Genomic DNA, 72,089 nt, shown 5'->3' with positions numbered 1-72,089 from the left:
AAAGGCAGGCCAAGATCAAGGCTAGTCAAGATAAGCAGCCTAACTAAAGTATGGTCTCTTCCTTCCTTCCTTTCTCTCTCTCTCTTTTTTCTCCTTTCCTTTCTTCCTCCCTTCATCCACTTTTTTCTCGTTTTCTTCCAGTAGACTTCTCTGTGCAAATCTAGGAGGAACGATGTAAAATTTTGCTCTTAAAGAATATAATTTAGTGTAGCTTTTTCTGAATAGTCAAATCTACAAAGGGTGAATCTGAGAATGCCAGAGATGAATTGTAGTATATTTCTCACTGGCATTGACCATCTCTCCCTAAATTATAATTACACTAAAGCTGCTAGTTCAGAGTTAATCTTGGCTCTTGATATCTTAAAATCTCCAACACGCCTGTTTGTAATCAACACCTGGAGAGCTAGAGATTTACTGAATGAGAATCCACAGTCAGTGGAGTCTAGAACTTTGTATTCTTTTTTCCAGGCACTCACAGGTGATTCTTAGGAACTGGTGAGTGTAGAAAACATTCATATAACCCTGGGGTTCTTAAAAATATGATTCCCAGAAGAGCAGCACCTGGGAACTTGTTATAAATGCACACATTTTCTGATCTCTTTCAGAACTGCTGAATCAGAAACTCCAGGGTGGGATTCAAAAGTCTGTATTTTAACAAGCCCATTAGGTGAACACAAACATTTGAGAATCACTGATAAAAGGAGGTAGTTTTGTATTGGGTCCTAAGGAGACAGGAGCATATCCCGTGTGCATGCTTTTCTGAGCTTCAGAGGGTTAAAGCAAAAGCAAATCAGAATTGCAGCTGTAGCAGTGGGAAGGAAGTCAGAGCGTGTGCAGGAACAAAGGAACTGAACAGGAAGGAGATCTGTGCAACTTGTCTAGACATTCTTCCTCTGTGGGCAGGGAAAGAACCTGAGGCACCATCTACAGGAGCTGCCTAGCAAGTGTGCTCATGTCTGTGGCTAGGCTGAGTGTGGTAAGAGGATGTTGATTTAGTGATGGGTTAAAACTAAATAAGAGGATTATTTTAGAAGCAGGAGAGATCAAAAATATGGTGTGGAAATCATCTAGGAATTGGTTATGGAGTGGAAAGGCCCATATATCTGTAATACAGAATTTCTTAAACAGAAGAAAAAGAAGAATTTTGTGACATTTCTTATGAGAATCCTAAATCCCTTCCTCTCTTCCCACATAAAGAGTGTCAGAACATGCTATTTTTCCCCTCAGGTATGTTGGCTTAGAGAAACATATTAGATAATGAATTATTCAGGGTGATTTCCTAGGCTGGAGGAGAGGTGCACCTGTCTGAAATGCTTATAGATTTGATTAGATAACATTTGTCAGATGCATCAGCCTCAGGTAACTCCTGACGAGAATTGTACTTCCCTGTAGGTAGTGGAACCAAGCAATGTTCCGAATTTCATGGGGTTGCTGAAGAGGCTTGCAGGAGTGTCATGCCCAAGAGACTGTACAGCGGTTGTCAAGATAATCAGACTATTTACAATCAACATTTTCTTCTCTTTTTTTCTCCCTAAGTACCTAAATGGAAATGTAAGATAGCCAAGAAGAGAGGACACATGTGTGTGCTATAAATAGACTATTTCCAGTCAAAGTGTAATTGATTTATAGTCTCGTTGATAAATTCCTGAGTGCTTGTCTTCTTTTTCCCTCTCTTGTATGTCTTTGGGTGCAACTCTCGAATTATGAATACACAGTGAGCCTTGCTTTTTCTGTCAAAAGCTTGTCTTCATACACCAAATTATAATACTTATACCCAGGAGATTTTCCATTTTGTGTAAAATGTCTTTTATTTTAGAAAGGTTTGCACCCTCTGAACATCTCTTTTGGAATTGCTTAGAAAATATATCCCCCAGAAAAGCCCAGCATTATTTATTATGTTGGATAGAAACATCTGTGGTTTTGCTCTTAGCATTGTCAATGAGAAGATAGAGCTTAAATCATAGTATGTGAGAAAGCATTTGAGAGACAGAGTGTTTGGATTCAGATCCAGCTTCCCCACTGACAGGCTCTGGGAGACCTTAGGGGGGGTCCATGGCCTTCCCCAGATGGCACCAGTGGCTACTTAAAACCAGTGTGTTGTAGTATTAAATAGAATAATACATGCAAAGTGTTCTGGCTCAGTGTTAATAGGTTTTCATAAATGATCGTTTATAACTTTGGTAAATGATAGCAAGGTAGAGCGGGAAAAGTGTGAGGTGTGTATTTGGAAAAGCTGGCTGTAAAATCTTTGTAATTTCCCTTTAGTCCACAGTTTTATTATTTGTGCTGGGAGGGTTTGAATTCATTCATTTCTAGGAGCTGCTCCAATAAGGTTGAATACCACTATTCTATTAAAAGGATCCCAGGCCTATTTTGAGAAGAGAGAGAGAGCAACAGAGAGAGAGAGAGAGAGAGAGAGAGAGAGAGAGAGAGAACACTTAACTAGCTGTTTCCTTCCTTCTCCCTTCTTACTTCTCTCCTTTACTTTCATTTTTCTTATTCCCTCTCCCCCACTACCTTCATATTACAATTGGCCCTTTGTGTCCACAGATTTTACATCAGAGGATTCTATCAACCTCAGATGGAAAGTAACAAAACGACAACATTAGAAAATACAGTATTAATAATCATTTACATAGCATATATATTGTATTAGGTATTGTAAGTAATCCAGAAATAATTTAAAGTATATGATAGGGTGTGCATAGGTTACATGCAAATATAACATCATCTCCTATCGGGGACTGGAGCATCTGGTAGATTTTGGTATCCTTGGGAGGTCCTTGAACCAACACTGCATGGACTGACGGACAACTGTACATGTCTTTCCTTCTCTCCTTAATGTGTCACCCCAACATTTATGACGTCGGAGAGAAGAGTCAATATAGAAAATTGACTTTCTTCCTAAAAGAACTTGTTCAGCAATACCTTGTTACCAAGCCAGAAATTTCATTTTGCCTGGAACCATGTCATTGACAGACATTAAATGATGACAGCAACTACTTGGGTCCATGAAATCAGGGATTGTTGGGACATTTGGATTTGCATCAGGGCTGAATGATAAGGTTGCTTCAGTTTGGAACTTCAAGTGGGGCTCAAAATGCTGTGGTCAATTTGGGTCATCAAAATATAAATCTTAGATCTCCAGCATCCTGAGAGAAAGGGAAAAAAAGCCTATCAGTTATTTAATGGACTATTAATATTAAGCCACAAGGGTGTTGTTTAAATAATTATGTTTAAGTGTGTGTATTAGTCTGTTCTCACACTGCTATCAAGATACTACCAGAGACTGTGTAATTTATAAAAGAAAGAGGCTTAATTGACTCACAATTGCAGGCTTAACGGGAAGCATGACTGGGAGGCCTCAGGAAACTTAATATCATGGTGGAGGGCAAAGGGGAAGTAAACATATCTTACATGGGTGCAGATGAGAGACAGCGTGTGAAGGAGGAACTGTCAAACACTTATAAAACCATCAGATCTCAGGAGGACTCACTCGCTATCACCATAACAACATGGGGGAACTGCCCCATGGTCTAATCACCTCCCACCATGTCCTCCCCTAACACATGGGGATTACGCAGATTACAATGAAAGATGAAATTTGGGTGGGGACACAGAGCTGAACCATATCAGTGTGAGTGATTTGTAAACAAAAATACGTGCACAACCACAGATGATTGGCTAAATACAATACCAGAATTGTGGCACCATTAAAAAATATGCCATACCATGGAATACTATGCAGCCACAAAAAAGGATGAGTTCATATTCTTTGTGGGGACATGGATGAATCTGGAAACCATCATTCTCAGCAAACTGACACAAGAACAGAAAACCAAACACTGCATGGTATCACTCATAGGTGGGTGTTGAACAATGAGAACACATGGAGACAGGGAGGGAAGCATCACACATTGGGGTCTGTTGGGGGAAACTAGGGGAGGGAGAGCGGGGGGTCAGGAGGTTGGGGAGGGATAACATGGGTGACGGGGGGATGAAGTCAGTAAACCACCTTGCCATGTATTTACCTATGCAACAATCCAGCATGATCTGCACATGTACCCCAGAACCTAAAGTGCAATGAAAAAAAATGCAGTAGAAAGAAAACTAAGTGATTCTGAAGAAGATCAGGTAGCAAGTTAAATGGTATGTCCCACTTTCAATGTCAACTGAAAATGTGTCTGTATTTAAGGCTGCAGGTGATGAAAAGTTAGTGGGAATTATCTCCAAATGCTGACAGCTTGCACAAATTGCTACACTTTCACTATACAAACTTTTATCTTTAAAAATAGGGGTGGAATTCTTAGCATTTATGACACAGACAAAACAAATGCCAGACTCAGAGGCACTGAACTCACACTCATCAAGGAAATAGTTTTGCAGATGAATCTGCACTGGATAAAAGGACATAGAAGGCAGCTCTGTTCTTCAGCCAGATATGGCCCTGTGATTGAACTGACTCACTCTCCCAGTTCCCCTACTCTGAGCTCCTTGTTCAGCACCCTGACCTTCTTTTATTTCTCTTGGTCAGAGCTGAGCTACAGAATGGTGGATTCTGCCTTGAGCTTTGAAAGTGAGTTCTCAAGGAGAGAATTAAGTAGCAATTCTAAGAGATAAACACATTAAGAAATATTGCCTAAGACCAAAAGAATTGCCCCCAGATTTTTCTCAAGTGCTGCGGAAATGGAAGCAGAAAATTGCTCTGTGCCATTTCTGGGGCCCACTGCTATTAGAGACAGATGATAAAACTCACCAAATTGGCACACCAGGCAACGGCTGGAGCAGATAGACATAGCTTGCCCTTTTTAAACAGAGCGAACATGGCAACAAGCTGATTGCAGCTAAATCAAACCCTCCCTCTGAGCTCTTTCTGTAGGCCATCGTTGCGAGGAGTAAATATAAATACTTATGTGGACGCATATCATGTTCCTTTACTTAGATCCCTTCGAAAAGGGCAGACAGGATCTAAACAGCTTAAGCTTCCTCCTTCGTGCTTCAGTGGGATATGGTCTCAAATTATGCTGACTTTTAAGCAGATTTGGGGCTTCGGAGTCTCCCAGGAAGGCTCAGTATGCCCTTAGAATTAAACCTGAGTTTTAATCTTAGCTCCAATGTTTATTAGCTGAGTTATGCAAGCAGGTCCTCCCTTTTCTGGTCCTTAGTTTGAGGGATAAGATGTATTGCATTTTTCCATGTTACTGTCTCACCATTCCTGTGAACGAAGTGATTAATGTCGCTTCTTTTGTTTTTGGTAGCTGGGTTGCCTTTAGTAAATGTGAAAAAGGGATTGAGAGAGGGAGAGCAAGAGAGCCCGGAGAAAGAAGGCAGGGAGAGCACAATAAAAAAAACCTTGAAAAGGTGAAATCATAAAGAGGTGAAGGAAAAGGGGAAGGAGAAGGAGAGGTAATAACGGTCTGGGGAGTTTGAGAGTCCCATGAGAGGCTATGGAGTGGCCACAAAATTCCCAAGAATAGGAATTGGTGGTGGAGCGTTTGGCAACACTAATGTTTCAAATCATAATGTATAAAGTTATATCTATGTGTGATATCCCTCAATTCCAGTGGTTCTGGCAGTATCACACAGAAATTGTATGTGTATAACTGGGCTTTCCTAGGAATAAAGGTGACAATTTCCCTCGTTGCGCACACTCCACCCATTGGTATAAATCAAAATGTCTTAAATCAAATTTGTACCCCTACGGCATAATGTAAATGATGAAGGGAAGGGACCTCGTTTTGTCATTTTCTTTCCAAATATCATGTTGCATTAAAGAAAACATTTTTCTCAATCACAGGTGCAGATGTGAAGGATGAGTGACATCTTGATGTCCTTTTTTTGATAAGTTCCCTCCCTTGGCAGCTTCTGGTATACTTTTAGGAACAAGCTTTGATTTATCTTTTACAGAGTGGGCCTGTGTCTTGGAGCCAGCAAAGCTGCATTTAAAAGTATGCTTCCAGCTTGGGATTCTCAGAGAAGCAGCAAAGCAAAGAACAGAACACTGTCCTGAATGTTTGGAGAGCTCATGTCGGGGCTGAGCCATCAAATGTTACTGTTATCAACAGGATTCCTTGTATTTAAGTTTCCAAAACATTTCTTTTTCTTTCTTTCTTTCTTCCTTTTTTTTTTTTTTGAGAGTCTCGCTCTGTCACCCAGGCTGGAGTGCAATGGTGTGATCTTGGCTCACTTCAACCTCTGCCTCCTGGGTTCAAGTGATTCTTCTGCCTCAGCCTCTTTAGTAGCTGGGACGACAGGCATGTGCCACCATGCTGGTCTAATTTTTGTATATTCTGTAGAGATGGGTTTCACCATGTTGGCCAGGCTGGTCTTGAACTCCTGACTTCAGGTGATCCACCTGCCTTGGCCTCCCAAAGTGCTGGGATTACAGGTGTGAGCCACTGTGCCCGGCCCTAAAACGTTTCTTATAATCACCCACTCATTTGATCTCCATAACAATCCAGTGTGATAATTGGGGCAGAAATATTTGCTCCAATCTTATTTTACTGGTGAGTAAAGTGAGATTTAAAGAAGTGAGGTAAATTGTTGGAGATGAAGGCACACATGTGAGTTTACTGACTTAAAACTATAAATGTAAAATTCTTAAAACACTGATAGGCACATAGTAAGTTCTCAATACTTCTTAATCTTCTTACCCTATTGGCCACACCATATATATTTATATATGAATTGTTGAGCTATCACTAGCCAATATTCAGTGACTTTATTTTCTGTTTCATTTATGTGTTTCAGACTCTGTGATGATTTCAGCAGCCCCTTGACAGAGAATTGACTTGTTAGGGATGTTTCAATAGTGCCTGCTTTCCCAAGACCTTGTTCTCTGGCTTTCTCTTGGATGTATTTTATGTAGCAGTTCTTGAAATGAGGGTGCTTTTGGAAAGATAAAGCTGCCATCATGGAGAAACTCAGATAGGATTCCCAGCATTGCTGTGCTTCTCCAATACCCAGATCATTGAGAAGCAAAATGCTGGTTCTTCAAGTGCTAAAAAATACCAGAAACCCTTGCAGAATCTCTGTATAGTATACATTTTCAACACTAAAATCGAACTTAAGATAGTTTATAACTCTGTGTATATTCTTGAAAAAAGGATTATTTAACCATTTAGAAAACCCACAATTTCTTAGCAAACTAAAGAGTGCGAACATTTGTCGAAGTCTTGAGGCCCTTTGGAGCTATTTTTTTTTTAATGGTAAAGGTGGAGTTCAAAAGTTTGAGGTCACCTAGAATTCAAACTTTCTATCTGGAACAAGTTTTCTTTTCTTTTTTTTTTAATTATTGTACTTTAGGTTCTAGGCCACATGTGCAGATCATGCAAGATTGTTGCATAGGTATATAAATGGCAATGTGGTTTGCTCCCTCCATACCACCATCACCTATATCTGGCATTTCTCCCCATGTTATCCCTCCCCAACCTCCCCACCCCCTGCTGTTCCTCCCATAGTTCCCCCAGTGTGTGATGCTGCCCTCCCCGTGTCCATGTGTTCTAATTGTTCAACACCTGCCTATGAGTGATACCATGTGGTGTTTGGTTTTCTGTTCTTGTGTTAGTTTGCTGAGAATGATGGTTTCCAGATTCATCCATGTCCCCACAAGGGACATGAACTCATCGTTTTTTATGGATGCATAGTATTCCATGGTGAATATGTGCCACATCAGCTTCCCTTTAAGGGTAACCTGACCTTTCTCCCTGGCTGCCCTTAGCATCTTTTCCTTCATTTCAACCCTGTGAATCTGACCATTATGTGTCTTGGGGTTGCTCTTCTTGAGGAATATCTGTGTGGTGTTCTCTGTATTTCCTGGACTTGAATGTTGGCCTACCTTGCTAGGTTGGGGAAGTTCTCCTGGATAATATCCTGAAGAGTGTTTTCCAGGCTGGATTCATTCTCTCTGTCACATTCAGGTACACCTATCAAACATAGATTAGGTCTTTTCACATAATCCCATATTTCTTGGAGGCTTTGTTCATATCCTTTCACTCTTTTTTCTTTAATCTTGCCTTCACAATTTATTTCATTGAGTTGATCTTCAATCTCTGATATCCTTTCTTCTGCTTGGTGGATTTGGCTATTGAAACTTGGGTATGCTTCGTGAAGTTCTCATGTTGTGTTTTTCAGCTCCATCAAGTCATTTAAATTTTTCTCTAAGCTGTGTGTTCTCATTAGCATTTCATCTAACCTTTTTTTCAAGGTTCTTAGTTTCTTTGCATTGGGTTAGAACATGTTCTTTTAGCTCAGAGAAGTTTGTTATTACCTACTTTCTGAAGCCTGTTTCTGTCAATTCATCAGACTCATTTTCGATCTAGCTTTGTTCCCTTGCTGGTCAGGAGTTGTGATCCCTTGCAGGAGGAGAGGCATTCTGGTTTTTGGTGTTTTCATCATTTTTGCACTGATTTCTTCCCATCTTTGTGGATTTATCTACCTGTGGTCTTGGTAGTTGGTGGCTTTTGGATGGGGTCTCTGGGTCAATGTCCTTTGTTGATGTTGACGTTATTTCTTTCTGGTTTTTAGTTTTCCTTCTAACAGTCAGGCCCCCCTGCTGTAGGACTGCTGGAGGTCCACTCCAGACCCTGCTTGCCTGGGGATCACCTGCAGTGGCTACAGAACAGTAAGGGTAGTTGCCAGTTTCTTCTTCTGTTATCTTTGTCTCAGAAGTGTACCCGCCAGTTATCAGCCTGAGCCCCCCTTATGATGTGTCTCTTTGGATATACAGGGGTCAAGGAGCTGCTTGAGGAGATAGTCTGTCCCTTATAGGAGCTGAAATGGTGAGCTGTGAGCTCCATTGTTTCATTCAGAGCTGCTGGGCAGGTATGTCTGCTGTGGCGGAACTCATAAACACCTTTTTTCCCAGGTGCTTTGTTCTGAGAAGGTGGGGCTTTATTTATGAGTTCCTGACATGCTGCTGCATTTTTTCACAGATGCCTTGCCCAGCAAGGAGGTAGTCTAGTGACAGTCTGCCAGTAGAGGCATTACTGAGCTGCCATGGGCTCTGCCTAGGTGCTGTATGAACTTCCTTGTGGCTTTGTTTACAGAGGTACAGTCAGAACTGCCTCAGTAATGGTGATCTGCCTCAGTAATGGCAGACTGCCTTGGTAATGTCTCAGTAGTGGTGGACTGCCTTGCTAATGGCTGATGTCCATCCCACCACTGAGCTGGAGCATCCTGGGTCTAGCTGCACTTGCTGTGAAACTCTCAATCCAGAGCATTTCAGATTGCTGGTCTTTGTTGGGGGTGGGACCCATTGAGCCAGATCACCTGGCTCCCTGTTTCAGCCCCTTTTCTTTCAGTTGAATGGGTGCCTCTGTATCCCAGGCATTCCAGGCACCTGTTGAAATGGCTGCCTGGATTTGTGTGAGTTTCTGTGCGGAGACCCGTAGCACCGGCTGAAACAGCCATGCTGGAAACTAGTGGTGCTTTTCAGCCTGAGAATCTCCTGGTCTGTGGGCAATAAGAACTCATTTGGAAATGTGGTGATCACTCACCCTCTGTGTTGTTCTCTCTGGGAACTGCATTCCAGAGCTGTTCCTATTCAGCCATCTTGGATCTCTTGCCTGGAACAAGTTTTCTATTGTATATAATGTACTAGTACCTCACATTTTAGAAGCTAATGATGTCTGGGAAGAGAGTGGGGGGAGACTATTTCTTTTCTCATCTGAGCAACCAGGGCACCATTTTATGGAATTTGTTATTAACAAGAATGTCATTGTCATGGTCATCTTATTCTGCCTCTTCTTCCTTTCCCACTTTCTCTTTCCCCTTGTAATCCTCCTCCTCCTTCCCTTACTCCCACTTTCCTTCCCCCTCTTTTCTCCTCTCCAATCCTCCTTTTCTCTTGTTGCTTATATTAATGTTTTTAATTGATAAAAATTAACATTTTAAATTAAAAAATCAAACATGTATCATGTAGAAAAGTTGTTTTGAAATATGTATACATTATAGAGTGGCTAAATCAAGCTAATTAGCACGTATATTACCTCACATACTTATCAGTTTGTTGTGGTGAGAACACTTAAAATCTCACCACAAACTCTTAGCAATTTTCAGAAATGCAGTACATTGTTATTAGCTATAGTTACCTGTTGTACATTAGGTCTCTTGAACTTATTTCTCTTATCTAACTAAAATCTTATATTCTTTTGTTTGTTTGTTTTGAGACAGGTTCTCACTCTGGTATTTTTTAACTAACATCTCCCCAACATCCCCTCTCTGCCCCCCAGCCCCTGGTAACCACCATTCTAGTCTCTACTTCTATGAGTTCAGCTTATTAAGATTCCATATGTAAGTGAGATCATGCATTATTTGTCTTTCTGTGCCTAGCTTATTTCACTTAAAATAATGTCTTCCAGGTTTATCCATGTTGTAAATTAGGGGTCCCCAACCTGATTCACAATGGAACCGGTACTGGTCTGTGGCCTGCTAGGAACTGGGCCGCACAGCAGGAGGAGGGTGAGCAGCAGGTGAGCAAGTGAAGCTTCATCTATATTTACAGCTACTCCACATTGCTCACATTACTGCCTGAGCTCTGCCTCCTGTCAGATCAGCAATGGTATTAGGTTCTTACAGGAGTGTGAACCCTATTGTGAACTGCACATGCCAGGGATCTAGGTTGCACACTTGTTATGAGAATCAAATGCTTGATGTTCTGTCACTGTCTCCCATTACCCTCAGATAAGACCGTCTAGTTGCAGGAATACAAGCTCAGGACTCCCATTGATTCTACATTGTGGTGAGTTGTATAATTACTTTATTATATATTACAATGTAATAGTAATAGAAATAAAGTGCACAATAAATGTAATGTACTTGAATCATTTCTAAACTGTCCCGTCTGCCTTTGCCCCCCTTCCCTGCCAAACCTGTCTCTGGTACCAAAAAGGTTGGGGACTCGTGTTGAAAATAACAGGATTGTCTTCCCTCCTTCCTTCCTTCCTTCCCTCCCTCCCTCCTTTCTTTCTTTCGTCTCTCTCTCTTTCTTTCTTTTATTCTTTCTTTCTTTTCTCTCTCTCTTTCTTCTTTTCTTTTTTAAAAGACTATTATTCCATTGTTCATATATACCACATTTTCTTTTTTCTTTTTCTTTTTTTTTTTTGAGACGGAGTTTTGCTCTTGTTACCCAGGCTGGAGTGCAATGGCACAATCTCAGCTTACCGCAACCTCTGCCTCCTGGGCTCAGGCAATTCTCCTGCCTCAGCCTCCTGAGTAGCTGGGATTACAGGCACACGTCACCAAGCCCAGCTAATTTTTTGTATTTTTTAGTAGAGACGGGGTTTCACCATGTTGACCAGGATGGTCTCGATCTCTTGACCTCGTGATCCACCCACCTCGGCCTCCCAAAGTGCTGGGATTACAGGCTTGAGCCACCGCGCCCGGTTACCACATTTTCTTTATTCATGCATCTGCTGATGGACACTTAGGTTGATTGCATATCTTGGCTATTGTGAATAGTGCTGCAGTAAACATGAGAGTACAGATGCATCTTTGATATACTGATTTCATTTCTTTGGATAAATACCCAACAGTGGGATTGTTGGATCATAGGGTAGTTTCATTTTTAATTTTCTGAGGAAACTTCATGTTATTTTTTATAGTACCTATACTAATTTACATTCCCACCAAGACTGTGCAAGGCTTCTCTTTTCTCTGCATCCCTGTCAACACTTCTTTTTGTCTTTTTAATAATAGCCATTCTAACAAGTGGGAGGTGATATTTCGTTGTGGTTTTAATTTGCATTTCTCTGATAATGTGATGTTCAGTATTTTTTTATATACCCATTGGCCACTTGCATGTTATCTTTTGAAGAAATGTCTATTCAAGTCCTCTGTCCATTTTTAAATAATTGTGTTGTTTTCTTGCTATTGTTTGATTTTTTAATATATTTTGGATATTAACTTGTTATCAGATGTATGGTTTGCACATATTTTCTCTCGTCCTTTAGATTGTGTCTTCATCTGATTGTTTCCCTTGCTGTACAGAAGCTTTTTATTTCATGCAATCCTATTTTTGCTTTGGAGCTTTCCCACTGTTTTCTTCTAGCAGTTTCGTAGTTCCATGTTTACTTATTTTTTGTTTGTTTGTTTTTGAGATAGGGTCTCACTCTGTTGCCCAGGCTGGAGTGCAGTGCTGCAATCAAGGCTCCATGCAACCTTGACCTCCTGGGCTCAAGCAATCCTTCCACTTTAGTCTCCCAAGTGGCTGGGAGTGCAGGCACACCCCCCTGCACCTAGCTAATTTTTTGTATTTTTTTTTGAAGACAAGATTTCCCTATATTGCCCATGCTGGTCTTGAATTCCTGAGCTCAAGCGATCTGCCTGCCTTGGCCTCCCAAAGTGTTTGGATTACAGGAATGAGCCACTGTGTCCAGCCAGTTCCAGGTTTTACACTTAAGTCTTTAATCCATTTTGAGTTAATTGTTGTATATGGTATGAGATAAGGGTCTGTCTCATTACATTTTTCTGCATGTGGATATCCAGTTGTATCATCTTTTGTTTTTAATACTGAGAGACTTAGCAAAATAGTGCAGAACAGTTTAGAGATTCATTATTATGGTAGCAGTGCCAAGAGTCATTTGTAGTGGCATCAGTTGTCTGGTGACTGTTTTCGTTGCATGTCAGTGGTGGACACATGCCCAGACTATCCCTACCAAATGATCTTGGCTGTGTTTTATAGATAAGTGGCCTCCTTTGGTTCCTGCCCATTTTCTTAGCTCTGTTCTCAACTCTCTGTTGATTCTACGAGCTGTAGTATATACTTACAATAAGTTCTTTTCTATGGTTAAGCTAGAATTGATTCTTGTTGCATGTAATCAAGAAAACTGACAGGTAGAGTGACTAACAGCAATTTCTGTACTTTCCGATCTACCTGTCCTTATTTGACTTACCCTACAAGGACTGATTTACATTCCAGCTCTTGACTGTAGCCTTCCCAGACTAATTCATTTCCACATTGATTTTGTGCTCTCTGAATCTGTGTGGCCTTATACTACTTAACATTTTATCATGTGATAACTGGTAATTTTTTCTAACTGAATTAAAGTAATTTATTTCAAATTCCAAATTCCATCAAAAGCTCCTCAAGGGCAGGTTCTTTTTTTGTCCTTCCAGCTTCCATTTTTCTCCTTTTCCTCTCTCCCTGGTGAAACTTTTTGTGAGACTAAGCATAGCAAACTCAAGTCAGAAAATACTTTTTAAAAAAAAATTGATATATATCATAGTGCTTCGTTGACTAACAAAACATTAAATCAAGCTTGTGTAGTCCTGTGTGGAAAACTCCTATGTTTGGGTTTATATTTAAATAAGGACAATATAAGAAACTGATGGGCTTGAGTATGAGCCCTGAAGCCAACAGACTGGACTTGACCTTGGAAAGCTTTAACTTTTTCTAGCTATATGGCCTTAGACCGGCTTCAATTTGCTCACTTATAACATAGTTTGCACAACATTTTTCTTGAAATCCAGGATGGAAAGAGGGTTGAGTAAGGTAATAATAATAAAGTCAAGCACCTGATGCATGTATCAAAAGCTTAGTAAATTATGGTCCTCTTCTTGATGAAAGTATTTATCATCCATCTGATGTGTCTTATCAGAAAATGAATGACTTCACAGAATGAGTTAATAGAAGTAAAATATTAAAAAGAAGAGAGGTGAAAGCTCTATTGTCCATCAGCCCTTCTTGTCTACCTACAATATGCATTTCTGGAGTCCTTTTGGTAAGATGTTGACAAACTGGAACATTTTCAGGGATGAGGAACTAGGATATTGGAGAATTGCCCTGTGGAGAATGAGTCTTGCTTTATGCTGGCCTAGAAGTAAGATCTGCAAACAGCTTCTTTTGTGGGGATATATGAGTGGTTATCTTCTATTCTATCATCTTGGTGACATCACTTTCTATTTTATTTTATTTATTTTTAATTTTTATTTTTTTTTGGCAACGGAGTCTCACTCTGCAGCCCAAACTGGAGTGCAATGGCAAGATCTCGGCTCACTGTAACTTCTGCCTCCCACGCTCAAGCCATTCTCGTGCCTCAGCCTCCTGAGTAGCTGGGACTATAGGCATGTGCCACCATGCCCGGCTAATTCTTTGTGTTTTAGTAGAGACGAGGTTTCACCATGTTGCCCAGGGTGGGACATCACTCTTTAGATGCTTTATTGTTTCACCTTTGATGTTTAGGTCTGTGACTCTTCTAGAATTAATATTGTCTATTGTATGAGGTAGGGAGTCAAGGTTCCATTTTTCTTATTTTCACAGAAACATTCAGTTGACTCAGCCACATGGTCAAAGGCCATTCTTCCCCTGTAGAACTTCGGTGGCATCTTTGTTCATATTTGTGTGGACTGGTTTCTTTTCTCTCTATTTTATTGAATTCGTCTTTTTTTCTGGCCTTCAACTAATACCTCACAGGTAGGTCTAACATATGTTTTAGTATCTGGTAGTGAATGTAAGCTTATTTTTTCTTGAGTACCCAATGATCTTATAATAAAATGAATTTTTGTGATTAAACTTTTATGAGTCAATTTTGATTGCCACCAAAAACCTTGATATAGGAATCAAGTCCTCTTTAAACCAAAGCCTACACCTAATCGTCAGCTCAAATTTATCTCTTCTATTTGAAAACATTAATATTAGTAGATGAGTTACTGTTCTTAGAAAGATTGTATGAAAGATACTCTGGTTCCCCAGGAACCTTGTGGGTCATCATTTGTAGGAGAAATAAGGTTGCGTGTGTGCCTGTGCATGCGTGTGTGTATGTGTGATTTGAAATATAAGTTTCGGCAGGGTGAGGTGGCTCACGCCTGTAATCTCAGCACTTTGGGAGGCTGAGGTGGGCAGATTGTCTGAGGTTGGGAGTTCGAGACCAGCCTGACCAACATGGAGAAATCCTATCACTACTAAAAATACAAAATTAGCCGGGAATGGTGGCACATGCCTGTGATCCCAGCTACTTGGGAGGCTGAGACAGTAGAATCGCTTGAACCCAAGAGGCGGACGTTGTGGTGAGCTGAGATTGCGCCATTGTACCCTAGCCTGGGCAACAAGAGTGAAACTCCACCTCAAAAAAAAAAAAAATATATATATATATATATATATATATATATATATATATATATATTTCATTCTTCTTTAACTGAGACTCAGAAAATTCAGTCAGCATGATCCTGGTTAGTTTTCTCATGTGAATGATAGATATAATACTCGTCAATTGTATATGATAAAATTAGCCACTTATTTAGAATACTTCTCATTAAGTAGATGTGTAAAAATATTCACTAATGCTCACTAATTTAATTTTTTTTTGAGGCAGAGTCTCACTTTGTCACCCAGGCTGGAGTCTCGCTCTGTCACCCAGGCTGGAGTGCAGTGGCATGATCTCAGCTCATTGCAACTTCTGCCTCTTGGGTTCAAGAAATTCTCCTGTCTCAGCATCTGAGTTGCTGGGATTACAGGTGTGTGCCACCACACCCAGCTAATTTTTGTATTTTTAGTACAGCTGGGGTTTCACTATGTTGGGCAGGCTGGTCTCGAACTCCTGACCTTAGGTTATCCACCTGACTTGACCTCCCAAAGTGCTAGGATTACAGGCATGAGCCACCACGCCTGGCCCGATGTTCATTTATTGCATCCACTTATGTGACTCTATGTACGAAATCTCTGATGTAACAATACAAAGTCAAACAAACCAGGGAATTAAGGCCAGGTGAAATCAATGCCCATAGTTTTTGTTGCTCTAAAACAGGTGGAAATCTCTTCAACCAATTGGAATCAGTTACCCATTGCAGAGTCCGGTTAGGAGTGACACAAAATTAAGTTTTTCAGGAATGCTGAAGTGTTAAGTACTGGTAACATTTATGTTCCCGATTAGTAATTTTCAAAATGCTCTGGAGAGCTCTAGCATTCTCTAGAAAGACTCAGATATTGTCAAAGAGAGGAGGTAATAGAAGGGGCAAAGCAAGCCTGACTCTTGCTCTGTCTGAGCTCTTGATCATCTCTTTGAATTAATGCCTGAATTACATCATTCAAACCACACAGTGTGACTCATGACAATGAACTCAGTGACCAAAGTTGGTTTCTCTTCCTTCTCATTTGTGAAAAACCAGGAGTTGTGCTTCACTGAGTACTCACCTCCACTGTGTGTACCTTGAGAAGGTCTATGGTAGGTATCGTCTTTGGTACTTGGCATAGTGAGGTTCAGTCAAATGAGGATTTACTGCAGGCTGAATGACATATTTTCCTTCAGTTCGGTCTTTGTTGATTCACGAGGGCACCCTGTTCTCTTTTCCCACTTTGGCATGGACTTCCTCTCTCCACAGAGTTGGATGTTGGTGTTTCTTAGGAGCTCAGTATGTAATTCTAAATTCAGATGATCAGATAGCTAAGAAAGTGGTAATAGCTTATGCTTTCATGAAATATGCTTTTTTGTTTTCTGTACATAATTGCCTTTGTATTTTTCTCCCTTTATCCCCAACTGACAGCATTTTAATTAAGAATTGAGGTGAGAGAACATAAGGAAATCTGTGGAGCAACATTCTTGCTTTTTGTTCAATCCTGTCCTGCCAAACAATGCTGTAAGCCTTCTGGTAAGCAAGCAGAGAGTCAAAAATGAGGAAAAACCCAAAACAGCATGTTTTTTTAAAAAAGATTTTGCTTACTCTCATCTTTTAAGAAAAGACTTAGAATTCAAATGCTTTTGTTCTCTCAATTCTATTGCTTCAAGAAATGAATAGAAGCACTGAATCCTCTTGTTCCTGAATCAAATAAAAATAGTCCAATCATATATGTTAACACACAAACATATATATTGGCATTTATATTTATATATGTCACATATGTAACTTTTGAATTGCAGATTCAGAAGGGAACCTAATTTAAATCAAATATGAATTCCAAGCCTGAATCCAGTTGATTAAATTAAAAACAAAGGCAGATATCACAAACTAAAAGTTTAACAGTTCTATTAACTACCCAGTTACTTCTTGTGATTTTTCTCTTTCTTCAAAAATTCACAGTCTGCAAATTGTTTCCTAAATGGATACTTCTTTATATTACTCTTTATAGGAATACACAAGGGAGGAATGCATCATTTTATTTCCTCCATTGGGTGGTTTTCTGTTTAATTTGCAGAAAAATAGAAGAAACTGCGAGATAACTAGAAAAGAAATTTATTTTTATCTTCACTGTCATAACCTTATTCACTTTTAGCTCTTCTCTGCAAGTTATACACAATCTCTCTCTAGTGTGATCTTCTTCCTGACATTATTCCTGACCCTTGTTTCCAAGGATAGAAGGAGACATGCTCAGAAGCCATGTGCCTTTTCCTAGAAGCATATTAGCTTGACTTTTGTCATGTCTTTCTTCAGGGTAATTAAAGTCTTTTTTAGCCTGATGTTTATTTCACAAAGTTGAGTCCGTCCACAAATGGTCTTTGCAAATAATCAGACAAGAGATGGAAGAAATAAAAGCTATTTTAAGAATTTCATATTTTTATGGATACAGATATTATTTTTATTTATTTATTTATTTTATTGCCCTTTAAGTTCTGGGATATATGTGCAGATCTTGCAGGATTGTTGCATAGGTACACACATGCCATGGTGGTTTGCTGTCTCCATTCCCCCATCACTTACATCAGGCATTTCTCCCAGTGTTGTCCCTCCCCAACCTCCCCACCCCCCATTGTCCCTCCCCTAGCTCCTCACCCCTCAACAGACCCCAGTGTGTGATGTTCCCCTCCCTGTGCCCATATGTTCTCATTGTTCAACCATTGTTCCACACCCGCCTATGAGTGAGGAGAACATGTGGTGTTTGGTTTTCTGTTCTTGTGTTTTCTGTTCTTGTCAGTTTTCTGAGAATGATGGTTTCCAGGTTCATTCATGTCCCTACAAAGGACATGAACTCATCCTTTTTTATGGCTGCATAGTATTCCATGGTGGGATACAGATATAATTAAAGACTTCACCAGATTTCACCATCCTCTATTTTGAGGACTCTATTATTTGTATAGACATCATTCTTTTGACATCAATCCACTCTTGGTACAGTTAAGATACTTGGTGATCTTGCTATCAACATGAGAAGGCTATTTCTTTCATGCCCTAGAGAAAGTCAGTTTACTAGATAAAAAGAAAAGAAGTAGAGATTATGAATGAATTGCTTCAGAATTTTTTAATTCTAAATGCTTATAAAATGACCTAGGATAACAAAATTCTTGTTGAACTTCTCTATTGCCCAATGATGTGGGAGGTAGAACATGGGGGTTCTCTTTAAAATTAATATTTCTGCAGGAGTAGAAAGCCCTAAATCTCAGTCACTAAGCACAGATCTAAAAAACTGTTCCCAGAAAAAAAAACTGTATTGAAAGAGATGAGGGTACATCAAAAGGACTGACTGACAGTAAGGCTGAATAGAAGAAATTTGTCTTGGGGTCTCACCACCTTATTTCTGGGTTACGTACTATACTGGTCATTTGTCTATTTGTCATAGATTGATTTCCTGATCAGTTCTGCCCTGCTGTGCTTTCTGCTTAGCTTCATTTTTCATTATTCCTTTGCTCTTGGTTTCTAGGCTGTGGAGGCATGAGCACAGAGCCAGATGCCAAGAAGAGGGAGTAGCCAAAAGATTACTCTTCTCCTCGCTCTGACTTAGGTGCTGTCTTTGGTACCAGGCACATCAGATTCATGATTCACTGCAACCTCCACCTCCTGGGTTAGAGCAATTCTCCTGCCTCAGGCTTCCGAGTAGCTGGACTGCAGGCATTGGCCACTATGCCCAGCTAATTTTTATATTTTTAGTAGAGACGGGGTTTTACCATGTTGGCCAGGCTAGTCTCGAACTCTTGACCTCAAGTGATCCACCTACCTCAGCCTCCCAAAGTGCTGGGATTATAGGTATAAACCTCCATGCCTGAACAGAACACAGTTCTTAAGAACAAAACAGATAAAGAACATTAACTCCAGATGGATTAAAGCTGTGAACATAAGACCTAACACCATAAAAACCCTAGAAGAAAATCTAGGCAATACCATTCAGGACATAGGCATAGGCAAGGACTTCCGGCTGAAAACACCAAAAGGAGTGGCAACAAAAGCCAAAATAGACAAATGGGATCTAATTAAAGTTAAGAGCTTCTGCACAGCAAAAGAAACAATCATTAGAGTGAACTAGCAACCAACAGAATGGGAAAAAATTTTTGCAAGCTACCCATCTGACAAAGGGCTAATATACAGAATGTACAAAGAACTAAAACAAATTTACAAGAAAAAAAACCAACTCCATCAAAAAGTGGGCAAAGGATATGAACAAACCTTTTTCAAAAGAAGACATTTATGTGGCCAAAAAACATGAAAAAATGCTCATTATCACTGGTCATTAGAGAAATGCAAATCAAAACTGTCTCATGCCAGTTAGAATGGCAATCATTAAAAAATCTGGAGACAACAGATGCTGGAGAGGATGTGGAGAAACAGGAACACTTTCACATTCTTAGTTGGAGTATAAATCAGTTCAACCATTGTGGAAGACAGTGTGGTGACTACTCAAGGATCTAGAAACAGAAATACCATTTGACCCAGCAATTCCATTACTGGGTATATACCCAAAGGATTATAAATCATTCTATTATAAAGACACATGCACATGTATGTTCATTGTGGCACTATTTACAATAGCAAAGACTTGGAACCAACCCAATTGCCCATCAATGATAGATTGGATAAAGAAAATGTGGCACATATACACCATGGAATACTATGCAGCCATAAAAATGGATAAGTTCATGTCCTTTGCAGAGACATGTATGAAGCTGGAAACCATCATTTTCAGCAAACTGACACAAAAACAGAAAATCAAACACCACACGTTCTCACTCATAAGTGGTTGTTGAACAATGAGAACACATGGACACAGGGAGGAGAACATCACACATTGGAGTCTTTTGGGGGGTAATGGGCTACAGGAGAGATAGTAGGGTTGGGGAGATTGGGGAGGGATAACGTTAGGAGAAATACCTCATGTAGGTGATGGGGGATGGGGGATGGAGGCAGCAAACCACCACGGCATGTGTATACCTATGTAACAATCTTGCAAGATCTGCACATGTATCCCAGAACTTAAAGTATCTAAAAAAAAAAAAAAAAAAAAATAGAGAGAGCATAGAATTCAGATTGCAATCCTAACAAGTGTCTGGACAAGCCATTTACATGTGATTCTCAATTTTCTCAGCTGAAAAATGTGAAAATTCCCATCACGATTTTAGCTTACATTTTTGAAAGTGACAAATACATTGTTTTTTTTCAGATTAAATGGTAAACGTCACAAGCTTGGGAGTCCTTTGTTCATTCTTACTTAGTAGCATTATTAACTGTCTTAGTCCTAGTAGGTAATCGTTTCAAGGTATAATTTGGTACAAAAATGCTATTCATGCAGTTAAATATGTAAGCTGTTTCTGATTTCAGCTTTTGTTCTCTTTGAAGTGGGGGAGATTATGGGCCTTTTCCCTAAGTCTAGTGGATGGGTACTTCCTGCCTTGATTCTGGTCAGAAGCATCTGAGAGGAAGGCAGTTGAAGCTCTTTCATCGTATTTTCAAGACTTTTAGGTAGCTATTGCTAGATCGAAACCCTGGAAGGGACATTTAAAATGTAAAAAAAAAAAAAGAAAGAAATATTCCTGTATGCATCCACTCCTCAATACCTTAGAGCCCCTAATTCCCGATTCTCCAACTTTAGTAACATCAAAATTATCTTGAAATAATATAAAATATTCAGAATCTCAAGCTTCAATCACTGCAATTTAGATCTAAAAGTTCTAGGTGGGTCCTAGGAATCTGCATGTTTATGAGTTCTCTGGGACTGCAGATACAGATTTTCTGCAGGTGACACTTAACCACTCTGTACAGTAGGATTTAGTCACATTCCTGTACAGAATATTTCTCAGAAACTCAGGCCCAGATTCCTTTGCTAATAATTTACCTTTGATGTTGCTGTTTTTTAATAGTCTGCCTAACTTTCTATTCTCTCAGCAGCTCTAATTCTCACAATCATAGCCTCTTTTAAAGACATTCCTATTTCTATATAGTGGTCATTTGAGGAGCTGTGAGTCAGCTGCTAAGGAAGTTAGCATTAGCTGAGCCCCTAAAACTTTGTATTATTCAAAGAACGGTCTGACTTACGTGAAGAAAATAAGACAATTTGGCCAGGCATGATGGCTCATGCCTGTAATCCCAGTGCCCTGGGAGGCTGAGATGAGAGGATTGCTTGAGGCCAGGAGTTTGAGACCACCCTTGGGAACATAGTGAGGCCCCATCTCTGCATAAAATAAAACAATTAGTTGAGTATGGTAGTGGATACCTATAACCCAGCGACTTGAGACAGGATGATAGCTTAAGCCCAGGAGTTGAGGTTACAGTAAGCTATGATTGTGTCACTGCACTCCGGGGAGATCTTGTCTCTAAAACAAACAAACAAACAAACAAGAAAACAAGACAATTAGATTTTTTGAGAGCCCTAGAGTAAGGAGTAAGACAAGAAAAGTAAATGAGCTGTATAAACATATAAAAACAAGACAAAATGATCATCTACAGATGATACAATTTATCAGTAGAATAGAGAATTAACTGAAAACTCTTATAAACAATAAATAAATAAATAAATGAGGAAGGTGACCAATAAAAATATATTTACAAAAAATTTTACAATTGCGATTGATGGACTTGGACTTAGTTGGCTGCATGTAATTTTTGCAATAATGTTTGCCATAATTATTGACACATTTGCAGTGATAAATATTTGTTTCTTTTATTCATTTATCCATCCATCTATAAATTTATTACAGGTTAGTGCCAAAACAGATCCTGAGGCAGTGATTAGTGGTGATGCAATCAGCATGCATTCCTTTGGTAGTTAAAGGGATAGGGAAAAAGGAAGTAAATGAGGTGTGGGTGGAGGGCATTCAAAGGAAAGTAGCCACTGATTTACAATAAGCCACAGTGATACAGCCACTGTTCAGCAGATTCAGCTGCTGATAATCACAGAATATTTTCAGAGAGAGAGAAACTGTGCTCTAGAATAATACTTTGGAGGAATAAAGGATAAGATAATTTATTTGTGGGCTCCTTCTTTTATAGTATTACTCATTGGTCATTTTTTTTTGGAAACAGAGTTTCGCTCTTGTTGCCAAGGCTGGAGTGCAATGGTGCGATCTCGGCTCACCGCAACCTCCGCCTCCTGGGTTCAGGCAATTCTCCTGCCTCAGCCTCCTGAGTAGCTGGGATTACAGGCACGCACCACCATGCCCAGCTAATGTTTTGTATTTTTAGTAGAGACGGGGTTTCACCACGTTGACCAGGATGGTCTCGATCTCTTGACCTCTTGATCCACCTGCCTCGGCCTCCCAAAGTGCTGGGATTACAGGCTTGAGCCACCGTGCCCGGCTCATTGGTCACTTTTTAAAAATTTATTTTTACTTTTTGTGGGTACATAACAGGTGTATTTATAGAGTACATGAGATGTTTTGATACGTACATGAGAGGCATTCAGTGTGTAATAATCACATCATGAAGAATGGGGTACTCATCCCCTCAAGCATTTATCCTTTGTGGTACAAACAATCCAATTATACTCTTTTAGTTCTTTTAAAGTGTATAATTAAGTTATAGACTATAGTCACCCTGTTGTAGGTCTTATTCATTCTTTCTATTTTTTGTACAGGTTAACCACCGCCACCTCCTCCCTCCACCCCACTCCTCCCCCCATTACCCTTTCCAGCCTTTGGAAACCATCCTTCTACTCTCTGGGTCCTTGAGTTCAATTGTTCTGATTTTTAGATCCCACAAATACGTGAGAACATGCGATGTTCGTCTTTCTGTGACTGGCTCATTTCACTTAGTGTAATGCTGTTCAGTTGCATTCACGTTGTTGCATATGACAGACTGTCATTCTTTTTATGGCTGAATAGTACTCCATTGTGTATAAGTATTACATTTGCTTTATCCATTCATCTGATGATGGGCATTTAGGTTGCTTCCAAATCTTGGCTGGGTGAAGAGTGCTCTAACAAATGGAGTGCAGACATCTCTTCAATATACTCATTTCTCTTCCTTTGGATATATACCCAGCAGTGGGATTGCTCTGCCATATGGTAGCTCTATTTTTAGTTTTTTGAGGAACATCCAAACTGTTCTCCATAGTGTACTAATTTACACTCCTACCAAGAGTGTATGAGGGTTCTCTTTTTTCTAAATCTTTGCCAGCATTTGTTGCTGCCTGTCTTTTGGAGGTAAGCCAACTGGGCTTTAACTGTGGTGAGATTATATCTCATTGTAGTTTTGATTTCTTTTCTTCTTCTTCTTTTTTTTTTTTTTTTTTTTTTTTTTTAACAGAGTTTTGCTCTTGTTGCCCAGACTGGAGAGCAATGATGTCATTTTGGCTCACTGCAACCTCCAGCCCCTGGGTTCAAGCAATTCTCCTGCCTCAGCCTCACAAATAGCTGGGATTACAGGTGCCTGCCACCATACTCAGGTAATTTTTTGTATTTTTTGGTGGAGATGAGGTTTCACTATGTTGATCAGACTGGTCTTGAACTCCAGACCTCAGGTGATTTACCCACCTCGTTCCCCCAAAGTGCTGGGATTACAGGCAAGAGCCACCACAGGCTGGCATCACATGCCTGTTTGCCATTTCTTTGTCTTCTTTTGAGAAAGAGAAATGTCTTTTCAGATCTTGTGCCTAGTTTTTGATTGGATAATTAGGTTTTTTTCCCCTATAGAGTTGTTTGAGCTTTTAAAACATTTTAGTTATTAATCTCTTGTCAGATAGGTAGTTTGCAAATATTTTCTCCCATTCTGGAAAGTTTGTGTTATCAGAAATTAAATCTTTCAAATTTGCTTTATTTATCCCTGTTGGCAGGCAGTATACAAGCCATGCCCAGAATCCTTTGGTGTGGCAGTTTGAGTTCAAAGCAATATGATAAGGTAGAGATCACTTTTAAGACTCGCCATTTTGCGTCTCATTTGCAATATTTTTTCCTAACCCAACACCATAAGGATATTCTTATTTTTTATGAACTTAATGTTTGATCATTCACTCTTAGATCTACACTTTAGATAAAATTAACCCTTGTATTTGGTGGGAAGTAGGGGGTCAGTTTTAAAGTTTGCATATCCAGCTGACCCAGCCAATTATTGGAAAGGCTATCTTTTTCTCATTGCACTGCAATTTCACTTTCACTTTTAAAAAGATTGCTTTTTAAAAGCACAATCTTTCTTTGACGTTTTATGTACACAATCATATTATCTGTAAATAATGACATTTTTAGTTCTTATTTTCTTATCTGTCTCTTTTTAAAAAATATCTTAAAGCTGTGGTTAAGCCTTTTTCCATTCTTAACTGTTGACTAGAATTGATAAGAACTGGCATTTTTTTTAAAAAAAACATTTTTGATTGTCTTATTCCACAAAACTATTCAGATTCCCTACTTCTTCCTGTATTTCTTTTAGTTTAAGTTGTATTTATATAAAAAAAATATTTCATCTACTTTTTCAAATTTATTAGCATAAAGATGTTGATAATATAATCTTTTAAAAACAGCTTTATTAAGGCCGGGCGCGGTGGCTCAAGCCTGTAATCCCAGCACTTTGGGAGGCCGAGGCGGGTGGATCACAAGGTCAAGAGATCGAGACCATCCTGGTCAACATGGCGAAACCCCGTCTCTACTAAAAATACAAAAAATTAGCTGGGCATGGTGGCACGTGCCTGTAATCCCAGCTACTCAGGAGGCTGAGGCAGGAGAATTGCCTGAACCCAGGAGGCGGAGGTTGTGGTGAGCCGAGATCGCGCCATTGCACTCCAGCTCTGGGTAACAAGAGCGAAACTCCGTCTCAAAACAAACAAACAAACAAACAAACAAACAAAAAAACCAGCTTTATTGCAGTATAATTGCTATACAAAGTAGTGTACATATTTAACATGTACAATTTGTTGAGTTTGGACGTAATGCAAATACCCATGATACCATCCCCACAATAGAGGTAATAGACATATCTAATGCCTCCCAAATTTTCCTTGTGCTTGTTTTTAAAAAAATTTTTGATACTATCATCTTACTATCTTGGTAATATCTTTAGGAACCATAGTGGTATTCTCTTGCTCATTACTAAAATTGATGGTCTGCGCACTCTTTTTCTCTCTTTTCACTAATCACTTCTGTTTGGAGGCTATCAATTTTATTATCTTTTCAAAGAAACAATTTTTATATTTGTTGTCTTTTTCTTTGGTATGTATGTTTGTCTTCTATATTAATTCTGCATTTATTTTTGTTTGCTTCCTCCCCCAACTTCTGATTTTCCGAGTTTTATTTTTTATTTTTTATTTAAAACATTTTTTAGATGTATACTTATCTATTACTCTTTTAAAATACATATATTTAAGCTGCATCCAAATGTTGATGGGTAAGGTACCCTGTTAGTGTATGTATGTGTATGTGTGTGTGTGTGTGTGTGTGTGTGTGTGTGTGTGTAATATCTAGTTCATTTATATTTAGGATTATATTAACTGAATTACTATTTGTTTTCAGTAAGATAACTATTTGTTATCTTACCTCAGCTTTCTTGCCTTTTATTGACTAGTCACTTTATAAATTATCCATTCATTTTCGTCACTTATAAGTTGTCACCTTTACTATTTTTCTGTGTTCCTTTAAAGATAAAAACACACATCCTTAACTTCTTCCAATGTGATATAATTTAGTATTTTAACCGCTTCTGAAAAATTCTAGAATTTTAGAACACTTTAGTTCTATTTATCTTCCTCTTGTCTGTATTATTGTTAACTTACATTTTTCTCTCTATATTAAGCACCACAATGTATTACTATTATTGTTTTGGACTATGAGTATTTATTTAGATTCCCCTACTTTTTAAAACCACTGTTTTGGTTCTTCCATCTTGAATTTCCATGTTTCCATGTGGGATAATTTTCTTTATGCTTGACCAATATCCTTTAGAAGGATGCTTACTATGTTTTACTTAGTGTTTCAAGTTTTTTAAGGAATTTTTTCAGCATAATTCACCTTATTTCCAGAAATAGAAATTATTTCTCCCTTTTCATCAGACTCACATTTTCTGCTGCAGAATTGTGAACTTAAACTGGATAAGTGCTTAGAGTTTTTAAAAAATCCTCCTATTACTTTCAGTGAAAATTCATTAACTTAGTAAAATTACTTTGAACTAACAAGCTCAGTGAGACTTCAATTATTTTTTGTAGCATGTAGTGTTGCTTAAGTATGAGGGAAATTAATTTATTTAAAAATTCTTGGAAACACGTGGTTAAGTGAAGCTTGCCAAAACAGAATATACTAAAATTTAAAACACTTCATCTCTTAATCAAATATAACATTTACTTTTTTATAGCTGTAAACTTCTTTTCTCCTAATATCTTTATAATTGCTTTGAATTTTCACTTAATACGCTATGCTGCTTCCTTCTGTTTGCTTTTGTATTTGATTAATTTTGTCTCCTGAAACATCACCTACTTTCTTGTCTGGCAGCTTGTTGTTATTTTCTTTCTTTCTTTGTTCTGTTAGAGGGTAAAAGGAGAGCCCAGGAAATCTTACCTGATGAAATCCTGTTTTGAGTCTATAATAGCATCTATGCTGTTTCTTCTGAGATATTACGCACAGGGTCATAGTGCCAGAAACGATGTTAAAAATCTCTATTAGCAAAAATCCCTTCCACAACCATAATATACTAACTTGGAAGATTGTTATGCTGTTTCTCCCCCTCAGGCTCCATTTGGCATGTGAAATTTATAAACATTGTTGCTGCCTTAGATCTGCATGTCAGAAAAATAAATGTCTTTGAAGAATCCGACACACTGGCCAAAGCCGAATTTTATTTCTGTTACAAAACAAGTCTTGTCCTTTTGGATTTATTATATACAGTTAGGAGCTTACTGGAGTCTAATGAAGGCTATCTGTATATCGCCACTGTTGCAAAAACGTATCTTTAATGATCAATAATTCACGTGTAGAATAGAATTTAATTTTGTGTGTTAGAGATATTTTGGTATTCAGGGATCGTCAGACCTTTGGTTTAAGGAAGTTTGATGGGGTTACCGTGGACTCCATTGTTCAAATGAAAAGTTCAGAATAGAGAGTATAATGGAATTTGGAATCTATTCTGTCTGCTTTTGAATACAGCCCAGCTGTTATATTAATACCGAGACAGATAGAACAGAGCTGGCCCTATGTGCAATTTTTCTTACTTTGAAGCCAGCTACACGAAGAATTTTTGTTTTGTTTTGGAAAAGCAGGTAGATTATATTCCTGGTTCATCTTTGTTTCACAGAAGTAAAATTAGAGGCTTCAACCTCCTACTGGCAGAACAAGCTCTCAATTTCTCGCTGTCGAAATTCAATCTGATTTCTATCTTTTTCACTAAAAAGCTGTCAACAGCAAATAAGCATTCCCCATCAAAGAATCACATTCATTTCTGAGGTATACAAATTCCTCTCATGGGAAGGATTCAAGTAATTTAAATTGTTTCTGACTTTTAATTTCTTTCTTAGGAAATGGGAAATGATATTAGCATAGACTCTAACTACAGGCCAAAATGGAAGAAGAAAAGGCATGCGTGGATATTCCCTATTGTGACATCTCCAGGACCTTTAAGCCGCAGAGTGCAGCATGTTTACAATGCATAAAACAGGATTTGTATCTGCATTCTCATTTGTAGCTAGTGATATAATCAGAGCTATTGCTGCATGCTCTTAAAATGCATCAACATAAACTCATTTTTTAGTTGGAGACTTGCTATAGGAGTGTGTACTGCCAGCGTCATGGGAAGAAGTGCTTTTGAAATTAAATACATTTTTCTTAGAACTCTTAGGGTTTAGTTTGGGAAATGGCCTTCTTTTTGAAAAAAGATGAATTTTTGGGTAACATACTCTGCCATATAAAGCCATTTAACACAGAGGCTCTTTCTTTCCTGTCTTTCCTGTTTTCTTATTTTTGCTTTTTAAAAAAATTTATTTAAGGTAAGGGTTTAATATAGTACATTGGTTTAGAGCTGTGCCTTTATGATCACCATACATATTGCTTTGGTTACAGAACCTCTTTAAATAGGCTTGTAAAAATGGGAGCTTTTTGGTTTTGAACTGTACATTTCATTATCTTTTATTTTCTTCTGCCAGTTCATGAAAACACTCATAATCTCAAAATCTCATGATTGGAATAACAAGTGGTAGGCATGGTGTACAGGTGCAAACGAATCAGCTACCTATCACAGTGAAAAAAAAACCTCTCCCTCGGTACAAATGCATTTGATAGTATTTAGAGAAGAAGCAGCATTTAAGATTTGGAGTGAACTAGAAGTCTACTGCAAAAGTTATCAGATGACTTCCAGGACTTTAAAAGTCCTTATACCCTTCTTAGGAGAACTATGATTAGTCAAGGTACTGCTTAAGATGAAGATACCTAGACTTAAACAAAAATTGTAAATTGTGTTTCCTCACACAGGATAAAATGCAATCTAACTGTCTTATTTGATCCCTATAGGTGTGTGTGTGTGTGTGTGTGTGTGTGTGCGCACATGCATGTGTATGCTGGGTTCATTTATTCAGTATAATTTTTGAAGACCAAGGAGGTTTCTGATAGAGGTTTCTGATAGTGAGCTAGGCATTACGTAGTATTGAACAAGCATGAAGAAGGCTGAATATTATAGTACTGAGTAGGGAGGACATAATTACACATGTGATGCATTTTAACTGTGGAGAAGTGAGGGCCATTAAAAGCAGCGTGTAATAGGCATAGCTAATCCCCAGCTGGGGTTGGATGTGTAAACAGTCTATTGATGAGGAAGCCCCAGGTGGATAACTGTGAGAGCATTTGTTCAACAGGTACCTGCGGGACAGGCTGAGTGGAGGGGCAGTGGTGGCAGTCCAGAGCCTCTTTCCTGTCCTGAGGGATTCAGCACTGGCCCTAACTTGCATGTCCCATTCGGTTTAATGGAAGTCTTGCAGTTAACCAAACACACCTTCTTAAAGGGCAGGTTAGCTACTGCCTGGTTTTAGATGATCCCTACTGTTGAATTTCACATATACCACTAGTACCATATTAACAGAGGAGTTATTAAGAAATTATTTTTGGGCAGCTAGAAAGGGTAAAAGATCTTGGTGGAATTTTCCCTTAATAAAAACAGCCCCAAACCATTTCTCATCTAACTGAAAGCAGCCTAGCAAGTCAGGCATAGATATGCAAACCAGGAACTTTTATATAATTATATAAATGAAGACAATTGTACCTGGAAGCCAGGTACATTCAATATGGCATCTCTTGCCCTCTTTTCCTTGTCACCAAGTGTCCTGGCATCATGGCAGCCTCCAGGTAAAACTGTGTACAGGTATCATGGCCCCCGCCTGGTGGAAGCCACATTTGCATAATAATAGACTAGGGTGAGAGGGCCAGTCTTCTCCCAGGCTATGTAAATGACACACCTAGTCAAACCAATCCCCTTAGTCCTGTGTAAATCAATCACTGACTCCTCAAACTTTTGTACAAAACTGGTTGTGTTTTGCCACAAACTAGAAACACTCTCTATTCACGTTCTCAGCATGAGGAAGCCTTTCCTCTCTTCTTTGCTACTAAACTTTCCACTCCTAAACCCACTCCTCATTTATGTCTATGTCCTGAATTCTTTTTTAACCATGAGAAAGAACCAGGGTATATATCCCAGACAACGGAGCCGTTTCAATATAATGTATGCACAAGGACTTGGTAAATCCAAATTGTCTTCATCTTATTCCATTTTGAGCAATGTTTCATTACCCTTTATAGATTAGGATTCTGAAATGTTAAGGTCTTCAGAATTCTCCCTGGGATATGGTGTTTAAGTGGGGCCTAAATGGGGAATGAGAAGCTATACATATGAAGAGATACTGGGAGAAGGATTCAAGGAAGGTGGAACAGCATGTGCAAAGGTCCTGAGGTAGGAAAGGGCAGCTGCTTTACTCTTTTTTATTCTATTTATTTATTTTTCTATTCATTATTATTATATTGTTTATTTTAAAAATTCTATTTATTCTATATTCAAATAGGTCAAAGGAGGGACATAGACAGAGGGGGGGATTGGCTTGAGATGGAGCTGGAAGAATAGGCAAACTTCACTTCTCTTTGTTCATTTCTACCCCCAGTTGTATTCGTCCCTCTGTGCCTGCTCTGGGCTCTGCAAACTCGATCCTTGCAAACTGCAACACCCAGACTCCTTTGCCGCCTGGTGGATTGTTGGATTTGGCTGCTAAGATGCAAGGCATCTTAAGTGAAGTTTGGAGGGAAAGTGGGGTTGACGTATGTCTCTTCTGACTCCTTCCCTGCCTTGGTGCCCTTTTAAAATTTTTTATTTTAATTAAAAAATAATTTCAACTTTATTTTAGATTCAGGGGATACATAGGTAAGTTTGTTACCTGGACATATTGTGTGATGCTGAGGTTTGGTGTATGATTGCTCCTGTCACCCAAGTACTGAGCATAGTACCCAATAGTTTTTCAACCCTTGTCCTTCCCCTCTTTTCTACCTCTAGGAGACCACAGCATGTATTGATGCCATCTTTATGTCCATGAGCACCCATTGTTTAGCTCTCACTTATAAGGGAGAACATGTGATACTTGGTTTTCTGTTCCTGCAATAATTTGCTTAGGATAATGGCCTCCAGTTTCATCCATGCTGCAGCAAAGGACTTAATTTCCTGCTTTGTTATGGCTGTGTGGTATTCCATGGCGTATATGTACCATGTTGTCTTTATTCAGTCCACTTGTTCCCTGTTCTCAGGTAAAACTGCATCCTACCAGTTCCCTCTGGAGACCTCTCCTCCATGGCTTCAGCTGTCTTTGGGCTCCTGGAACATCCTAGCTTTGGCTTTAGGGATATTAACATCTTCCTATTATTGTGATTTCTCATTGCCCCACTATCTTCAGTTTGCTCCCTGAACTATGCTTGTACTCCTGTAAGCAGTCTCTAAACCAAAGTGACTACAATTGCATATATGTGATCAATTCTGTTTCATATGTAGAGCCCAATTCATTCAGATGGGGTTTAAGGCTTTACATCTGAGGGTATATCTCTGAAATTCAACAGAAGTGCCACGTTTCTTAATTCACTCAAGATTTTTGACCCCTACCTGTTGTGGCCTATAGATGGAAGCTTAGAGAGTCTCATAATTGCTCTTATTCTCCTTTCTGGTATGATTCATATACAAGTCTGGCTGAAAGCAAACTTCAAGGTTGGAGGAAGAGTTTCCATGCCTCCTGATTCTTTCTTCTCCCTTCCTATCTGGAAGGCCATTTCTGACTTGTTACATTGCTATCGTGTGCTAAGCTAAGGAATTTTAAAATTTTATACTGAAAGTGACAGACATTTCCAGACTGGAAGCCAACACCTATGATATACAGGTCCCTAATAGAATATATATGGTTTGTGATGAATTAGTAAGTGATTCCTTTCTTCAGGAGAGAAATCTTATAAGATTCTTGGTGCTAATGACTAGGTCCAGGATATAGTATCTCAAATGTACCTCACTTGTAAGGTGAGTCACAAAAAATTTGTTACCATTTCTAGTTAAACTATTGAAGCTTGCAAATAATTACCTACACATTCATAGTTCTGTTGTAATAATAGAACCTGTCTTGCATTCTGCAATGCTCTCTTGAGGCAGGGAAAAAGCAATTAAGATACAGCTAACGTGCAGGGAATTGTACAGAACCCCAACTTGCTTTGTCTGTGTCACAGCAATGAATGGGAATGGTGAGTTAAGTATTTAGCACTCTGGAATGAAAGACCAAGAACTTCTGCCTACACATTTAACTATAACTACAAGTATAGTTGCTCATTCTGTGGGAAGTATGCAAAAAGGTCTTTATGTATTTTTGCGGGGCAGAGTAGATGATAAGGAATAAAAATAATCCATAAACCATTAATGTTTACATTTAGAAGCTTCAGGAGGGTGGGGACCTTGTTTGTTTTCTTTACTGCTATGACCCCACTGAGTAGGCTAATATCTGGCATATATCAGAAGCACAATAAGTATCTGTGGCAAGAAGGGAGAATTGGACAGCCTCCTTTTGTGGGACACACATAAGTTCTTCCTCCTCAGCCTTTCTGCCTGAGCTGCAAGATATGGGGCAAGAGAATAGATTTTAGAAGCCCATAAATCTGTTGGCATCCAGATCTTGCCTTCATTAGATGCACCATCTCATGTGATTTAATTTGGAGATCCTCAATTTTTTTCATTGACTCTTCTGTGAAATAAGCTACTAATATTTACTTCACTGTGTTATGAGTCAAATAACATGAGGTATGTGGAAATGCAAGTAAAAACATTAAGTAGATGACATCATTATTATTCATGGGATCATATGAGATTATTTACGAGCAAACTGTGTATTTGTAACGTCTTTAGCAGAAGAAACTGAGAGATGTTTCCCAATATTGATAGGGTCATTAGGATGAGAGAACTAACTGTTCAGACCAGTCTTATGGGAAAGTGAAGATCTGAGAAATAGAGATTTATACCAAGACCAGAACCTTTTTCTCCCTAAATTTTACAGAATATGGTTGGTTCTGATTAAAAGAAATAATACTTTTTATTTTTTATTTTTATTTTTTTTTTATTTTTATTTTTTTGAGACAGAGTGTCAAGAAACTCTTTATTTCAGGGAAAAAAAGTCAAATTATTTTCATGAGAAGATGCATAAGAGAATGGAGAGAGCCCTAAGAACTAGGAATTCTAGTCTCAACTTCTTAAGTGCTTCGTTGAATCAAGTTTTTCATCTGTAAAACGGGTATAAAAATTCCTGCCTGGGGTGTTGAACAATGAGAACACATGGACACGGGGAGGGGAGCACTACACACTGGGGTCCGTTGGGGGGAAATGGGGGAGGGGCGGGGGGGTGGGAAGGTGTGAAGAGATAGCATGGGGAGAAATGACAGATACAGGTGAGGGGATGGAAGGCAGCAAACCACACTGCCATGTGTGTACCTATGCAACAATCTTGCATGTTCATCACATGTACCCCAAAACCTAAAATGCAATTAAAAAAAAAATTCCTGCCTGCAAAAGACATTAACTCATTCTTTTTTATGGCTGCATACTATTCTATGGTATATATGTGCCACATTTTCTTTATCCAGTCTTTCATTGATGGGCATTTTGGTTGGTTCCAAGTCTTTGCTATTGTGAACTGGGACATGGATGAAGCTGGAAACCATCATTCTCAGCAAACTAACACAGGAACAGAAAACCAATCACTGCATGTTCTCACTCATAAATGGGAGTTGAACAATGAAAACATATGGGCACAGGGAGGAGAACATCACATACTAGGGCCTGTAGAGGGGTGAGAGACAAGGGGAGGGATAGCATTGGTAAAAATACCTAAAGTAGATGACGGGTTGATGGGTGCAGCAAACCATCATGGCACATGTATACCTATGTAACAAACCTGCACGTTCTGCACATGTATCCTACAACTTAAAGTATAATAAAAAACATTCCAGCCTTCTTCCCTATATAGGGTTGTTGGGAGGACAATATCAAAGAATGGACTGGAATACCTTTGGATCCCTGTGCATATTTTAGAGGTTATCTTTCTACCAAGCTTGAATTTGATCTAGTCAATTAGTGAATCAAATGGCTAATCCTGGTATAGTCTGTAGCATGATGGTAGGTGAGCATATGAGATTTGGCAAACACATGACATCCTGCTTTCTTGCAGTATGGCCTTTCAGCTCATGAATGTTGTTTTCCACTGCAGAAACCATGAGGACAAACATCCTCATCTAAGAGAAGGACAGCTGCCTAACTCTGAAAAAATTCCTGGGGCTTCTGGGGCGCTTAGGTTGAAAGCACAAGAGTTAAATCCTGTTGCTCATGCAGAAATCAATACCCCGCCTTTGTTTTGTTCTAAGAATGAGACTGTTCTGTCTTGATTGGAGTGGGATGTGTGAAGCCTCTGATAGCCTGTGTCAGGCCTCGCCTGGCCAGCAATTGTGAAGGAAGCAACTTGATAACCCCAGGCGACTGTGACAATGAAACCCACTGGGGACTTGAAAATGAGAATGTCAGTACATTGCTTCTATTTATCTCTTTCTTAAAGACAGAAGTGGGAAAGGTTTAAAACAAATATTATCTTGAAATGACAGAATGCTTTCAAAATCCTTTTTTTTTTTGCTGATACCTAGTCCAAGTTCTGGGTCTGCCTTACACAAAGTGGTTTCAAATACTTTTTGACAATAGGTTCATGTGTTGATTAAAAAATCTCAGTAAATGATACAGGTCAAAATGGCCCTGCTCCAGTTGAAGGGAATGGAGACCACCGGCTTGGTTTCTGACTACATTATTTTCCCAGTGATTATCATCTCTAAGATGGAATCCTGTTAGCTCTGGCCACTCTGCTCAGTGTTTCCAGCCCACCTATTGGGTCATTCAAATGATTCCCTTTCCCGATGGGACCCTCAGGTACAGTTATGAGGGACCTGGAGGCTCAAGACTACAATGACCTCATCTCTTATCTCCACAGTGCATAGCACACTGCCTGGCAGACAGGGAAGTCAGTGAGTACTTACTGCATTTACATGGGTTTTCCATCCTGTTTACCATTCTATTACCTGAGTTTTTTTTCCCATTCTTCTGTTCATCTCCAGCATGTGTCTGCTCTCTGAATTCTTGGCTCTTTTAGGTCTAGATTGTCCTGCTAATGTTGAGACTTGCAATAAAAGGTATAATATCTGGGTGAAGAGTTTGAAACCACTGGGATAGATGAATGCCAAGCAGAACATGACTAGGTATTAAATAAGACCTCTGTCCATAGATTATCATTCATGCTTGTCTATATCCACTCAGTGAACATTTATTGAACAGCTACTAGGTGTCTGGCATTCATTGTTCCAGCTGATGGAAACACAGCAGAAAATAACACAAACAACATCCCTACTCTTAAAAGCTTACTTTCTAGTAAAGGGAAACAAATAAACAACACCAAAAAAAATCAACAAATAACAACAGATAGCAATGCATGCCACGGTGCTAATTAATACAGGGTGATATAACAGGGCATCTGGGAGGCTCTTTAGATTGTGTGGACAGGAAAAGCCTCTCTGAGAGGGTAAAAGGCCAAGAACCAAGTGACAAGAGGGAATAAGTCATGCAGCGATCAAAGGAAGAGCCTTGCAGCAAGAGGAAGCAGGGCCTACTGATGCTTAAGAAGCAGGGTAGGAGTGTGGTAATGAATGAATGAGATCAGAGAAATCGAAAGGGCTTTTTGTCATGTAGGGCTCTATAAACCAGGGCAAGCAATGCAATGCTATTCTTAATGTGATGAGAAGCCTTTAGGTGATTTTTGAAAAATCAAACTTGGCTGGCATGATGGCTCACACCTATAATCCCAGCATTTTGGGAGGCCAAGGCGGGAGCATTGCTTGACGCCAGGAGTTTGAGGCTGGCTTGGGCAACACAGTGAGACTGCCATCTCTATAATGTTTTTTTATTAGCTGGTCATGGTGGTGCACACTGGCAGTACCAGCTACTTGGGAGGTTGAGATGGGAGGATAGATTGAGCCTGGGAAGTTGAGGCTGCAGTGAGCCAAGATTATGCCACTGCACTTCAGCCTGGGTGACAGACACAAACCCGGTCTCAAAAAAAAAAAAAAAAAATCAAACTTGTTATTTTGAGATAATTGTAAATTCACAAGCAGGCAGCCATCAAAAATGATGAGTTCACGTCCTTTGTAGGGACATGGATGAACCTGGAAACCATCATTCTCAGCAAACTGACACAAGAGCAGAAAATCAAACACCGCATGTGCTCACTCATAGGCGGGTGTTGAACAATGAGAACACATGGACACAGGGAGGGGAGCACTACACGCTGGGGTCCGTTGGGGGGAAATGGGGGAGGGACGGGGAGGTGGGGAGGGGGGAAGAGGTAGCATGGGGAGAAATGACAGATACAGGTGAGGGGAAGGAAGACAGCAAATCACACTGCCATGTGTGTACCTATGCAACAATCTTGCATGTTCTTCACATGTACCCCCAAACCTAACATGCAATAAAAAAAAATAAGAACTCAGCCGGGCGCGGTGGCTCAAGCCTGTAATCCCAGCACTTTGGGAGGCCGAGGCGGGTGGATCACAAGGTCAAGAGATCGAGACCATCTTGGTCAACATGGTGAAACCCCGTCTCTACTAAAAATACAAAAAAAATAGCTGGGCATGGTGGTGCGTGCCTGTAATCCCAGCTACTCAGGAGGCTGAGGCAGGAGAATTGCCTGAACCCGGGAGGCGGAGGTTGCGGTGAGCCGAGATCGCGCCATTGCACTCCAGCCTGGGTAACAAGAGCGAAACTCCGTCTCAAAAAAAAAAAAAAAAAAAAAAAATAAGAACTCACTTTAATGTGGGAACAAGTAAATGCAAAAAAAAAAAAAGAAATGAAGCAGAGAGATTCTGTATACCGCACACCCAATTTCCTCCAATGTTAACATTTTAAAATATTGCAATGTAATATCACAACCACATGCATATTGACATTGATATAATCTACTGATCTTATTTAGATTTCCTGTTTTACTTGTATTCATCTGTGTGTGTGTGTGTGTTTGTGTGTGTGTGTGTATTCTATGCAATTTTGCCACAAGTGGAGAATGAAAGGTCACGTATTCACCACCACAGTCAAGATACAGTTCTATCTCCCCAAGGGACTCTGTGTTGCCTTTTTAGAGTCATACCTATGGCCCTGCCACCGTCTTCCCCATCCTCAACCCCTGGGAACCACTAACCTCTTCTTCATTTCTATAACTTTGTCATTTCAAAAATGTTATATATAAGAAATATATGTAACCTTTTGGATTTGCTTTTTCAACATCCAAGTTGTTGCATGTATCAACAATTTGTTTCTTTTCTTTGCTGAGTAATATTACATGGTGTGGATATACCACAGTTTATGTAATCCTTCACCCACTGAGTTGCTTTCAGTTTTTGGTTATTGTGGATAAAGCTACTTTGAATGCTGGTATGCAGGTTTATATGTGAACATAAATTTTCAATTCTTTTGGATGAATGCCCAAGTGCAATCGCTGGGTTATATGGTAGTTGCGTGTTTTGTTTTTAAATAAACTGACAATTTAGTTTCCAGAGTCACTGGGAGATTTAAAGTAGGGGATGATTTGATGCATTATTGTTAGTTTTTGTTAAGACCATTCTAGACACTCTTTGGGATATAGAGTGTAAGGTTGTCAAATAGAAGCAGAGATACCAGTTCTGAGACCAGGAGGAGAAAGGTGATGGCTTGGACTAGGGAGGCATTAATGGAGATGAAGAGCAGTAGACTTGACTGCAGGCAAGCTGTTTACCTTCCTAGAGCCTTCACTGACTCTTAGCATCCACATCTGTGAAAGGATAACAGAACATCCACCTCATAGGATGTAGAGTGCTGAAAATCAAACACACAGATGGCTTGGCACATATTAGAAACCCAGAAATTAGGAGCTATCATCTCTGAGTTCAGTTTCTATTTTAATATGTGCAGGTTCCCTATTGCCTTTTTTTTTTTTTTTAATCTTATGCCTGAATTGTTTAGGGTTTTCTTGTTTGTTTGTTTTCTGGCTAACTTATAAAAAAGGGGCCAAATCTGTGCCTTTATTAACAGATGCTTCGCCTTTACAAAGCTCTCTGGAGAATGAGACTTGAGACAGAATTTCTTTCTTTTTTTCATCTTGCAGTGCTTTAACTGCTTCCAGCATTCTCTCTGCTGCAGAACCCCACACCAACACTATTTTTTTTTTTACATCTATGCTGATAAAAGGATTCCAGGTTTTATGGAGAATAAAACAATAACTACAGCTGGTGGGAGACGGTAATCTAGTCAGTCACACTGAGATTGGAACTCAAGTGATTGGAAAAATGAAGCTGGAACTCGGTGTGGGAGCTGACAACCTCAAGGGCACAATTATGGAGACCTTGTCTGATTCCCTCTCATTGCTGGGTTTCGGAGAGAAAATTGGCAATGCACGAAGTAGTGTATGGAGCATCTACAATGTACAGCGCTTCTCACATGCTTCATTTTATTTAATCCTCCATCTAATTCTATGTGGTAGTTAGATGTCTCCCCATTTTACATATAAAAATTTCAGGTTGAGAGAAATGAAATAATATCCTTAACACTAGTTGTGTCAATGGCAGTAAATCCATACAGGTCTACAGCAGCCTCAATTCTTGTCTCCTCAGAAGAAAGAATTCCACTGAGGGTATAAGGCAAAGTAAGAGACCAAGGCAAGTTTTAGAGCAGCAGTGAAAGTTTATTAAAAAGCTTTAGAGTAGGAGTGAAAGTGATGGAGGATTTTTCTTCTTGGTCACTTTGCAAGCTGGGGACTCCTGGCCAGCAATGTCCCACCTGGGTCTTGCTCGGCTATGCTGGTGTGCCTCAGCCTGCCTGTGTTATAGCTTGGACCTGTGTTTGGTGGTTCCTGACTTTTGTATGAAGCAGAAGAAGAATAAGGATATGCGGAACATTGGAGGGTGAAGAGGACAAAGAAGAATTTTATGGAGCGATGAAAATGGTTTTCAGTGGAAAGGGGAGGGTGGGGGGAAGGATGGTTCCCTGGTGTTGCTGGGTCTGAGACCATTTATGGACTCAGGATGGAGAGTGTGTACTGATTGGTTTGTGAGTACGCAAAAAAGTTTAAAGTGAAGACATCACTCAAAGGTGGGCATGACAGCATAGAAAAATGTAGGTCTATGTAAAACAAGTGAAGGGTAGGGACCAATTAGAGGAAAGTGCACCTAATGGGAAGACAAGTTCTCAATCTGGTCTGAGGATTTAACTTGTAGCCTGGCTTTCAGGCTTTAAACTCTCTTCAGCTTGGAGATGGGGTTTGGTTGGGGATCCACCCCTATCTGTCTAGGCATTTGTCTGTCTCTATCAAAAGGAAGTAAACTACATCTGGAAGAAGGCCAAGTGGGCAATTTGAGAGATCAAGTGCGTGGTTTGACCTTTGACTTGGGGCCTTACACATTGGCATAGTGTTAGGAATTTGCCTTAATATAGTTAGGAATTTGCCTTAAGAGCGGTAGTTAAGGTATGTATTAGGCCATTCTTGCATTGCTATAAAGGAATACTGGAGACTGGGTAATTTATAAAGAGAAGAGGTTTAATTGGCTCATGGTTTTGCAGGCTTTATAGGAAGCATGGTGCTGGCATCTGCTTGGCTTTTAGGGCAGCCTCAAGAAGTGTACAATCATGGTTGAAGGTGAAGGGATAGCAGGAATTTCATATGGCAAAAGCAGGAGCAACTGATGGGGTGGCTGGGAGGTGCAATACACATTTAAATGAACAGATTTTGAAAGAACTCACCACTGCGAAGACAGTACCAAGCCATAAGGGATCAGCTCCCATGACTCTTACCAGGCCCCCATTCCAGCCTTAGGGATTATAATGCAACATGAGATCTGGGTAGGACAAATATCCAGACTATATCGAGGTAAGTAACTGCCCTTACACAGGGAACAACAGATAAACTGGACATTTCAGACGCTTTCTTGGAACTGGGGTTAATCAAAAGCAAATATGGTGGATTGGCATTCAAGATGGAGATGGTTCAGCCCCCACACTCCTCCCACTAATCTGGTTCTTACAATCTCATGCACCCTCCTCTTTTGCCATGGTCTTTGAGACGTTAGGGAGGGTGTTTGATATTGTACAGCTTTAGCAGCAATGTACTGGCAATGGAAAACAGATCAGGCCTAGGGGGATTCCAAATGGGGTGGATCCACAGGCTGCTGAATCATTTCTTGTCTTCAGAATACTATGACTTAGGTTTCCTCAGGAGAAGTAAAACAATGAGAGATACATAATGTTAATAATTTGATTAGTAGAAATACAATGCACACAAGGACTATAATCAAAAGAGAATTTGTTGCAAACACAACAACAACAACAACAACAACAAAGAACCCATTCCATTAAGGAGCCAACTAAAAGCATCATGAAGAAAATTAAAACCTGGTTCTATTTAGAGATTTTTTTTGTAGTCGGGAAATAATTCAGGGTTAGTCCAAATTGTAGGCAAATAATAAAAAACTGAAACCATGGTCAGGGCTAGAATCTAAATTTTCTCTCTCTCTGGTTTCCCCATTTCTACTAAAAATAAATCATAGTAAGACCAATTTATTTGCAAAATAAATTTTGGTGTCATTATGCTTGGCCTGATTATTTGCATAGAGTGTAGCAAGACTATTGATCAGCCAGGCTCTTTTTAAGTAAGCTTTGCTGGGACTTTTACAAGAAATTTTGGATTCAACTTTTTAAAAGCCTCAAGGCCAGAATCCAAGACAAGGATTCACTATTAGCCTGTGCTTATAATACCTGTATGAATTCCTTTCTTCTTGAGGTCCTAAAATATCTTGAGCTTTCTGGGCCTGTTAGTAAGTGACATTCTTTATTTACTACAGGTCAGAAGCCTTGTAAGGGAACAACTTAGACAAGGTACTAGGCCAGTCGTTCCAAGGCGCTTTTATTAGCTCTGTACAGCCAACTTCACTTCCTCAGTCTGGTCCTATCTGAAAGTATGTCATTCCAGTCAAAGCCTTGGTAACAGAACCAGTGTCTTCAATTTTGTCCTGTCACAAAAGAAAACAGAATCTTACTGAACTTATGTAAATAACTACATTGCCATAAAATAAGGATATTCACAAATAGTTTCCAAAATTTGGAGAACTCAGGTACAGAGAAAAGTAAATTTGGCTTACAGAAGTATACTTTATCCAACTTCTCGAAGCTATAAATATCTCAGAAGAGAAAGGTTTTCTTGACTCTTCTTCAATCAGAGAAGCAGGCTTCCAAACAGGATGTTGTCCATTCACCTTGGAACTGCCATCACCAAGCCAAGTCGCTCTGTCAGGTGAAAGCTGTTTATTGGGCACTGTAGAAACCAGCAGTTTTTCACGCAGTTCCAGTCAGTCCTAGGGGAAAAAAGGCTCCCTGCTTGTGAGTATCTCCTCCTTGCACTCTCCAGGGAGTAAGTTCCTACGTAAATTATTTCCACCTTATCATGGAACTCTTCTCTTCCTTTCCTTCTATGAGGCTTACTAAGTGCACACACATTATTTTTTGGATCCTTCTTTGTACATTACAAAATAGATGAGAAGTGTTTATTGGCCAGGCATAGTTTCTCACGCCTGTAATCTTAGCACTTTGGGAGGCTGAGGTGGACGGATCACTTGAGGTCAGGAGTTTGAGACCAGCCTGGCCAACATGGCAAAACCCTGTTTCTGCTAAAAATACAAAAATTAGCCAGGTGTGGTGGTGCATGCCTAAAGTCCCAGCTACTTGGGAGACTGAGGTGGGGGGATAACTTGAGCCCCGGAGGCAGAGGTTGCAATGAGCCAAGATCACACCACTGCATTCCAGCCTAGGCGACAGAGTGAGACACTGTCTCAAAAAAAACTTTATCATCTTTATTCTTATACAGTAGGCCATACAATAAAATGATCTTTTTCCCCCACTACTAGAATTTGTCAATGGAGGAAATATAGTAAGAACTGGCAACATTCTGTGATATTTATATGTCTAAACAAGAAAGGGATAATCATTTTCACCCATAAGAAATCAAACCTGGGACTTTGACCTCATTATCACTGAGCTACTAGCTCTTTGGAAATATAAGGGAGTGTATGGTTTAGAGAACTAAGCACATCCTAAATGTCTAATGTGTTACCAGAATGAGAAGGCCCAGGGGCAAATTTGCCTCATTCTGTAACTACAATATGAGTTATATGTCATTAGGAGCCCTTAGAGAGGATTTATAAAGAAACACACTGTATGTAGTTAGAAGGGAACCCTGTTTCTTACACATTGTTGACTGTTTTTCACATTGAGGGAATTGATGCTTAGTCTAGAGAGCTATAGATGTGTGTGGGACATTAGTAGAATGGGATCTGTAGTTCTTCTGGAAGGGCGATAAATCACAGGCATCATTAGCGCAGCTCTCCTTGATCAAAAGATGTGTCACAGTGAGCTGAGAAAATGAACCACCATTGCTTGTGTGATTATGAATCGGGGGTTTAACAGGCTTTTTACTGAATCATCTACAGCTTTAAGAGATGTGTTCTTTTTTTCTGAGGCTTATGTTACAAAAAATGTAGAATCACATAAAAATATCGGAAATATTAACTATTTTTTTTTTCACTTTCTATTGTAATTAACCTATCAAAAGGCAGCATACTCCTTGTGAACAGCCCTTCATTTAAGATACACTTCAAGAAATATTTGTTATGTACCTTGTGTCTGTCAAGTACTTAAGTTAAAATGGTAAATAAGACACATGTGGCCTTTACCCTCACAAAGTTTATGATCTAGATTGGGATGGGTACAAGAATAGTGTAAGCATACAGGCGGTCATTAGGCTGAATCTGGAGTCTCTGACTTGAAAATGTTAGTCTTTGGCCTTAGTTTTCTTAACTTTAAGTAAATATTTTTCTTATGGAAATAAAACTAAATAGACAATTTCTTCAGAGTGCCTGCGATGTGGCAAAAATTAGGATACCAGATTTCTTAGCACTCTTCCTCCTTTCTACCATTCTGCCTTTACAACTTATCTTTCTCTTCTCTCTCCCTTTCCATTGATCAAAATCTGAAAGCAAAACTTGCTCTCTCAGTTGGGAGCAGTCATCCTGCTCAGATTCTTCTACAGTCTCCCTATGCCAGGACGTAATGACTCAGTGAAAGATGCTGGGATGGAGCACAGACATGCCCATCTTAGAGGATCTCAAAAGAAAAGAACCAACTTAAATCTAGGGAGCATTAACACACATATTTTTAAAATCTTGGAGGAATCTTTATAATCACCTATCCCAGATATATATCAGAATCACCTTTATAATTTGGTTAAAATACAAATAAAATGTCTGATGCAGTAAATCTGGGTTGGGCTTTTCTCTTTAAAAAATGTTTTCAACACTGTGATACCTCCACACAATGGAATATTGTTCAGTGTCAAAAAGAAACAAGTTACCAAGACATGAAAAGACCTGGAAGAACTTAAAGTACATTTTACCAACTGAAAGAAGTCAATCTGAAAAGGCTACATACTGTATGTTTCCAACTATACTACATTCTGGAAAAGGCAAAACAATGGAGACAATAAAAGATCAGTGGTTTCCAGGGGTTTGGGTGGAGGGAGAAATGAATAGGTGAGGCACAGAGGATTTCTAGGACAGTGAAAATACTCTGTATGATACCATAATGATAGATTTGTGCCATTGTACATTTCCCCAAATGCATAGAATGTGCAACAGAAAGAGTGAACTCTAATACTAATTATGGACTTGGGTTGATAGAAATATGTCAATGTTGGTTCATCAATGGTAACAAATGTACCACATGAGTGCAGGGTGTTGATGGTGGGGGAGTGGCTGCAGTTGCTATGTGGGAACTCTCTGTACTTTCCACTAAACTTTACTGTGAACCTAAAATTGCTTTAAAAGATAAATATCTGTTCATCAACAAGATGACAGAATAGGTGTTTTCTAGCTTCACTCTCCACAACATAAATCCCACTAGCAACTATCCACTGGCAGTAATATCATTGTGAATATCCTAGAACTTGAGAGTGAGACTGAGACAGCCTCTTGAACTATAAATCTGAAAGAAGTCATGTTAAATGTTAAGAATGGCTCTCTGACTACATTGCCCCTCCTTCAAGTGGCACAGTACCACACATAGAGCATTTCTCCAGACCCCAAATTTTCACAGTAGTAATAGTAAGTTGGAGGCAGACATTCAGCTTTCCACTATTCTGAGACCTTTCATTGGAGGCTCTTCTTGTCTTACCCTACAGGAAACATTGGGAGTACCAGCCAGGCTGGACCACCTATGGTCAATGAGAAACAAAGAACAAGGGTAGCCTTCACAGTGGTCAGGGTGCAGATCTTGGCAGTTGCTTTGCATTTTGGCTGCTGAAGGTACTACACCAGACAAACTAGCCAACAAAATCAGGCTATAGGGAACATGGTCCATTGGTCTTCTGGGCTTGAATTCCTAGCTAGCTTCCCCATGGTCAAGAGGGGAGTACAGGTTAGAGATTACCCTCAGAGGGCACATTTGGCCTGTCCAACCCTGGTAGCATAGAGGTAATCCAAAAAGTCCTGGTACTCTCATTAAGTCTTCCCTAGACTGGGAGGTAACTTAGGTCTGAAGAGGGAACATCTGGCCCTACCCAATCTCAGCTGATGAGGTGACGCCACCAGATTTGGTGCTCTACTTGAGCTTATCCTTGGCTGGAATACAAGCCCAAGGCCATGCATATCTGTGGAGCATAGCCTCTGGCCTGCCCTCCCATGTGGCTGAGCAGCAATCTCAAAAGCCTCATTCAGTCTCAAAACCCAGGACATAGCCAACTATGGATTCCAAACAATAGTACTGCCTAGACAGAGAAGACAACCTGCCTGATTTGAGATGTTCACAAAGCCCAGTTAGAAGCTTCACCTAATGGCAGAGTCAAGTCAGTGCGTCCACCAAACCATGGAGCGCAACTAGATAATTCAAGCTCGGAATATAGAAAGTGACCCAGCCCAACTAGAGAATCTGACATCTAAGTCTGACTGTTCAGGAATGCTACTGGTGGCTTATTAAGAAAGTCAAGGCAGACTAAATAGTAAAGGAGTGTCACCACTAAAGCACACCTGCAAAGGCCAAGAGGTGGTCATAGCCTCAAATGTGCAGGCATTAATGTAAGGATACAAGGATTCTGAAAAATCAGGAAAATACAGAATCACCCAAAGGAACTAATAAGCCTCCAATAAAGGACCCAGAATAAATGGAGATCTATGAAATCACTGACAAAGGATTCAGAATGATCCTCTTAAAGAAGTTTCAGGACCTCCAAGAAAATATAAGTAAAAAAATTTAAAAAAATTGAAAAACAAGTCATGAACAAAATGAGAAGTTTGAAATGAGTAGCATTCCATGGGATATATACCACATTTTCTTTATCCATTTGTTGATTGATGGGAATTTGGGCTGGTTCCATATTTTTTGCAATTGCAAATTGTGCTGTTATAAACGTGTGTGCAAGTATCTGTTTCATATAATGACTTACTTTCTTCTGGACAGGTACCCAGGAGTAGGAGTGCTAGATCAAATGGTAGATCTACTTTTAGTTCTTTAAGGAATCTCCACACTGTTTTCCATAGTGTACTAGTTTACATTCATACCAGCAGTGTGAAAACATTCCCTTTTCACAGCATCCATGACAACACTGATTATTTTTTGATTTTTTGATTAAATGGGCCTGGCTTACTTCACTTAGCATGATGTACTCCAGATTCATCCTGATTGTCACAAATAGCAAGACTTCATTCTTTTTTAAGACTGCATAGCATTCCATTGTGCATATGTGCCACATTTGCTTTACCCATTCATTTGTTGATGAACACTTCGGTTGATTCCATATCTTGGCTATTGGGAATAATGTGGCAATGAACATAGTAGTGCACCTATCCCTTCAACATATCGATTTCAGTTCCTTTGCATAAATACCCAGAGGTGGAATTACTAAGTCATATTATAGATTTATTTTTAGTTTTTTTGAGGAACTTCTATACCATATTCCCTAATGGCCATACTAATTTGAATTCCCACCAACAGTGTGTCAGTGTTCCCTTTTCTCCATATTTTCTCCCACAGTTGTTGCCTTTCATCTTTTTCATAAGATGCGTGTGGTGATATCTCAGTGTGGCTTTAATTTGCATTTTTCTCATGAGTGGATAAAGAAAATGTGGTATATATACCATGGAATACTACTCAGTCATAAAAAGGAAAGCAATAATGGCCTTTGCAGCAACCTGGATGGAATTGGAGACCATTATTCTAAGTGCAGTAACTCAGGAATGGAAAACCACACATAATATGTTCTTGCTTATAAGTGGGAGCTAAGCTGTGAGGATGCAAAGTCATAAGGATGCTACAGTGAACTCTGGGGCCTCTGGAGAAAGGGTGGGAGGGGGTGAGGGTTAAAAGACCACACAGTGGGTACAGTGTATACTGCTCTGGTGATAGGTGCACCAAAATCTCAGAAAATCACCACTAGAGAACTTTTCATGTATGAAAAAATTAATTAAAAAAAAAAAAGAAATAAGCCAGGAACAGAACAGTAAATACTACATGATCTCACTTATATCTGGAATCTAAGAGCTAGTCCCAGTAGGGAGTAGAACAATGGTTACCAGTGGCTGGGGGTGAGGGATGATGAAGCAAGAATTGGGGAGTTGTTGAAGAATACGAAGGGTTAAAAGTTTCAGATAGACAGGAAATATAGGCTCTGAGATCTATTGCGTAACAGGGTACCATAGTCAATAATAATGTATTGTAGATTTCAAAATAACTAAGAGAATAAATTTCAAATGTTTCCATAAAAAAGGATAGGTAGGTGAGGTGGTGAATAAATTGGTTAGTTTGATTTTATTATTCCACATTGAATACACATATCAAAGCATCCCATTTTACCCCATAAATGTGTACAATTATAATTTGTCAATCAATAACAATAACATCAATAAAAATAAAGTCTTTAAATTTAAAAATTCATCAGATGACTATGATACAGAGCAAATTTGAGAACTACTGCGTTATTTTGTAGATGTGAAAGAGAGAAACAGAGGAAGAGAGAAAAGATGGAATGCATGATGAGTTAGTGGCAGAGGCAGCAACAGAACTCAAGCCTCTTGACTCCTTTTCCAGTGCTCTTTCTACTATTTCCCACCTTATGTTGATGGACGCTTGCAGCATCGCCCAGTGGCCCCTTGCTCTGGATAAGCAAAGAATATGTCTCAGCTTCATTGTTGTCTGATTCCCCTTGGCACTAGGGAAGCAGTAAAACTGATCTCTAACACCTATTTCTTCATTTCTAAATTTCACAGTGGGTTAAACATTGCATATATGTTTCTGCTCAGCCCTGTAGATATATAAAGTGAAGAAAAACAAACTAAGTAGAAAGGAAATAAAATATGTACACACAAAATAGAACAGAAAGTAAAACAGTACAGAAAAAGGGTCATGGAAATATAGCACCATTAATTGCATCTGAAGTCAGATTAGTGGAAAAAAAATCCTGGAGTTCGGGAGAGAATTCAGGTGACATGACAAAATTAGAAAGTTTTGCTTCAACTTTCTTAAAGGCAGTTGCCATATTATTTTGCCTCCCCATATCTCAATTTCAGCAGCATTTGCAGTGTGCTATGTCCTTTTTATACTCCATGAAGTTGCTAGGAAGATGAAGATGATACCTCTGTTTAAAGAGGGGCTCAGTAGTTTTTGTACACAGACTCTATGTCCACTACCATGAAGTTGCCTTTAGACATTATCTCACTGAATTACTGCCACATTCTTCCACTGTAATTGTTCACTTACCTTATATAGAAAGAACCAGATGGTCAAGGAAAGTAAAGCACATTGCATAAGGTTGCAACTATAGTAGGCAGCAAGTTTAGATTTCAACCCAAATCTTTCTGACTCCAAAACCCATGATGTTTTCTTTGAACTAGACTGCAAAAGAGTTTGTAGCCACCGAGGTCTTACCCCTGCTCTTGCCCGAGAGCTCTAGGAGATAAATCTTCTAGAGGGGAAAGCCAGGCTCTTCTCAGCATGCCTGAAAGGGCTATCCTGTGGGTCTACAGGAAGTTCTATATATTTCTTGACAATTTTTTTTATTGCACTTTAAGTTCTGGGGTACACATGCAGATCTTGCAGGATTGTTGCATAGGTACACACATGCCATAGTGATTTGCTGTCTCCATCCCTTCATCACCTACATCAGGCATTTCTCCCAATGTTATCCCTCCCCAACCTCCCCACCTCCCCGCTGTCCCTCCCCTAGCCCCCCACCAGCCAACAGATCCCAGTGTGTGATGGTCCCCTCCCTGTGTCCATGTGTTCTCATTGTTCAACACCGCCTATGAGTGAGAACATGCAGTGTTTGGTTTTCTTGTGTCAGTTTGCTGAGAATGATGGTTTCCAGGTTCATCCATTTCCCTACAAAGGAACATCCTTTTTTATGGCTGCATAGTATTCCATGGTGTATATGTGCCACATTTTCTTTGTCCAGTCTATCATTGATGGACATTTGGGTTGGTTCCATGTCCTTGCTATTGTAAACAGTTCCACAATGAACATAGATGTGCATGTGTCTTTATAATAGAACAATTTAAAATCCTTTGGGTATATACCCAGTAGTGGGATTGCTGGGTCAAGTGGAATTTCTATTTACAGATCCTTGAGGAATCGCCACACTGCCTTCCACAATGGTTGAACTAATTTACACTCTCACTAACAGTATAAAAGTGTTGCTATTTCTCCACATCCTCTCCTGCATCTGTTGCCTCCAGATTTTTTAATGATTGCCACTCTAACTGGTGTGAGATGGTATCTCATTGTGGTTTTGATTTGCATTTCTCTAATTACCAGTGATGATGAGCATTTTTTCATATATTTGTTGGCCTCATAAATGTCTTCTTTTGAAAAGTATCTGTTCATATCTTAGGAGTGTTCCTGGTGTCCATTTGGTAATTTATTTTAGGATGTCTGGCACTGGGAGCTCACAGGATGCATATAAAGCAGAAAGTCAGGCCTTGGACTGAATAAACAGCTGAAGATGGAAGTGGTGGATTGGCTTCAGTCAGGCAAAGGTGACTTAGTATCAACCCAGTCAGTGTAGTTCTTTTCATTTCTGTTCATTTGGATCATGATTAAATGTATTGCCTTTTCTTTTTTCTTTCCTTTTTTCTTTTGGTGTACAAGAGGGATATTTATCTCATGATGGGGTTTGTGATAAGTAGAGAGTTTTAAAGCAGAGTTTCAGGTCTTGGGTATCTAAATGCCACTCCAGTATGAACACCACAAAATACATTATATTTTCATGTACAGCAACACATACCAGACACCTGGACTTGAGAATGCAGGGCTAGGGAGTTGTTTGTTTTCCAGTGCAATTCTTAATTTCACTGTGTACTTATGGTAGGCCAGAATGACATGGACTCCAGAGAATAAATGGCCAGGTAAAGGGGGCATGGCAGCTCACTGCAGAGAAATATTAATTAATATTAATAATACACCACAAAAGTGCAATTCATAAATTAGCATGGTCAGAAATGAAGGTTGGAGTCAGAATTGCCACTGTCTAAATTCCAGCTCTTTCATCCACTAGTTTCAGCACTTTAGGGAGTTTCAGTTTCTCAGTATGTACAACTGGAACATACCGAGGATTCACTGGGATAAGGCATGCAAAGTACTCAAATGCCAGATAGTGTGATGGTGCTCAGAAAATGCTGGTTCACTTTCTCCTCATTTCTATCGTTCAGGGCTGACTTATGTGGTAAATGCTAATGAGGAGGAAAGGGAGATTGCTGTTTCTACCTTTATATTTCATTTTGGAACTTTTAATTGGCAGGGAGATGTATGGACTAGACAGCTTAGGAGGGGATAGATCAAATTTGTAGCTGAATAGCGTGGTAAGTAGAGAGTTAAGGAGAGGAGAGGGTAGAGTGAAGTGTGAGGCAGAGGACAAAATGCAGAGTATCTATTGGGGTCATCTTTTACGGGCTCTCATATAATTTTCTTTGATGGGAATTGAAGAGCCACATTCAGAAAGATGAGACAAAAAATGACTTGCCTTTGTCTACCTCAGCTGTATTGAGTAGATACAGATATTTAACCATCATTCCTCTCTCTTCATTTATTCTTACATTTACCTAACTCTGGAGTATTGGTTCCTTTTCTATTCTCATCCTACACCTTTCCCATGAGTAAAGCCACCGCTTGACTTTTCTCTGGTGTGCCGCGGTTCTCCTTCCTGGATATGGTTCAGTCCTTCCTTCTCCGGCTGCCTTATGCATCCCCTCAAATGATGGAGCCCTGGCTTCTGAAACCAACCAAGCCTTGCTTGGCTTGACTGGGATCTGTTGCTGAAACTAGTCAGCACCTTGTAGAGGGGAAACTAAAAAACTTTTTTTCAGCCAAAGAATTTTGAAGTGGTCATGGAACTTTACGGTCAAAACAAATTTTGGGGACCTCGGTTTGTTTCCAGTAGTAACATATTTGAAAAGCCTTATTAAATTACAAATTTGTTTTTGCCTCTTTATCCAAGTATCAGTGCAGAAGAGAAACAACTTAATGTAGAGAAAATAAAATGAAATGATTAAAAAGTTGCAGAATGTGAAGCAACTAAGATAAAACCAAGCAGGTCTGTTGGAGATAATGGTTATCTGTTTGCAATAAACATGAAGTGAGAACAATTCATGACTTGTGATAACATTCAGCTGAAAGGAAGTAAATTAGATGTAGACAAGGCCAGGGGAGGATTACAAAAACATCCAGAGTCAGGCAGTACAAAGGGAGAGCAGGGGCTGGATTTTATCTTTATCAGGTAATTGAAATAATGCTTTATATTAACAGGATGAGTTCAAAGTGGAAACTGGAGTCGGGAGGTCCTGAGGACAGATACAATGCAAAGAGCATGGGAAACTCTATGGGCTGGGAAACTAAAGAATCACTGAAGGCCTATTATGTGTCAAGTGCTTTTACATATACAATCTCACGTAAGCCTACGGCAACCTTGCGAAGTGGGATTAGCGGTCCCATTCTTGTCGGGGAATGTGAGACTCAAGACACCTAAGTCATCTAAGTCTTTATAGCAAGTAGGTGGTAGATTTGGGATAAAAGCTCAGGTTGGCCTGACTTCAAAATCTTGTTCTAAATATGCCACACTATCTCACAACTGCTGAGTTATATTGTACTGTTGTATCACTTTATAGAAGTGACTGCCATGCTCTAGCAGTTTTAACACTTTTACTATCAGCTGCCAGAGTATAGATGGGGCAATTCTGGAGGTAGCCACGCTAGGTCTCTCTCTCTCTCTCTCTCTCTCTCTCTCTCTCTCTCTCACACACACACACACACACACACACACACACACACTTTAAACTCTGCATCAAGCTGCTAACTTCATATATTTATTTGGGTGTCCCACAAACAGGTCAGATTAAACTTTCCTAAAAGAAAATCACTACCTTAAGTGTCGTATTTTGTCTCTTCTGTCCATTTTCTCTTCAGAAATTTGAGGTTTCCCTTGATCCTTTTCTCTTTATCAACCCCATCCTCAATGACTCTTCAAATCTTGTCAATCCTACCCCCAAAATATCTCCCTTTCCTTCTTCTCTCCAACCTGTCTGAACTTTGGTTCAGACTAACATCTTCTGCCAAGAATGATACAGCAGCCTCTTACTAAGCCTTCTTGTCTTCTGTTTCCTTCTCCCCAAATCTACTTTTCCCATCATAGGCACAGAGATATTTACAAAATACAAATGTATGTCAGCTTTCCATGCCCCTCTTTTTCTTGAGCATAAAGTACAATGTCCTTAACATAATAAATTCTTTAAAAAACGATCCTTGCATTGGATTTCACCTCTTTCTCACCCTACTCGATGAGCAATTGAAAAACCTTGCATTCTTTATAGTGTCGTTGTGCTTTCACAGTCGCCCTGCTCTTTGAACTTGCTCTTCCTTCTTTGTGAAACACCTGCATGCCTTTCTTTTTATTTTTTTTTTCCGGACTAGTTAGCTCCTACTTGTCCGTTAGAAGCAGTGTAGATTCTTCCTTTACAAATACCTTTTTAACTGTCCAAAGATTCAGCAACAAATGCCTCATTATGGCCTTCATAATGTTTACCCATCGTACCTGTTATGACTTTGCATTTTAATAGTTACACTTCTGTCCTCCTAATTTGTAATCTTCTTGTGAACAAAGACCATGTCTTACTAATCAGTGATGATTCTGGTGCCTCAAACAAAACAGATACCTAATAAACATTTTTTCCTTGGGTATTTTCATAGATGGAGAATGATTTGCAAGGCAGTTGGCAGGGAGCCCTCCTGAAGTGGGGATTAAGTAGAAGAAGAGGTTGAGCCTTGGAACAGCTTTGTGGAAGCTTCAACTGACCTATGGGGAGCTCTGAAGCTTAGACAATCCTTTAAAGTGATCTCACATGGGGCAAAGAGACCAGATATTTATGCACTTGTGTTGATTAGTAATTGGCCTTGAATCTGACCTTGCATGCAGGAACTCTTTCCCACCAAGGCACTCTCCAAAGGGAGCTGATGGCTGAGGACCACCTACCATTAGCATGTCCAACAGATGGAGAATGAATTTTTCATTTCTGAGGGTGTATGTTTTTGAGTATTTATAATCTTTGCTTTAATATAACTTATTTAATTGTGACTTTATATGCTTCAATTTTTAATCACGGTAGTGTTTAACAGTCTGCTCCCAAAATTCCTGAAAATTTAACAATTGGCTCTTGCCAGTTAGTAATGAGCCAGCTTCAGCCCACAAGGGAACATGTCTGTCAAATTACATTTGTATTCCAACCAGTCCTATTTCATTTATGACCCATAGGTTTCTTAATTTAGCTAGAAAATCACTTTGACAATCATAATGTATTAGATCAAAATTTCTATTTGCAGTGCTACTGCAAAAAACCCTTCTTCTTTAATGCTGAACTTTTACATTTACTATAAAACATCATTTGAGTCCATCATGGGTGTCACTCAACAAGTACTCATCCTAGCCCACCCACTCCAGGCTTGGATTTATTTTATAAAGAATGTAGTTGTGGAAGCTACAGTAATATTCCCTCAGGGAGCTCTTGAGGAGTAATGCTTATGTGTTTTCTGGTGAAGAAATAATTGAAGAAATGGTTTCAACTCTTCTAAAATTGGCTATCCTCTTTATACTCTCCGCAGCTCCTAGTATAGACTCTCTTTAACATGACATTCAGACTCACAAGACCTGAATAGGTAACACATAGTAACAGTTTAATCAAATGGATATTGGGCCAAAAGCACAGCTCTTCAATTGGGAATTGGGCTGTGTCAGGCATTTCTTTTCAAAGGGAATAATTCTTATAGCAAAACACCTTCTGTTCTTCCCTGCACTGCCCCTGCCTCCTCCCCCATGAGAGTTTAGGTGTGAGAAAATAAGACTCAGGTTAGGCTGGGTATGGTGGCTCATCCTTGTAGTCCTGGCATTTTGGGAGGCTGAGGTGGGTGGATCACTTGAGCCTAGGAGTTCGAGATCAGCCTGGGCAACATGGTAAAGCTCATCTCTACAAAAAATGCAAAATACAAAAATTAGCTGGGACTATAGACATATATGTCTGCTCTGGAGGCTGAGGTGGGAGGATCACTTGAGCCTCGGTGGTCAAGGCTACAGTGAGCCAAGATCATGCCACTGCACTCCAGCCTACGCAACAGAGTGAGATCTTCTCTCGATAATAATTTAAAAAAAAAGACCAATATTAAACAGGTATAATAGTTGCCCTGGCATAGAAATATTATGCTGCATAGAGACTAATACCTCTTGTAACAGGCCTAGGCATAGCTTCTAGGTCCCTACAGGGATATGATCTGTTATGAGTCTCAGTATTCAGGAAATCCTAAAGCCATGGCTTGCCACTAGGCATTTATGCTTCATTCACACTTTTCCAGGTCAGGTGCAATTTATCTACCATGGAGGGCCTTTCTATCCATAAATAATGTTGCCTAGTAATACAGATGAGATCCTATCTTTATCAAGTTTTCAGGGCAAAGAGCAAGAAAGTTAACCTAAGGTCAGATTTGTCTTTAGAGAGGGAGGAAGGTTGTTAACCCTTCCCCAAGCCCCGTCTGAACTTCACAGTATCACAGGGTACAGTCATGATACCAGTTGATATGAATATCAGGGTAGATAAGCCTCTAATAAGTTGTTTTGTATCTGGTTCACTTCTTCTTTTCATGGTTATGAATATGAAGGAAATTCATGTATCCTTCCGACCCTGGGGACTAGTATAGTGCCTTGAACTCAATAGAAAAATTCATTCAGTTAACAAAAGAATTAAATTGAGAAAAATCAGAAGAAACATTCCCACATTTCTACCACTAGACAGAACAATGGTGAATATTTCAGTGAATTTCTTTTTAGTCTTTATTATGTGCATAGGTATATAATAATACTGCACTGCCAATTTCTTGCCTTCTTTATAGAGCGACTTTTTTTTTTTTTTTTTTTTTTTTTTTTTTTTTTTTTTTTTTTTTTAGAATAGGATTAGGCTGGGTGTGGTGGCTCATGCCTGTAAGCCCAACATTTTAGGAGGCCAAGGTGGGCAGATCACGAGGTAAGGGGTTTGAGATCAGCCTGGCCAACATAGTGAAATCCTGACTTTACTAAAAATACAAAAATTAGCCAGGCATGGTAGTGCACACCTCTAATCCCAACTACTCAAGAGGCTGAGGCAGGAGAATTGCTTGAACCCCGGAGGTGGAGGTTGCAGTGAGCTGAGATTGCACCACTGCCTTCCAACTCTGGACAACAGAGCAAGACTTCACCTCTGGGGAAAAAAAAAGAATCAAGAAGATTATTACATTCCTAAGAGGTTGATTCTGCCTCAACCTAACCTTAACATGCCATGACTAAATGTAATCCATCTCTACACACAATCATGTTTGGAGACGGTTGGATGATGGGCTAATATTTATTGAATTTACACCACTGCTGCACTATGTGGTAGTAGGTACATGAGGAGGAAAGAAAAAAAGTTTAGTTCTACCCTCAAATTAACTATATGTCCTTCATGGGGAAAGAAGTTTCTAATTTATATGTTATTTCTCATAACATGGCTGTCTAATATTGTCCTAAATTTGTTCTGTTTAGTTGGGATTATGCTTTTAAAGGACCAGAAAAAAGAAAGACCCATTTAACAAGTTTCTGCCAATGAGCTAGTTTCTAAAAAATAAGTAGATAAATAATCCTGGAAGACTATCCAGTCTTTGTAAAATAATTGTAACATGATTTCCAGCTCCTCAGTTGGGATGGAAGGACATCAGCTGGTGAGGAGTGAATGTTCATGACTTGATTGTCATGAAAATACTTCTTCCAGACCAGGAAAAAGACAGTCATGGGGAAACATGCCATGTGGAAAAAATAACTGATTTCCACATGATCTAGTCTCTCTCTTGGTCACAAGTTGACATTTTACTGGGGCTGAGTGCGGAGAGGAATGCAGGCTTCCTAGTCACACAGAGGAGAGAAATAATTTTCTCTGTGCAGAGAGACCCAAGTGACATGGGTTGAACAAGAATTGTGCAGATAAAAGTTGGAAAGCCAAGGTCATAAATTTATTTTATTTTTAATCTTTTTTACTTTTTAAAAAAATGACTCCTTGCAAGTTGTTAAAAAGGCTCATTCTCAGTCACCCACAGATACAAAGTGGGGAGGGTTGTTGTTGATATGAAACCTTGAGTAGCATTTGATGTGCTGACTCAAGACACATCACAGCATGTCTTGCCCAGAAATGAAGACTGTGATTTGTTTAACCCCATTAGAAAAAGTCAGAATCAAGAAATGATGGAGAAAACGATCAACATTATAAGGAATCCTTAAACTGAACAGAAGTGTAAAAATTACTTTAAAAACTTGGTCTGACTTGGTTATTATATTGTTTATAAATGTTTACCATTCTTGCTAATATCTCTGTTTATTCACCTCAATCTGAATTTACATAATCTTAATAATAAAAATACTTTAAAAAAGATAGTGTTATATATCCCCACCTACACATCCTTCTTCAGAATGTATCCTAGCTATTTGTTTATAATTCCAATTCTTTCTTCTAAATTGGGAGTTCTATAATACTTTGGATGCTACCTTGTTTATCTTTGTAAACAATGTTAGCATGATGCTCAGTTGATCAGTGTTTGATTTATAGTCACTTCTAAATAAGACTCTGGTATATATTGGTAAATAATGCTTGTTCAAAGTGTAAATGGTCAAATGACAGAAGGGGCAAGGAAAAAATGTATAACTGGGTGGATGAATGGATGGATGGGTGGACAGATGAGTAGATAGATGGCCGGTTGGCTATATCTGGATTTTCTTGGTTTTCTGTGTTTTGAAGAAGCAAAATCCATCACACAGTTATATCCCTAGTAGCAGCTTTGCAAACTTAAGAAAATAATTAAGATGAGACTTTAGTAGGAATGACTTGATAAATCATCCTAGGGTGGGAAAGTTTTACCTCTGTTCCCATTGTTTTTTCCATCTGAAGTCATTGTAGGTTAAATGAAATCAATTGATCTATTCATTCTATAGAAAGGCTCTATCACGGTTTCATCAGTATACATTTCTATTTATGTACAAAGACTCTACTTACTACACAAAACTTAACTTCTCTTTCTGACAGTCAAGTGACTATAATTCAAAATATCTTTAGTGGCAGAGATTGCTTTCTCTGACCACAATATTCCCCAATCTTTTCCACTGTTACAGTGACCTAGTTTATAATCTCCTCAGACCATCAATCTTTTCCTTTGCATCATTCATCTGTCTTTTTACACAACCAAAACTATTTCATCTCAACACATCCTAATCCCTTTGTTTATTCATGACTTCTGCTCTGCCAAACCTCAGTTTTTGTCTGATTTGTTCAGTTCTTTTTCCAAGTTGAAAAACATTTCTTCGATAGTATATCAATAATAGTTTTTGAATAGTTCTTATTTACCTAGAACTGTGCAACAGAGACAGACTTGCATTTATTTATTTATCAGACAGGGTCTTGCTCTGTCACCCAGGCTGTAATGCAGTTGTGTGATCTTGGCTCACTGCAACCTCCGCCTCCTAGATCAAGCAATCCTCCCACCTCAGCCTCTTGAGTAGTGGGACTATAGACATGCAATACCACACCCAGCTAACTATTGTATTTTTTGTAGAGATTGGGCTTTGCTATGTTGCCCAGGCTGGTCTTGAACTCCTGGATTTAAGTGATTTGCCCACCTTGGCCTCCCAGTGTGCTGGGATTACAGCCACTGCATTCAGCTCAGAGATGGTGAGTTTTATATAATTTGAGCCCTTCTCTCCTCAAGGGGCTCACAGTCAAAAACAGAGATTGTAATCTCAGGGTAAATGGGTCCTTGAAAGCAGGTGAAAATATTTGATATTTGAGTACCTATTATTTTCTGGACAAAAGGTCCATTTTTTTAAAGTCTAGTGAATAATATAGACTAGAAAATAATCAAATTTTTGTGTAATAAATGTTATTTTTGAAAGGGGTAAGAATAGCAAGCCAGTGAGGAGTGCCTTGGTAGAATCAGAAAAGGGAAATGCTCAGTACTTTGCCAGAATTTTCACTAGAATTCACCTGCAAGCATGTCTCAGCTGGGGCCTCAGTGCCTTTCAGTAATCCTATTTCTCCACTGAAATAGGATTTCACACTGCTCCTAGGTTTCTGCTCAAACCTTCTCAACCTGTTCTTCTCAAACCATGTCTTCCAAACCATTGCCACTTCTCACTCACTTGCTTTAAAATGTTATCACCAGGTTCAGACATTTTGTTGAAAAATTAAAAGGACATGTTTTTCAGAGTCTTGTATGTTCTTAAGAGTAAGTAAACCTGAAACAAACTTCATTTGCAAAGTATTTTAAGTAGGAATATGTAATTCTAAAGGGGAAAGGCTGCAAAATAAGCAAGTAAACTTCTGGGACAAAAGAGGAAACCTTGTGTACAGAAGAATATTTTGTTTAACTTTTATGCTTTCATTTCTACTTTGTTGAATTTCTGCTTCATTATCTCTAGAGAGTCTACAACCTGCTGAAAATGAATGTTTTCAAGTGTGGGAGGATGGGTGTGGAATTTTAGAAGTTAACAACTATGTTACCTTATGTAATCTTCACACTTCTTTAAGAGGGCCTTGATTTTGAACCTTGTGCAAAGTCATGCCACTAACAAATTGCAAACTAAGCATGGAAACCAGGTCTGCTTGATGGTGTTGTCTATGTTCTCTCTACATCTAGTTCTCTGAAGACAGTGGAGAAATGACCATACCTCCCAACCAGAGCTCAAGTCAAAGGCTTATTTTCAGGTTGTTAATGTGGGAATGTGATCCTGGGGAGCAGGTGTGAGGGACCCAGATAATGGAACAGGAAATGAGCAGTCAATAGAAGAACATGTAACCAACTTGGCCAAGGATATGGACAGGTGGTTTGATGGGATCTTCTGAAAATCTTAATGAGTTTTCAGAAGTTCCCAAAACTCAGAACTGTCTGAGGTGGTGGGGAGCAGGGAGGACCATTCATCCATAAGCTCCTATCCCCTACTGATCAAGAGTTCAAGTGTTTTCCCACAGGCCTTTAGTCCATGCATTCCAGGTTGCTCCCACACAAGGGTCAAGCACTGTATCAGAGATCCTCGGAAAAGGATGAGTGTATTAGTCCATTCTCATGCTGCTAATAAAGACATACCTGAGACTGGGTAATTTATAAAGGAAAGAGGTTTGGCTTAATTGACTCACAGTTCAGCATGGCTGGGGAGGCCTCAGGAAACTTATAATCATGGCAGAAGGGGAAGCAAACATGCCCTTCTTCACATAGTGGCAACAAGGAGAATTGAAAAGTGAAAGGGTGGGGGGATGCCCCTTAAAAAACTATCAGATCTTGTGAGAACTCACTCACTATCGCAAGAATAGCAGCATGGAGGTAACCACCCCCATGATTCAGTTACCTCCCATCGGGTCCTTCCCATGACACATGGGGATTATAGAAACTACAATTCAGGATGAGATTTGGGTGGAGACACAGCCAAACCATGTCAAGGAAAAATGTGCTGTCGGGTTGTATCTGTATGAATTTGCTTGTAGTGTTAGTGATTGGAAAACGAGAGGAAGTGGATATGATTTGAAGCAATGCATAAGAGATGTTCCATACGGAGATAAAATAAATAATAATAACAGTAATAGCAAGCTTCTGTGCATCATCCAGTGAGCGGAATTCGAGGAGTCCTTTTGTGTGGATTAAAGCGGGCCATCTTCATGAAAGCACTAAGTGTCTGGGCATTCTGCTGAGGGCTGTTAGATGTTGATTCTCTGCAATCAGACGTTCTTAGAGTCTGTGCAGTTGTAGGGCTATATCCTCCAAGGAGCTCTGCAGTTTAGAAAACAATGATACTCTGTGGCCTGAGTGACAGCTGAATCTTTGGATGTCCATTATGAAATCTTTGTCTTTGGGGTCTTAACTCTTTCCCCATACACATCATACATTTTTCCCTTTCATAGAACTTAATGGGTAAATGAAATCTAATAAAATCTATGATGTTGAACCCTCAAGTTCCTCTGCTTGAAGCAGGTAATTTCTTAGAGAATTGAATGCTGCAGAATAGAAAGGAGAGGGTATGGGGACTCTCACCTTTTGGATACCACTGAGATATCATAAAAATCCACTAAGAATCAATTGAGTAGCTAGAAAATTCTTGCCATGGGGCTTGAGTTAAAGATTCTGACAATCTGGAGCTTTTACAACATGTAAAACCAGTTCCAAAATGTGAGCGCCATGAAGGCAGTGACATAGTTGTGTTTACTTGTGTATTTCTAGAAATTTTAAGAGTCTGTGGCACATGCTAATCTCAGTATTTGTTGAATGAATGCATGGCTGCTATGTTCAAGGTGCTATGTTACTATTGGTAAATTGGGAAAAGCTAAGTTGGGTAAGTTGTGATTCATCTATACTTTTAGTTTTTTGGTGACCATTATTATTTGTGAAATAGTTGGTTATCATTAGACGGCCAGTCCATTAGCCTTAAAGAAAGCAGTACTAACTAGCTTGGGGGACTCAAATTCATGACCTTAGTCGATTGAAAAGTATCTTCTAATAAGACTTAATCAAATACAGACATCAAAATGAACTGGGAGGGAACTGGATCCATAAAACATGGAGTTTGGAAAAAACAGACATATGATACTGAATTGGTGGCTGATAAGATGGCCGAATAGGAACATCTCTGGTCTGCAACTCCCAGAGAGATCAAGGCAGAAGGCAAGTGATTTCTGCATTTCCAACTGAGGTACCTGGCTCATCTCACTGGGACTGGTCAGACAGCGGGTGCAGCCCATGGAGGGCAAGCAGAAACAGGGTGGGGTGTCATTTCACCCAGGAAGTGCAAGAGGTCAGGGAACTCCCTTCCCTAGCCAAGGGAAGCCACGAGGGACTGTGTCATAGGGATGAAACTATCTGGCTCAGATACTGTGCTTTCCCATGGTCTTTGCAACCTGCTCTTACACTGTTGGTGGGAGTGTAAATTCGTTCAACCATTGTGGAAGACAGTGTGGCAATTCCTCGAGGATCTAGAATCAGAAATACCATTTGTTCTAGCAATCCCATTACTGAGTATATACCCAAAGGATTATAAATTGTTCTATTATAAAGACACATGCACATGTATGTTTATCACAGCACTGTTCACAACAGCAAAGACTTGGAACCAACCCAAATGCCCATCAATGATAGACTGGATAAAGAAAATGTGGCACATATCAACCATGGAATACTATGCAGCCATAAAAATGGATGAGTTCATGTCCTTTGCAGGGTCATGGATGAAGCTGGAAACCACCATTCTCAGTGAACTAACACAGGAACAAAATAGCAAACACCACATGTTATCCCTCATAAGTGGGAGTTGAACAATGAGAACACATGGACATAGGGAGGGGAACATCACACACTGGGGCCTGTTGGGAGGTGGGAGGATAGAGGAGGGCTAGCATTAGGAGAAATGCCTAATGTAGTTGATGGGGGGATGGATGCTTTAAAGCACCATGGCATGTGTATACCTATGTAACAAACCTGCACGTGTATCTGTACAAGTATCCCAGAACTTAAAGTATGAATAAATAAATAATCAGACATATGTGGAGAGGAGAAATCTGTGAAGTTCTGTGAGGAAAAATTATTTTCTATCTAGCTTTATTGAGACAAATAGAAATTGTATATATTCAAGATGTACAACATAATGATTTGAGAGAGATATATATACATATTATATAATGGTTATCATAATCAAATTAATTAACACATCCTTCACACAGTTATTATTTATGATGTGTGTGTGTGTGTGTGTGTGTGGTAGTGAGGACACTTCAGATTTGTTCTCTTAGAAAATTTCAAGTATTCAATACAGCATTATTAACTGTAGTCACCATGCTATACATTAGCTCCTCAGGACTTATTTAAAAATGTAGATGTATTTAGTGCAGATACAATGCTGGAATTTTTTGATGCCTATATAAAGAAAATAAGTAAATAAATGAAACTTTTAATTTAAACTATGGTAAGAAACTAGAAGCTCTAGAAAGCATATTTGTTAGAAAGCTCTAGTCTTATGACACTAAAAGTACTCTTGTAGCTATCAACAAATTTTTTCTTGCTTATTAAATGCTTATTTTCTTGCTTATAATTTTCACATTGTATATTGCCACATAGGAAACATATTCTCTATTGATAATATTAGCAACAATATAGTTAGATATACTGACAATATTTGAATTCCCATCAAACTTCTGGTTTTCTAGAGAGAATGGTTTATCCAATGAGGATGGCAAATGGCAATTTCTGGCAGCAATGCTAGTGGTAGTGGATTTACTGTAATACAGCTTGGAATTTATTTTTCATATCCAAAGAGGAAAATTGTCTTTGTATATTATTAAGTTCATAAAGACCAATTTGCATTTGGAAATCCTTGCCACTGAACAAGCTTATGTTGTAGTGCATTGGGGGAGAAAATTATTTCTACAGTGGTATGTTTTAACAATGGAATGGTTCATGCAAGATGTAGCAGAAGCAGTTTATAATCCTGATGAAGTCTCTTGTGGAATCAAACTTATTCTTTCATTCTACATCATACCTGTGCTGTTTTAAAAAATACAATTTATTTTTCAACTATAAAAGTAATACTTGCTCATTATAGAGAAGTAAGGGTAAAACATAATCTCAAACACCTAGGGACGACCACTCCTTTCATATTTCTAAAGTTTAATTTGTTTTGATTATACAGGTTAAACATGTTTAGCGACAACAGATGCTGTAGACAATGTAGAGAAATAGGAACGCTTTTACACTGTTGGTGGTAGTGTAAATTAGTTCAACCATTGTGGAAGGCAGTGTGGCAATTCCTCAAGGATCTAGAGTTAGAAATACCGTTTGATCCAGCAATCCCATTACTGAGTATATACCCAAAGGATTATAAATCATTCTGTTATAAAGACACATGCACATGTACATGTATGTTTATTGCAGCACTGTTCACAACAGCAAAGACTGGGAACCAACCCAAATGCCCATCAGTGATAGACTGGATAAAGAAAATGTGGCACATATGCAATATGGAATGCTATGGAGCCATAAGAAAGGATGAGTTCATGTCCTTGCGGGGACATGGATAAAGTTGGAAACCATCATTCTCAGCAAACTGACCCAAGAACAGAAAACCAAACACTGCGTATTTTCCTCATTCATGAGTGGTTGTTGAACAATATTTATTATATTTACATTATTGTTTTCTTCATGCAAGGCCCTTCTTAGGGTAGCAGTATCTCTTTCTGGAAGTATGGTAGCTCATAAATGAAGAAGGAATGATACAACAATACCTTCATTGTTCAATCCATAATTGATCGACACATGGACACAGGAAGGGGGACATCACACATTGGGCCTGTCGTGGGGTGGGAGGCTACGGGAGGGACAGCAGAGGGTGGGGGGATATGGAAGGGATAGCATTAGCAGCAAACCACCATGGCACGTGTATACCTATGTAACAAAATTGCACGCTCTGCACATGTACTGTAGAACTTAAAAAAAATAATCAAAGATATAAAAAATATTCTCTCTGTGGGAGGATGCAATCAGTTGATGGAATATCACATGAGAACTTTTATTAAAATGCTGGTGACTCAGGACTATTCTTAGGGAAAGTGAGTATTTCAAGTCAATTCACAGCATCTATTAGATGCCAGTTTGTAAAAATAAAATTATGAAGCTTAAAAGTAAATAATAATAAACTATATTGCTATTACAGGTCAGAGCCAAAGATGAAAAAGATATATGTTATAAATGTCTTATATAATGATTAAAAGTTTTACAGTTTATGGTTTATCTTATAATGTGTGGACATACATAGCTGTTAATATGAACTCGAATCAAACTGTCCAGAGTTAAAACATGGCTTTAGCCTTTAATAGTTGGGTGATAGAGATAATTTTCTAGAACTCTTTCTGTTTCCCCATTTGTGAAATATATACATAATAGTATCTAACTGACTGGGTTGCCGCAAATTTAAATAAAATAAATGGAAATGAGCACGTCGAAAGTTAGGCCATAGTGAAATAAAAATAGTATCAATATTAAGATTCTCATAAATGATTCAAATAAGGTTATTTAGAGAGACATCTACTCTTGACCAAGATGGAGAAAGAGGCGATAGATTGATCATCCCACCTGAAAAAAACCAAAAGACTACACAAAATATATGAAAACAATGTTTTTCAAGACACTGGTCCTGAGGCAATGGAGCACAGGGATCCCGGAGAGATGGGAAACAAATGAGATGACCCTGGTGGTTGCCATGGTTTACTGCCTAGAGAGAACCTCAGGTGGAGCTGGAAGACCCCCTGAGGGAACACAGTTGGGTGTCTGGAGAGATGAAGGCAGCTAGAGTTTACAGGAGAGAGTATTGACGACGTGAGAACTTCAAACACAGAGAGAAACCCAGAGATTGCAGAGTACTTCTTGAGTATTTAGCTGAGTACTAATCAATGTGTGTGAGTGAGTGTGTGCGTGTGTGTGTGTGTGTGTGTGTGTATAATCCATCCAAGGCTAGCAAAAGAGCCACCTGAAAAAATTAAAAGGAATAGTACTCAGATCTCACACAGGGCCAGTTCCCACAAACTAGAGTGAAAAATTCATAATTCATGGGACATTTGGGAGAGTACTCATGAGTTTCTTGCCTTAGTGTTGGAAAATAACCAGCATTAAACTAAACATGGCTGTAGTTTTGCCTAGTAAGTTTTAAAAGAAGAACCTGAAAGTATCAAACTGTTTACAGATGACTTAACTATATCCCAGAATAAAGCTCAAGAATATTTGTAGGGCTACAAAAATACCCAGTCCGTAGTAATTTATGCCTAGTGTTCCATTATTGGAACGCTGAGCATGTGAGAGTTATTTATATCCTACCGCTCAAGGTCACTGCCACAATCTGATTGCAAAAATTCAAAAAAATTGCAACCTCAGGCATAAATACGTTAAGGACGTAAAATTCACAACATCTGGCATCTACTAAGCAATTATGGGGCAGGTAAAGAAGCTGGAAAACATAACCTATGTTGAAGAGAAAAGTCAATCATTTGAAATCAACACAGAACTGACAAGTATTAGAATTATCAGAAAAGAACACAAAAAGTCCTAATAACTATATTCTATATACTCAGAAAGGTAAGTAGAAACATGTGAAGCAAAACAAATTCTTTATTGAAACTGTTGACTTGAAACAGTATATTTAAAGGAAAATAATTTTTTTTTTTTTTTTTTTTTGAGGTAGAGTTTCCCTCTGTCTGTTGCCCAAGCTGGAATGCAATGGCGTGATCTCGGCTCACTGCAACCTCCGCCTCCTGGGTTCAGGCAATTCTCCTGCCTCAGCCTCCCAAGTAGCTGGGACTACAGGCATGCGCCACCATGCCCAGCTAGTTTCTGTATTTTTTTTTAGTAGAGACGGGGTTTCACCATGTTGACCAGGATGGTCTCGATCTATTGACCTCGTGATCCACCCGTCTCGGCCTCCCAAAGTGCTGGCATTATAGGCGTGAGCCACTGCCCCTGGCCTTCTGCTTAAATTTGAACTTTTATTTTAAGTTAGGGGTTTCATGTGCAGTTTTGTTACATGGGTATATTGTACGATGCTGAGGTTTGGGATACAAATGTTCCCATCATCAAGGTAGTAAGCATAGTACCCAATAGACAGTTTTTCAGCCCTCATCCCTATCCCCCTGGAGTCGTATCCAGTGCCTATTATTCCCATATTTATGTCCATGTGTACTCAATGTTTAGCTCCCACTTCTAAGTAAAAACATGCAGTTTGGAGTTTCTGTTTCTGCTTAATTTGCTTAGGATAATGGCCTCCAGCTGTATTTGTGATGCTGCAAAGGACATTATTTCAGTCTTTTTTATGGCTGTGTAGTATTCCATAGTGTATATGGACCACATTTTCTTTATCCAGTTTACCATCCCTGGGCATCTAGGTTGATTCCGTGTCTTTGCTAATGTGAATAGTGGTGTGGTAGACATATGTATGCACGTGTTTTTTTTTTTTTTTTTTTTTTTTTTGTAGAATGATTTGTTTTCCTTTGGGTATATACTCAGTAATGGGATTGCTAGGTCAAATGGTAATCCCGTTTTAAGTTCCTTGAGAAATCTCCAAACTGCTTTGCACAATGGCTGAACTAATTTACATTCCTGCCAACAGTGTATAAGTGTTCCCTTTTCTCTGTGACTTTGCCGGCATCCATTATATTCTGATTTTTAAATAATAACCATTCCGACTACTGTGAGATGGGACTCTTCTTTAAATGCCAGTATAACCACTGTGCCTAGTTAAGGTTTGAAAGACCAAAGGTGCTCAGTGAAAAGTTATTGAATACAAACATTTTCAAATGGTCAAAACATCAAGGCATTCATAAGGCTTAGTCTTTTTTTTTTTTTTTTTTTTTTTTTTTTAATATATGTAGAGAGATGGGGGTCTCTTTATGTTGCCAAGGATGGTCTTGAACTTCTGGGCTCAAGCCATCCTCCCGCCTTAGCCTGCTTAGTAGCTGAGATTACAGGCATGTGCCACTACATCCCAAAGGCATAGTGTAACCCATGAATGCAATTTTCTATATTTAGGGTAACAAAACAACCATTTAGCTGTGAAGTATAGACCTATCTCTCTTTACTATATACCACATACCCAGCTTTTATCATCCATTTTATCCTCAAGAAATAGTTTTCCTTAAATAAGTTTTAACTCCTTATTTCAGGGAAGAGTTTGATTCTGGTGTGACAAGTCATATCAGCTTTGTACAAATGCTGAAACAACTCTTATGTGAATTTAAGTCTAATTGCTGAGCCGTTTCTCTCCATGTAGCAGTTTCCCTCCTGCCTTAACTAGTTGCATTTCCAACTTGGTATTACGATGCTTGAATTCTAAGACTGAGAAATATTCCCTGTCTAACTGGCTATAAGAGGGCAGAAAGTTGCTTTTCACTGCTTTGTGACATAAGTATGGTTCTCTTGTTTAACAAATATTTTGACATATTTAGAAATTCTCAGTAGTAATTTTCGAAAGAAAAGTATAAAAACAGTACTGCCTCTTCCAACCCTTTGATTTTTGGCAATTACCATTTCTGCCTTCAAAGTCACGTTATGTGAAACCAAATTCTATTTCTTATTTCATTCAGAAAACATAGCTATCATATCATAACACCACATTAGCTAAAACAACAAAATATTAAAACATAATCAAACTAAGAAATTCTAATTCTAAAACAAAAGGTGAAATCAATATCTCTCTTAGGAAAAAGAATCTGGAAAATTTCAGTCTGGCTGCTGGGGTCCTTTGTACAATAGACAAAAACATAAATATATAAAAGAAGGTAAATCAAGTTGAGCTTAGTGCTGCTTTGATTTTAATGGTTTGTGTTTAACCCTTAAGACTAAACTTTCCAAATGATTGTTTAAATTAGTGTAATAGAGCTGGGTGTGGTCGTTCATGCCTGTAATCCCAGCACTTTGGGAGACTGAGGGGGGTGGATCACCTGAGGCCAGAAGTTTGAGACCAGCCCGGCCAACATGATGAAACCCGTCTCTACAAAAAAAATACAAAAATTAACTGGGCATGGTAGTGCGTGCCTATAATCCTGGATACTTGGGAGGCTGAGGCACGAGGATCACTTGAATCTGGGAGGTGGAGGTTGCAGTGAGCCGAGATTGTGCCACCGCACTCCAGCCTGGAGGACAGAGTGAGACTGTCTGAAAGAAAAAAAAAAAAATAAACAAGCAAACAAACAAATACGTAGTGTAGAATTAATAAGCATAATTGTGCAGCAAAAGCAGAATTGTCTGCTTCTGAAATGTATATACCTCACAAAATGTGTACTTTCACATATATTGAAGTTTCATTTGTTTAGGAACAGCTTCATTTTTAAGCCTACAAAATAGATTAGCTAAACTGATTTATATTTTCACATAAATATTGGAGAGGTTGAAGTTGCCAACATGAATCCATTGTGGAGATTAGACACAATGGAGTTGTATGTTGTACATATTCCTAAGACTTTGTGATTCTAAAATATATCCTGCTTATAGGATGTGTTATAAATATGTTGCTCCTCAAAATATTCATTTAATATTTTATTTTTACTAAAATATTGAAAATAGTTGATTTGGCTATTTGGATTAATTAGTTTTGAACATTTTTTTTTTTGGTGTGTATAAAAGGCTATTTAAGTAATTTAATGCTTTTCCCCTAATATTTTGAGTGCTATAATTTTAATCTTCTGTAATTACAAATAAATCTTCAAACAACACAACAGTTATTTTCCCTTACACTTCATTGAAAGTGATAAAAATGGATAACATTTAGTCATGAACTGTGCTTATTTCCAATGAAATGTCAAGCTTCCATTTCATTACATTTGGAGAGTTTTTTGAGGAAATAATATGATGATACTGAAAGAAAGGAAACAAAATTCTTAGAAAGCTCTCAAATGAGTATTAATAGATGAAATTTGAATAAGAATGATCAAATGCTGGAATAGATGCTTTTTTTTTTTGATTGCCCACATTGTCTGAAAACTGTTCAGCAGAACAAAGGGTTTTACGGATGAAAGACTGGTATGAAGAAACATGAATGTCAGCTCAGGCTCTGAAAGACAATCTGCTAATGAAATATTCTAAAAGTCATTTTCAAGGTGGTCGAAAGTTCTCACTGATGTGCACCAATGCTTTTGATAAAAAAATTATATATATCAAATAATTATGAAAGTGTTGGCTCTGGGGACAGAGAAAATAAAATTAGCTCACATGCACCCAAATATTATGGGATTGTTTGTGTGTCATACTTTCTTTCTATGATTGAAAAGGATCAGACGCCAGATAACATAACTTTGGTAGTAAATTTCTTACTTCTTACTTGTGAAAAATTCATTTTTCTTCTATCTAGGTTATGCTAACTTTGATCTATGATTTACTACCTTAATGGTTAGCTCTTTATGTGCAGAGTGTAGAAAGGAGATGATTATCATTCAAAATTGAACTTTTTCAAAACATCCTTGAGTGAACTTTCCTGATAAATGCAAGAAGTAATGGCTTGTCCCCTGAAGGGCCACTGATCCACTTTATTAATATACATACCTGCCAATGACACATGCCTATCCTCTATTCTACCATATGCGTTCTTTCTTAAGGTATGTATATGTATGTGTAATATAGATCACACACATACATATATATGACACATATCATTATGTGGTTTTATAATTTGATAGAATTTTATGTTCAGATGTCTCTGGAATCTGGCTGCAGCAGTTTTCTGTGACTTTGATTTTTAATCATATAAGGATGATGGGGATGCCCTTTCAGCAGTGTCTATGATGGTACGCCATGCAGAGAGGCCTTTAATGAAGGGTAGCAATGGTTCTATGACATGACCAAATTAGTGAATGCATGATTTATAAGGTACTTAAGCTTCAGAGACTACAATGTCAAAAATATAGGACCATCTTTTGGAGTGTAGCAGTTAATGGCATGAGCTTCAGAGTCAGCAGAAAACAATTTGAATCCTGACTGATGCTGTGTGATTTTGCACAAGTGAGTTTGCTCTCCATGCCTGTTTCCACAACTACAGAAGTGTAATAATGGTTGTGTCTAAGGGCTCTTGAGAGGATTAAATGAGATAGTATCCATTCAACACTTGATATAGCACCTACAAGTGCTCAAAAAAAGAAAAGGTTTTTAGACATTCCATATCACACAGACAGTGGGACATTAACCTTCTTTCCCTGTCCCAGTCCCAGATGTCTAAACTCCAGTGGTCTGATGACAGTGTCAAGCTTTGTATGTCGGGGTCTGGCTTGAGCTTGTTTTACAAAAGGCAACTAACTTCTGGTAGGTAGATTCTATCTCCATTCTATTTTATACTTTTTAATAACCTGTATCGTTGATACAAACATAAAGAAGAATTTTGCATGAGTTTTAGTACTCTTTGGGACTGACCCGGTCCTAGTCTCTCAAACTGTGTCTGCCTGAATATGTAACATGCTATTGCCAAGTATGTTATGTACTTCCCCCATGCACTATCTTTCCAATTTGAAACTTCTCCTTGGCCTAGATTCAAACACAATGATGTGTTTCCTGCAAAACTTCAACTTTCTTCTTACAGCAAAGGTAATCTCTTTGTGCAAGTTTATATAGTGTTTTTACATATGTATATGATGACAATTTTATATCACATTATAATTTACAAGTATCTTTATGTGTGTCATACTACTAGGGAGATCTAAATGTCAGGATTAAATGAGATAGTACCCATTTAACACTTGATACAGCACCTACAAGTGCTCAAAAGAAAAAAAAAGGTTTTTTAAACATTCCATATCACGCAGACAGTGGGACATTAGCCAGAACTTACTCATATTAAAAAAAATAATCAGGATCGAAAGTAGGTACTCAGTAAATATTAATTTTAAAAAAATTATTCAAAAGTAAATAAGAGTATGTAAATGGGATCTTTACAAATAATAAGGAAGTTTAAAAGAAAATGGAGTCCAAGATGTGGTAACATTCAGAAATAGTTTAAAAAATGGGACCATCTTCATCAAGAAGTCGAAACCCTTGTGCACTGTTGGTGGGAATGCAAAATGGTGCAGCTGTTATGGAAAACACTGATGCTTCCTCAAAAAAGTAAACATGGCATAACTCTATGTTCCAGCAATTCCACCTCTGGGTATCTATACAAAACAATTGAAAGCAGGGCCTGAAAGAGATATTTGTCTACCCATTTTCACAGCAGCATTATTTACAATAGCCAAAGGTGGAAGCGACCCAAGTGTATATCAAATGATGAATGTGTAAACGAAATGTGATATGTACATATAATGGAATATCACCACCCCTAAAAAGGAAAGAAATTCTGACGCATGCTACAGGGATGAAGACATTATGCTAAGTGAAATCGGCCAATCAAAAAAGACAAATGCTGTATTTTACTTATATGAATTACTGGGAGCAGTCAAATTCATATAGACAGAAATTAGAAGGGTAGTTGGCAGGGACTCGGGAGAGGGAAATGGAAGATTGTTCAATGTGTATAGAGTCTCAGTTTTGTGAGATGAAAAGAGTTCTGGAGATTGTACAACAATGTGAAAGTACTTAATGCTACTGAGCTGTACACTTAAAATGGTTAAGATGGTAATTTTATGTTAGATGTAATTGACCACAGTTATAAAAACTGAAAAGAAAATGAAATTATCCTCACGATCACATTACTCATTGTATGAGACTAAACTATCCCAAAGGTGCTTTAATATCTATAACTTTAGTTACAGTATTTGTGCAGCTAGTCTAAATAAGGATCATCTGTATTTTTAGGGATATTCACATGCAAAAGAGAAGTTACTGTTGTATAATTTTAATACCAATCCATCAATATTTATTTATTGCATACTCAAATGTGGTTTTGAGAAAGGATAACAATGCATATCAAGATGATGGTTATCCAACTCTATTCTGAGGGCTTTTATGTAGCAAAGTCATTGCTCATAAAACATTAAGATAATTGACACAGCTCCTATGTCAAGTCAGACATTCTGGAATTGTTCTAGAATTAATCTTAGTTAAAACTTAAGAAATTCAGAGCACTGATAGTGTTAATAAAGGAGAATGAACTTTCCAGTAACATGGGGACTTGCTCAGCTGGATCTACTGTTATTGGCCTTAAATGCTCACCTGGGAATTACTTTTGCAATATACATCTCCGAAGGAAAAGAGGTGAAACTGGAAAACCCATGTCTTTCCAACCATGTTTCAGCAATAATACAAGTCTTTTTAGTTAGATTTGTCCAATTTCACTTTCTGAATTTGTTGGAAATGGCCCAGGTTGGTTTATTCCAGTGAAGGACAAGTTGAAAAACAAATACCAAAAGTGAGTTCAACAGGAGGTGGGAAACTCAGTCTAGAAATTTCAGAGTGTGTCGAGTAGTGATTTAGACAAATATCAAGAGGAAAAGTGTGAACCTAAATAGAGAACCAGGATTGGCAAAATCTAGGGGCAGTAGGTCAGAGGAGATAAATAATACTAGATCTAGCACTAATAGACCTAGCTAACAATACTAATCGCAAACATTTGTGAACCAGAGACTACATCCTGAGCCCTCTTCTAAGTGCTTTTGCTTGTATTAACTCTGTGAATCATTTCAGTGCTTTATGTAATAGATACTGTTATTGTTTCCAATGTCTTAATTTGTATTACTGCAAGAGGAGACCCTGAAACAAGATTTTAGGTACAAATATTTTATGTGAGAAATGATTTCATGTTTTCAATTCCATGTGAGTGAGTGAGAAAGTGAGACAGGGAAAGAAAGGCAATCAAATAAAGATCTGTTAATTAGTGGGTTTGTGCTAAAGGCCACAAAGTTTCAGTCACCTGTGGAGACTAGATGGTACATGCCTCAGAAGTGTTCCACTGAAGGATGAGGGAGCTGGGAATGATACCAACTCCTACACCTCAATTATTGGGGCTTAATTCTGGGAAATTCACTCTTAGGCACTGTCATATTACCATATTCTAAAAACATCCTAAGGCAGAGAGACACAGGAAACAGTTGATGGTACGTAAGGAGCTGCAGCTGGTTTTTGTGCAATGATATTAATAGCATGTGCTTCATCGAGTCTGCATATGAGTAACATGGACAACAAACTTAACATTCACGTAATTTGTGTTTATTCTAGAAATATAGGCTATTGACTGAAGGTAAGCTTCTACCTTCTGTTTGTGTTTACAAGGGTAACTCCAGTACAGCTAAAGCAGATAAAACAAACAAGAGTATTAAGACATCTGATACATTAAATTCATAGGCTCCACTGATACATAGTTCATTTGTTAATTCATTCATTCA

Source organism: Saimiri boliviensis, chromosome 1 (assembly GCF_048565385.1).
Source record: "Saimiri boliviensis isolate mSaiBol1 chromosome 1, mSaiBol1.pri, whole genome shotgun sequence".
Lineage (NCBI taxonomy): Eukaryota > Metazoa > Chordata > Mammalia > Primates > Cebidae > Saimiri > Saimiri boliviensis.
This window is presented reverse-complemented; position numbering follows the sequence as displayed.